Source organism: Vigna unguiculata, chromosome 2 (assembly GCF_004118075.2).
Source record: "Vigna unguiculata cultivar IT97K-499-35 chromosome 2, ASM411807v1, whole genome shotgun sequence".
NCBI lineage: Eukaryota > Viridiplantae > Streptophyta > Magnoliopsida > Fabales > Fabaceae > Vigna > Vigna unguiculata.
In genome coordinates this window covers 5018864-5090952 of record NC_040280.1, presented here as the reverse complement: position 1 = coordinate 5090952, position 72089 = coordinate 5018864, and the positions used below count along the sequence as shown (strand labels likewise).

At 32.8% G+C, this 72089-nt stretch overlaps 4 protein-coding genes, 3 long non-coding RNA genes and 2 other non-coding genes across 9 annotated transcripts in view; 7 read left to right on the top strand and 2 right to left on the bottom strand.

Annotated features, from left to right (window-relative positions):
- Positions 1-5328, top strand: part of LOC114173581 (tobamovirus multiplication protein 3-like) — a 13085-nt gene extending 7757 nt beyond the window's left edge. The window contains exons 9-11 of the mRNA XM_028058067.1: positions 4196-4249; positions 4335-4412; positions 4852-5328. Coding sequence (XP_027913868.1) covers positions 4196-4249; positions 4335-4412; positions 4852-4944 — 225 coding nt within the window. The 3' untranslated portion in view covers positions 4945-5328. The remainder of the gene's footprint in view (positions 1-4195; positions 4250-4334; positions 4413-4851) is intronic.
- A 1203-nt stretch (positions 5329-6531) lies between these two features.
- LOC114168676 (pentatricopeptide repeat-containing protein At5g13770, chloroplastic) lies at positions 6532-8726 on the top strand. Its single transcript, XM_028053579.1, has one exon. The coding sequence runs from the start codon at positions 6603-6605 to the stop codon at positions 8427-8429; it is 1827 nt and encodes a 608-aa protein (XP_027909380.1). The 5' UTR covers positions 6532-6602; the 3' UTR covers positions 8430-8726.
- An 11082-nt stretch (positions 8727-19808) lies between these two features.
- LOC114169007 lies at positions 19809-20802 on the top strand. Its single transcript, XR_003600810.1, has 3 exons — positions 19809-20381; positions 20533-20575; positions 20672-20802. It is a non-coding gene; the product is annotated as an uncharacterized LOC114169007 (long non-coding RNA).
- A 192-nt stretch (positions 20803-20994) lies between these two features.
- Positions 20995-21631, top strand: LOC114169672. The gene is made up of 3 exons (XR_003600979.1): positions 20995-21060; positions 21213-21298; positions 21371-21631. It is a non-coding gene; the product is annotated as an uncharacterized LOC114169672 (long non-coding RNA).
- Positions 21632-43576: 21945 nt separating this feature from the next.
- On the top strand, positions 43577-44734 carry LOC114174398 (putative clathrin assembly protein At1g25240). Its single transcript, XM_028059238.1, has one exon. The coding sequence runs from the start codon at positions 43577-43579 to the stop codon at positions 44732-44734; it is 1158 nt and encodes a 385-aa protein (XP_027915039.1).
- A 5430-nt stretch (positions 44735-50164) lies between these two features.
- Positions 50165-50237, bottom strand: TRNAR-UCU. Its single transcript has one exon. It is a non-coding gene; the product is annotated as a tRNA-Arg (tRNA).
- Positions 50238-53501: 3264 nt separating this feature from the next.
- Positions 53502-53574, bottom strand: TRNAR-UCU. The gene has a single exon. It is a non-coding gene; the product is annotated as a tRNA-Arg (tRNA).
- An 884-nt stretch (positions 53575-54458) lies between these two features.
- LOC114169141 lies at positions 54459-56172 on the top strand. Its single transcript, XR_003600833.1, has 3 exons — positions 54459-54527; positions 54633-54704; positions 56057-56172. It is a non-coding gene; the product is annotated as an uncharacterized LOC114169141 (long non-coding RNA).
- A 13525-nt stretch (positions 56173-69697) lies between these two features.
- On the top strand, positions 69698-70932 carry LOC114171182 (endochitinase A-like). Its single transcript, XM_028056385.1, has one exon. It carries the CDS (start codon positions 69810-69812, stop codon positions 70746-70748), a length of 939 nt encoding a protein of 312 aa, XP_027912186.1. The 5' UTR covers positions 69698-69809; the 3' UTR covers positions 70749-70932.
- Positions 70933-72089: the final 1157 nt, after the last annotated feature.

Below are 72089 nucleotides of genomic sequence, written 5' to 3'. Positions count from 1 at the left end.
TTCAAATATTGTACAATTCTTAGCGTAGCCCGTGAAAGAACCTCCTTTGACTGGTGCATGACTGGTTGACTAGACTCATTGCAAATGCAGCATCAGGTCTAGTGTGAGACAAAAATATGAAACTGCCAACTAATCTTTGGTACATTTCCTTTTCAAAAGCATTATCTTCTACATTTCCCAACTTCAAATTTGGATCAATTCGTGTACTTCAATTTTAGAATGAAATATGAAAATATCCTTTTTAGAATGAGCTACTTTAATTCCCAAAAAGTACTTCAATTTTCCTAAGGTCTTGATTTCAAATTCCTTGGCTAGATGTTGGCTTAATAGTTGTTGCTTCTCTTCATCATCACCTATCACTATAATATCATCCACATTTACTAGTGACACTGTTAGTCCCCTTGGCTCAGTGTGTTTAATAAATAGTGTAGTCTCCTTGACTTTGTTTAAAGTCCAAAATATCATAACTTTGGTAAACCTTCCAAACCATGCTTGTGGTGATTATCTGAATGCCTACAATACATTTTTCAGTTTGCAAACAGTATCAGCAGCAATTTTCTCACCATATCCAGGGGCCAATTCCATGTAAATCTCCCTTCAAGTTTCCTACAAAGGAATACATGTTTTACATCAAATTGTTGCAAGTTCCAACCATAATTAGTCGTTAGAGATTATATCACCTTGACTGTATTCATTTTTGCAATTTGAGCAAATGTTTCCAAGTAATCCACTGCATAAGTTTGAATGAATCCCTTGGCTACTAACCTTGTCTTGTACCTTTTAGTGGATCTTTCAGCCTTGTATTTTATAGAATATACCCATTTGCATCTTACTAGTTTATTTTCCTTTTGGTAGAGTAACCAATTCCCAAGTCCTATTCTTTTCTAGTGCTTCCATTTCTAGGTCCATGGCATGTTTTCATTTTTTTGTTGGTCAATGTCTTAAATAGAGAAGTGTTTGTTGTGGTATTGATAGAACACTTGAGGAGGGGTTGATACAGCACGAGAAAGATGGTGAAGAAGGCCGTGTTAGTGGAAGGCCCAAGATATGGAAGGTTTACTCTAGGAGGAAGAAAATAGGCCCAGAGAATATTAATTAGTTAGGAAGGGTAATGACGTGGAAAAAGAAGACAAGTATTTGATAAGGGAGGAAAGAGAGAGGGGGAGGGAGGTTTGTTATGAAATAGGGTAAGGAGACTGATCTCTCTGGAGGAGTCATAGACTCTGGAAATATACTATACTGTCGTACACCTGTTTGCTCATTTTCACATATTCAATAATACAGTTTTTATACACTATCATTTGCTGTGCTGTTTTGATTTGCTTTTGCGGTCATAGTTCTATCATTGGTCCGACCTGCCGGATATTTGCTAGGAGAGCTAGCGGAGTTACCCTTTTTTCCATGCCAGCAAAGATGGCAGATAGAGTGGAAGCATTGGAGGAGCGTTTGACAGCAATGGAAGCTTCAATGCGCCAATCGTTGGTGGAGTTTCGTCAATTTATGTTGGAGGAATTTGCCAGATTGCATATTGCAAGAAGTGAAGAGTGGGTTTCATCGTCTCCAGAAATGGAAGCGTCACCTGAGGAAAGGATGACGGTAAAGAAGGTAGAATTGTCTTTATTCGACGGAACTGACCCGGTGGGATGGATTACGCACGCAAAGACATATTTCGAGGTTCAGGGGTTGAAGGAGGAAATGAAGGTGCGATTGGCTAAGTTAAGCATGGATGGGGCCACTATCCATTGGTTCAATCTTCTCCACGACTCTGGTGAGGGGTTGACCTGGACGAAGTTAAAACGGGTGTACGACAGTATAGTATATTTCCAGAGTCTATGACTCCTCCATAGAGATCACTCTCCTTACCCTATTTCATAACAAACCTCCCTCCCCCTCTCTCTTTCCTCCCTTATCTAATACTTGTCTTCTTTTTCCATGTCATTACCCTTCCTAACTAATTAATATTCTCTGGGCCTGTTTTCTTCCTCCTAGAGTAAACCTTCCATATCTTGGGCCTTCCACTAACACGACCTTCTTCACCATCTTTCTTGTGCTGTATCTGGAGGAGTCATGGACTCTGGAAATATACTATACTGTCGTACACCCGTTTGCTCATTTTCACATATTCAATAATACAGTTTCCATGCACTATCATTTGCTAGTTCTATCAGGTATTGTTTAAGCTTGTAAGGAATTATGAGTAGGTGAGAGGTGTTTAAAGGATAGAGAATTCGCTAAAGGGTATTGTCGCGTGGTTGTACATTTTCTTGTAAGGGAAATTGGAATGTCCACGTCCTCATAGGTTGGTGTCAAATTGGATTCAAGTTCCTGTGTAGTTGAGAAATCAGAGATTGATTCACTAGAGATTACAGGATTAGAAAAAACAATTACCTTATGTAATGCTGTATAGGATTCATGGACATGGGCAGATTCTAGAATGACCTTTGTCTTCCTTCTATAAACGAGATTTTTCCCCAATCTTACATCATTCTCATCTTGAGTGGATTTAGTAGGTTCAGTGGGTTGAACTTCTTTCTCATAGTTTGTTTCTTTTTCAGTCCTTATTTCTTTCTCGGAATCAATGTCCTTTTCAGTCCCTGTTTTTGTTGTTTCTGGTCCAAGTCTGATATGATCTTAAGGGTTTTTTTGAGTTTTCTCATAATTTGTTTCTTTTACAGTCCTAATTTCTTTCTCAGAATTGATGTCTTATTCAGTCCCTGTTTTTGTTGTTTCTGGTCTAAGTCTGAAATGATCTTAAAGGGTTTTTTGAGTTTTCTTTGTAAATTTATCTTTTAATTAAATATAGGGAATAATGATTCATATAATAGGGATTAAATGAAATATTATTGAGTATTAAAACAATACTTATTGAGAATTAATGCGGAATATAGAGGGTCTTGTCTAATTTATCCATTAAAAAGATACACTAGTAATACAATCAAGATATATGAATTATGACAAAAAATGAGATTTCTCTTTGTGAGAACCTTTTGGAATTCTGAGTTATAAGAACTCAATTTTGATTTTATCAGATCAATCCCATGACTTATCACTCACCTTCTCATCTTTTTAAGTGTGACATTATCAAATATCAAAATGATCCCTCCTATGGTTTCTCATCAAAGTCTAAGTAGAGGAGAATCATCTTTCTTTCTTATAGTCTTCCCTTGAAGATGATGAAGGTGAAAGTTACTTTGTTGCCCCAAAAAAGTGACATCTCTAGAGACAAAAAATTTGTCTGGATGGTGGGTGATAACATTTATATCCCTTTTGTGTGGGTGGAGTATTATCCTACAAAGACACATTTTAAGGCTCTATGATCAACCCTAATGTGGACTTGGACAAACAATAGAAATATTCTTGGAATGGGTTTATTTGATGTACATTGGGATAGAAAGAAGACAACCTCCATAGGACTTTTTGAGGCTAGAACACTAGAAGGTAGTCTATTAATTAGATAACATGTAGTAAGAACAACTTCTTCGCAAAGAATTAGGAACCTTATGTTGAAAAAGAAGAGTGTGGGTGTTTGGTCAAGTAAGTGTCCAGTTTTCCTTTTAGCAATTCCATTTTGTTGGAGTGTTTTGACACAAGATGATTCATGAATGATACCCTCCTTACTACAAAAGGAATTAAGTTCATGATTGAAATAATCTTTGGCATTACTAGATCTAATCCTCTTATTAATGCTAAGACCAAACTAATTTTTACTTTTGAGAAAAAAACGTTGAACAAAGCTGAGTTTGGATTTTTGTTTTAGAAGGAAGACCTGTGTAATCGTGGTAGGATCATCTATGAAGGTAATGAACCAATGACACCAGATACATTCGGGATATTTGAGGGACTCCACACATATTTTAATATTGACAGGAAGAGGTAGATGGTTGTGTTTGGCAAGTTCACACGCTTCACAATGAAGACTCCACATCTAATTTATTGAAAAGGGAAAGAAATAACAATTTTATGACTCTAAAAGAAGGATGACCGAGCCGACAATGTTGTATAAGGACCTTCTCTTTGTTGGTGTTTATTAAAGTTGAAGAGAAAAAATTGCTGCTGTTGTTTTGTAATTTTGGGAACAAATTCTAGTTGTCCAAATGATAGAGGTCATTCCATTCTCTAGGTTGGATATTTTATAGATATAATCTGAAAATGTTTTAGATATATTCTGACAATCTACATGATGCTTCTATTGTAGGTTGGCTATGTGACAACCATATGTTTCTTATGTTTCCTTGTCAGATGCATTATGGTGAGCCCCTTTTTATTTTTAATTCTTAGTTATTTCTGTGTGCTTGCTTTCGAAGTTTAGTTTGATTATATTTTTGTTGTTTCAGATGTGCTTTAATGCATTTAATAAAGATGCGAACCTTGATGTCTTGGATCACCCTATTCTAAACTTCATATATTACCTGGTAAGTTATTTGTTACTTCCTTTATTGTGGTATTTATATTACCATACTCCTTACCGTTTCTTTTTTAATTGCTAAGGAAGATAGGAGGGAAATATAGGTGGGCAAATGGTGTTTGAGGTGATTGATTGAACCTTTGAACATTATCTCCTCCCCTTCCTCCAACATAGATGCCACTTGGCTCCGAGGCCATTGGCTCCTACTGTTTCTAATTATTATATTAATGCTTATATACCATTTATCATTGTTTTAGTTGTGTCTAGTTTATACTCGTCGGGTTTCCTTTTCTTTAAGCTGTGTGATGAAGGCTGATATATCCTGTGCCTATATTTTTTCAAACCTGAACTGTTAGAACCTTTCTCTACTTTTCTACTCTTTCTGGTACTTGTAGAAAGCGTCTCTCCCACAATACCTCTTACTGTTTTCCTATTTTTTGTTGCAGGTGGTGGAAATAGTGCCTTCTTCTTTGGTCCTTTTCATCTTGAGGAAGCTTCCACCAAAGCGTGGTATCACGCAATATCACCCAATTCGCTGAAAAAGGGTATTATCAGTATTCACTATTTTATTGGCTGATTATAAAAGTCCTAGGTAATTTTTTAGAGTAGAGACAAGTCAGTCCTCAATGTACCGGTGTCAAAGCTTGTATCATGAACGTGATATATATATATATATATATATATATATATATATATATATATATATATATATATATATATATATATATATTTAATGTATTCTCAACCTTATTGATCTGTGTTATCACTTATCTTAGATTTTAAGCTTTGGCTCTAGGACAGTGTTAGTTTTGTGATCCAGCTTTTTTATACCATGATAGTTGGGAGAAGGTGATACTGAGATATCTTGTATAAATAGAGTTTTTAACCCCTACGAGTTCGTAAAATATCCCGTTCCATCCTTTCATGTTCTTTAGTGAAGCTTTGTTTTTTTGCGGAGTCGATTCTTAATATGTTTGACCTTTCAATTTTCACTTGGAATCGGAGTCTCCCTAAAAAAATTGAGTGGTGAAAACGGTTTCCCCGTGAAATCACCTTGTTTGAATACTACCATTACAATTACTAAAGATAAAAAGGAAAAGAAAAAGCAAGCTTACCTGTTCAGTACTTGCTTTCTACGTATTATTGCATTTGAAGATCGAGAATGCATACCTGGGTCACTTAGTGTTTGATGAAGTGATTAGTTTAAACCCTCTTGCTTGATTCCGAAATTTGCTTCTTCATAACCAATGATTCCTATAGACCTTCTTCAAGTGATATTATGATGAACTACCGGTCACTTAGTGTTTGAATGTTTGGTTTGACTCACCTTCTATGAGGAATGATAGTTTTGAATTGTTATTCATCAAGGTCACAAAAATAAACATCAACAAACTTTTGAGGGAAATACAATTAGAGGAAATAATTATGTCCATCCAATCCCTCGTGTATTTTTTTTTTTTTTTGTAAATGAGACGTTACGATTTAAATCTTTCTATTGCCAAATAAGAAATAAAGTAAAATAAGATGCACCTGGGATGCAACATTGTTTCATGTCATTGTCTTTACTGAGTTGAAATGTCATTGAATTATATTTTAAAACAATAGTAATTACTATACTGAATTGACATATACACACATATGGTAAAAAAATAGTTTCAAAATGTGTCAGTTGATTAACCGTTTTTTAAAAGAATAAATAACAAAAGAATACAAGAAATGAAAAGGCTATTGAGTACCTTCAAGTTGATTATAATTACATTTAATTGAACTGTTCCCATGTTCCGTTAATATTATTTAATTTGTTAATACATATGAAGAGAAAACGATAACATTAAAGGAAAAAATATTCTCTTACCACTAGTATTTTTTTTTTCTGCATTCTTAAAACAAAATATTCTATTAATGTTTAGAATTTATTAAATATAAATCAATAAATAAGTGACCATTCATAAAGACACTGATGTCATTCTCTGCTGCACAAAATAGTGCAACATGGGTATGGCTAGGAAAGATTGACGTGGCATTATGAAATCCGAGATTAAACATTTGCGGTTGTTCCACACCACACGTTTTTACTTTGTGGCTAACTTGCTCCACATGTTTGAAGATATATCTATTCAGATAATGCCACAACATCTATGTAAGGTACTCATAACTCAACCACAATCTTCAACCAAAGTGTTCGATCTCTTCCAACATGGCCATTTCCTGTTCTGCAGAATGGTCTCTTGCTTGCACAAATTGTTGCAGAGCAACCCAGCACCTGCATGCAGTGATCCCCACGTGCCACTTCCCTTCCTGGTGCACTGTCTCACCTTCTCACCCACGCTTCTTCCATGTCAATTTCTCAGCTTCCCCCACACCCATTTTGGAAGAAGAACCTTCCAACACTCCCATCATTCATTTTGACGTTAACTTTGCTGGTGTTCAACAATATTCCAAGCCAGAAGCTGAGAACTTGAACGAGTTTTTATGTGGGTTGTTTGAGGATCCAAAAACAAGGGAACTTGCGTTTGACTACTACCAAAGGTTGAAAGAGAGGCCAGAGTTTAGGCCTAACAAATCAACACTGAGGTATGTGATCAGGTACTTGATGAGTTTGAAGGAATGGGATTTGATTTTATCAGTTTCAGAAGACTTTAAGGTTTACCATGTATTGCCTGATAGGGCTACTTGCTCTAGCTTGATTAAATTTTGCATTAAGCGTAGGAAATTCAGAATTGCTGATGTTCTGCTCGATGCTTTTAACTCTGATACTAAGGTTGCTTTCTTAGCTTGTAGTTCCGCCATGGGAAGTTATAATAAGCTGCATATGTTTAGGAATACTGTTTTGCTCTATGAACGAATGAAATCCACTGGTATTCTTCTGGATTCTGTAGGTTATCTACACATTATGGAAGCTTACTCTAAGCTTAATGAATGTGACAAAGTGGTTCAGTTGTTTCACGAATTCAAAAGTAGGAAGTTAAGAACTTCAGCCAGATATTTATCTCAAATTTATGGAATTCTATGCGAGTCACTGGGGAAATTTGGAAGGGCTTTTGAAGCACTTGATTACTTCAGAGAGATGACTAGGAAGGGGATTTCTGAACACTCAATTTACTCCACCTTGATCTACTCTTTTGCGAGTTTGCGCAAGGTTGATGTGGCAGAGGAACTTTTCAGAGAAGCTAAAAGCAAAACAGTGATAAAGGACCCTGAGGTGTATCTAAGGCTTATGCTTATGTACATCGATGAAGGTTTGTTGGAGAAGACTTTGGAGATTTTGAAGGCAATGGATGATGCAGATGTGAAGGTTTCTGATAGTATAATATGTACTATTGTGAATGGGTTTAGCAAGAAAAGAGGGTTTTCAGCAGCAGTAAATGTTTTTGAGGATCTAGTTTCGAAGGGCTATGAACCAGGTCAAGTGACCTATGCTTCGGTTATAAATGCATATTGGCGTCTTGGGCAATGCAGCAAAGCAGAGGAGGTGTTTGTGGAAATGGAGCAAAGGGGGTTTGACAAATGTGTTTATGCTTATTCAAGCATGATTGTGATGTATGGGAGAACTGGGAAGGTGGGAAGTGCAACTAGGTTGATGGCTAAGATGAAAGAAAGAGGGTGCAAACCAAATGTGTGGATCTATAACTCCTTGATAGACATGCATGGGAGGGAGAAGGATTTGAAGCAGCTTGAGAAGCTGTGGAGAGAGATGAAGAGAAGAAAGGTGGCACCAGATAAGGTGACTTACACTACCATCATCAGTGCTTATAACAAAGCAGGAGAGTTTGAAAGTTGTGTGAAAGTGTTTGATGAGTACAGAATGAATGGTGGGCTTATTGATAGGGCCATGGCGGGTATAATGGTTGGTGTGTACACGAAAATTGGTCAGGTTGATGATCTGGTGAAACTGTTGCAGGACATGAAAACAGAAGGGACAAGACTGGATCAGAGGCTGTATCAGTCTGCTTGGAATGCTTTTAAGGATGCTGGGTTGCAACTGCAGGCAAAATGGATGAAAGAGAGCTTTCTTGTGGCATAGTGTTCTTTGTATTTTTCAAACAGTGGCCAAATCTGAAGCACAAATATGTGAAACCGGTTAGTAATGTGATGCTTAATTGCTTCTTTTGTTACTCCAAATATTCTACTATATATGTTTATACACAATGTATAGTCTCTTGCTTGTACAATTATTTATTAGCCCTTTTCTGTTGTATCCTTGCAAAATCAAATTGTGATCTATAACACAAGATGGAACTGGATATAGGTTGCTGTAAAGTTTTTTTTTTTTTAACCAAACATGAACACAACTCAGCAGAAATTATATTTTATCCTCAAATTTCACGGATTTATAAATCTTGCGTTAAAGTTTTTATTTTTTTTTTTCGATGTGAGAGTTAGATTCGTAATTGAATTCTTAAGAATCAAACAGCATGAACACATATTTTTCCATACTATTTCTCCATCCATTGGTGTAGGCACACTTGTTTTGGCATCCTGGCTTTATATTCTTTATATAATGAAAATACCCTCCCAAAAATGTGTTTATGTGGATCATGATACAAAACAAGAACATGTTTTCATTTTAATTATGGTGGATATTTTCAATTAGAGTTATTAAAATTAGTTTTGATCTGATCTATATCAGACGATTAATATGGTATCCTAAAAAGGGTTGAGTCACTTTAGTTCAGTTTAACAGACTAAACTGCTTTAGTCACTAAATCTCTCAGATGAACATACTTATACTATTTAATTTTATATTTTCTCATAAAATTAATATCACTTTAGGAAAATGGGTATTTTTGGATTGCGATTAGAAAAATTAAGTTTGATTAAATTAAATAAAAATCACATTTAATAAAAAAGTTTTATGATTTTTGTTTTGAAATTAATTTATATTTGGGATTCAATGAAACATAACCAAAATTTGTCATAACAAAAATTTGTCAGATAATATTTATGGCTTTTGATAGAAAGTAAATTTGGGATTAAGTTCTCAAATTTACAACCAAGCTCACACTAAGTTGTTCAATTGGAGTTAGGGATGGCAACGGGGCGGGGCGGGTACGGGTATCATGATCCCATCCCCATCCCCATAATAAAAATTCATCCCCATCCCCAAACCCAACGGGTATACAACTTTTGACCCATCCCCATCCCCACCGGGTAACGGATATTTTCTTATACCCATACCCATACCCATTTTTTTATTGTTCCATATATCAATTAAATATTTTTTATAAAAAAAATTTAAAAATCACACCAACGGAATCATGATACTATCAAAATATTCAATATTAAAATAACATACTCTTTTTGATTTTCATGATGTCAAATATTCAATATTAAAATAACATACTCTTTTCTTGCAATAGTTACATTTAGCTTTGTATTTTCCATCAACTTTTATCTTTTCAAAGTGTTCCCACACAACACTTTTCAATTTCCCTTTCTCAGGCTCTACTTGTGTTGTTGAATGTATTTCATCATGAACTTCTGAAGGTGTTTGCGTAGATGGATTCAATGGAGATTGACTGTCATTATTGGAACTTTGAAAGGGAGTTGGTTGTTGTGAACACTGTGGTGGACTTGGTACCTGCAAATCTTGATCTCCTGTGCTCATTTTCTCTAGAAACTAACATACGTAACAAAAAAAAATCAAACAAAGTAAAAAGGTTAATTTCTTTTTTAACAAAATATAAAAGGAAAACCAATAATCAAGTTTAAAAATATTTCAAATATTTTTTATACTATTAAAAATTTATATTATACCACTTAAACGAAATAGCACAAATAACAAAATTAAATTAATAATAATTCAAATTTAAACATAGATTCTTCATCTTTTGATCTTGAATTAAATTAAGGATTTATGCAATTGAGCACTTAAAATTGAGAATTAAACATTATCATGAAACAAAAAATAAATAATAAATAAAATTATCATAAAGGAGTAAAGATAATTAAATGTGTGACCCAAATTTGAGAATATCCATTTGAACATAACATAACGAAAAAAAAATGTATAATTAAGATTATGATAAAAGGAAAAGTACCTTGAAGATCTGCTTAAACCTTAAAGAACAAGCCAAACAATTAAAAGAGAGTAAAAAAGTGTATAACCAAAGTAACAAAAACAAGAGCTACAAAATAAGAGTCAAACATTTTCATGAAAATAAATAAATAAATAAAGATAATCAAATGTGTAACCTAAAAATTATTTCATAGAATGAAATTGAGGAACACCTATTTGAACATAACCATGTACAGAGAGTAAAAATTATGTAATAAAAAGAAGAAAAATTACCTTCAAAATTAAATCTTGAAAAACAAACCAGACAATTGAGAGAGTAAACAAAGTGTATAACAAAAAACAAAGAGAATGAGAAATATGTTATATATATATATATATATATATATATATATATATATATATATATATATATATATATATATTATATTATATTATATTATATTATATATTATATTACTATGTATATATATATATTATATGTGTGGATATCTTATGTTTATATATATATATATATAATTATTTATATATATTATATTATATTATTATTACTATGTATATATATTATATGTGTGGATATCTTATGTTTATATATATATATATATATATATATATATATATATATATATATATATATATATATTTATAGATATATATTTATTTTAAGTATATATTATATTATATTATATAATAATATAAATATAATAATATATATTATATTATTATGTATATATATTATATGTATATGCGTAGATATTTTATGCTTTTATATATATATATATATATATATTTCTTTTAAATTTTTATATATTTGTAATGTTATAAATTTGTTTATAAAAGATCTCACTAGTTAAATGATTAATTTGTTTTATACGTATATATTATATATATTATATATATTATTATGTATATATTATATGTATATTATATTATATTATATTATATTATATTATATTACATTACATGTATATGTGTAAATATATATATATATATATATATATATATATATATATATAAAAGTATATTTTATTTATATGTATATATACTATATTATATTATATTATATTATATTATATTATATTTTATGTGTAAATATATTATTTATTTATATATATTTTTTAGATTATTTAATAAATTATAAATAGTTTAGTAATTTAAGCGGGGACGGGTATTTGGGCGGGTATATATATATCCCCATCCCCATCCCCATCCCCAGTTGAAAATTTCGGGTATTACCCATACCCATACCCATACCCAGTCAAAGCGGGGATTCTCCGTCAAAACGGGGACGGGTTCGGGTGATACCCACGGGCACGGGTTTATTTGCCATCTCTAATTGGAGTTTGTCATGAGATGACAAATTTGACTTAAGTCGATCAATCCATTTGACAAATTTATTTTCGATGTAAAATGGAATCGTTATTTTTGCATAAATTGGTTTTATTAAAGCAATAAAAAAATTATGCATATATGTTGTAAGAGGCGAATCAACTATATCAACTGAAAAATTGGTAAACTGGTATAATGTTTGTTCCATTTTGACTATGCAACCAGTTAGTTTGATAACAATTGAAAAAAAATAAATCATAATAGATAAAAGTAGAGAAAAAAAATCATAATATAGATAAAAATTGGAAAAATCAGTCAAAGTTAAAAGTGATATTTTTTTTTAAATAATTATTTAGATGTTACTTTGATTTTCCTGTAAGGAGAGAGTGAGCAATAATTGAAAACAAAAAGAATTGGAGCACAAAAATAAAATAGAGGGAAAGATTAATGTTAAGAAAAAAAAGCATAGAAATGTCAATGAGGTAAGAAAACTTATAAATATTAACTAATTTTAGTGATCAATAATTATTAATAACTATAATGATCGATTTAAATAAAATTTTCTAAACTAAAATTTATTGGTTATTAAAATAATTACTATTATGAATAAAAAATTATAATTGGTCACTAGATTAGTCTTTCAAATTAACTATTATGGTTTTGACTATCAAAGGAAATTGGTTACTAAAAATTAGCTATTTAGGTTTTGATTATCAAAATGAATTACTTTTTAAATTGGTCTCTAATTAATCAGATATCAATTTATAATTTTTTATTTATAATAGTGATTATTTTAATAACTATTAACTTTAATTTTATAAATTGGTATCTAAATTGAATGTTTGTTTTCTATTCCTAATTGAAGATTTTCTTGTAATGGTATAAGTTTGAATTGAGGTTAGAAAAATTAAATTTGGTTGAATATAACTGAAAATCTCATTAAACCAAAAATTTTATGGTTTTGTTTTGAAAACAATTCACATTTACAGTTTAATGAAACAGAACAAAAGTCTGCCAAAATTCATTTGTGACTTTCAATACAAAATAAATTTGGGTGAATTTGAGCTCCTAAACTGAAAACCTAACACAGAAGTGTAGTTGTCTAAGAAGAGATGGATTTGTGGGTTCCATTTTCAACCCTTTTGAATTATATCACAGAAGCTTAATGAACATGGGGCAATGCTTTTGGTAGGAGATTTACGAGTTGCATTTATTATTATATTAAGAAAAACAATACAAGGAACCGAAACATTTTGAAAAATAAAATAGAAATATTTTATTTGGATTTGATGAAGTAAGACTCAGGTTTAACAAAAGTAGTTAATAAGTTAGCTAATGACTATAAAGTTAGTTTTCAATTAATAAGTTAGTTAATAACCTTGGGTTTCTAATTAATAAATTATAAACTATCTTGTTTGATTAGAAGTGTTTGAAAAGCCAATTAGTAAAATGATTGGTAAATCTAAATGATATAAAAGAATATAATTATACAAATTTTATTGAATAAATAAAATTTGTGCAATTTTATTAATTTCATTTGAACTTTATTAATGAGCGAGACAATTAAACATCTTAGCCTTGTCTCGTGTGTTTATTAAAAATAAAATATAATTAATCTTAAAATGAGCTTCTTACTTTTATTTTTTAATTTTATAAATTTAAAATTTTTAAAATATTAATTGTATATTAATATTAATTCTTCTTTTAATAAACATATATAAAGATTACTAAAAATTAAATATATGTTTAATTATATTAACCAATAACATACTTCAAACAAAACTAATTAATAAAATTAAAGTTGTTTTTTTAAATTGTAATTTATTATTATTATATTAAAAATACGTTAAATTTGTTAGAAATATTTTAATATAATTTGAAAAAATAAAATAACTAAAATAAAAATTCTATTGTTACTCATGTTTTTATAGACCTTTAATTTATGGGTTAATGTTTTTTATGGCTAACGGTTATATTCTTATTACTATTTACTTCTTTGTCTCCCTTTTCTACTTATAAATACCACCTAGGTGTATGGGGAAAGACACAACAACAAACAGAGACAACAAACACTAAGTTTTTCTTAAAAGTTTTATTCTTTATTCTCTATATTATCTTTAAGACAGTGGTGTTCATAAGGTTCGGAGATCCTTCGCTGCACTCGATCGATCTGACGGGTTGTTGTATCTTGGGAGAGAAACGCATATGATTTGAAACACATATGAGTGTGTATTTGTTTAGCCCTGTGCAGTAGGGGCGTTTTCTCTCTAAGGATAGCGCTATGCGTGCCTCAACCCAGGATATTTCTATTCCTTTCCTTGTTTATTTTTATTTATTATTGTTATTATAATTGTTGATCTCTTATTAATATTCATTGATTTATATATATGTTTTAGTATTACTATTGATTTAATAATTATTATTATATCATTTTATATTTGTATTATTATTAGTATTATTTGAGTAATCATTTTTCTAACATTCTTAGAGAGAAAAATTATTATTATTTCTTTTTTTATTACTTATTTGTATTCATTTCTAAAATTAAAAATAATATAGAGCTCAATACTGAAAGCACATTTTATGAACTAATGTGTTTGATATAGTTATAATTAAATCAATTTCAACTAAGCCTAAAAGTTTATGTGTATAATTGTTCTACTCTTATTGGTAACAATAAATAAAATTATGGATAAATGATATTCCTGCTCATTGAATAATTTGTTTGTGATACCTCCAGAACTATTTTGCCATCTAGTGTAATATTATTTGTGTTTCTTATATTATGGCAATATGTCCAATTTCTTGAGATTATTGAATGATATTTTTAATGTAGATTGGATATTGATTTTGGTGACACAAAATCACCTATTAGTTATGGTTATATTTTAACCTTGGATGAAGGTGTCCTATCATGAAAATATGTTAAAAAGTTGTTGTCATGGTCTACTAAGCAAGAATAAATTATTTCTTTTTCCAATGCATCCTGACAATTAAATTGTTATATTTAAAGTTTCTAGTAAAAATGTCAATGAAAAATTGACATATTAGAATGAGAGACAAATGTATTAGAAACTTAATTACTCATGGTTATCTCTCTTGACTTTGTCAGGTAAAAAAGAAATATTGCAGATCTGCTTATCAAAGAGTTGATGCATCAACAACAAGTATTTGAGTCATTGAGGGGAATGAGACTATAGCCTATAAATTAGTTGCAACAATGGACACCCATCTCCACATGAATGATGATCCCATGGAATGGAGTTCAATGGGTAACAACGAAGTTGTTGTTGACTAAAGTACACCAAATAATTTGATTAAATTTTATGTCTCATTCCTATGGCGAGGTGTACTATAAATTGTGGCAATAATAAGGTTGAGGAATGTGCATTATTATGCTTATTTTCTAAAATACCTCTTAATAAACCCAATGGTTGAGGTATGTGCATTATTATGCTTATTTTATAAAATACCTTTTAATAAACCCAATGACAATTATTGTAGGGGTGTGAGTCACAAACCACCCTTTGAGGGTTTACCTAGTGAGTGTGATGGTGGGGCCGCCATTGTGAGACATTGGCAAGTCTCTAAGTGACACTCATGAAACAAGATACATGCACAAGACCGTAACGTGCACCCACTGATTAGAACCTATAATGAACACCGATATTGTATGTGTTATTTACTAAAATTCGACCACAGGGGATGTAGTTCAAGACAATCAAGTCTCTGCATTTTCTCAAGTGAAAGTTTATAAGCACTAGGTGTAAGGGTCAGACCCGGAAGGTTCCTTACACTAAACTACAATATTTTGTTTTAAAAGATAATATATTTTTTGTTTTATTTTATTTTTTTTAAATTATGTGGGGGATTGTTAGAAATATTTTAATATAATTTAAAAAAGTAAAATAATTAAAATAAAAATTCTACTGTTACTCATGTTTTTATAGACCTTTAATTTATGGGTTAATATTTTTTATGGCTAACGACTATATTCTTATTACTATTTACTTCTTTGTCTCCCTTTTCTACCTATAAATACCACCTAGGTGTATGGGGAAAGACACAACAACAAACAGAGACAACAAACACTAGACTTTTTCTTAAAAGTGTTATTCTTTATTCTTTATATTATCTTTAAGACAGTGGTGTTCATAAGGTTCGGAGATCCTTCGCTGCACTCGATCGATCTGACAGGTTGTTGTATCTTGGGAGAAAAACACATGATTTGAAACACATATGAGTGTGTATTTGTTTAGCCCTGTGTAGTAGGGACGTTTTCTCTCTAAGGATAGCGTTATGCGTGCCTCAACCCAGGATATTTCTATTCCTTTCCTTGTTTATTTTTATTTATTATTTTTATTATAATTGTTGATCTCTTATTAATATTCATTGATTTATATATATGTTTTAGTATTACTATTGATTTAATAATTATTATTATATCGTTTTATATTTGTATTATTATTAGTATTAATTGAGTAATAATTTTTCTAACAAAATTAACTATTTATCCAACGAAATTTTTTTGTTTTGAGTATTTAAATGTAATTGCATATCTTGTCAAATATAAAACCCTTGATTATATAATAGTAATTTTATATTAATTTTATTCACAAGTTCATTGTGTAATATTATTTATTTATATTAGTTTAGCCATTAAAGTGGGTTGCTAAATTTGTACATGCTAAATTAAAAATAAAATACAATTGGTTATGTGAAAAAACAAAACTTTTTACATTATTTTAAAGGCATTTAATTTAAAAGAAGAGTTTAAAAAATTATTAGTTATTTTGAATATTATGCTGATAAAAAAATTATTTTGATATGATAAAGAAAATATAAAAGTTATAATTTTGTTTTATTTTTCAAGTAGGACAAGCGATGCATCAAGGTAGCATCGGTGCTAGGATCAATCATCATGATTGAGGTATTATCTATTTTAGAATTTGGAGTTTCGTCACGATTTTGCCTATAAGAGGAAGGTGTAATTGAACTCTCATTGGCCTCGATTCCTAAGCGATGTGAGATTATTAGATGTATTGTAATAAAACCTCCAATTGAGGGCTAAGGAAGTTTTGTCCCCATGGTAGGCGTCAATATTTCAACCTCAAGTTTGTTGAGATAACATTGCTAGGATCAATCACTACATCAAAAGTATTGTTTGCCTTGGAACTTGGAGTTCCGTCACAGTTTTGTCCTTCAAAGACATCTTAAAGGGTTGAAGTATGAAGGGTCTTTAAACTGCCCTTGGCCTCAAATCCTATGCGATGCGAGACTATTGGGTGTACTGGAACAAGCCCCTCAATCGAGGGCTAAGGGTTAATCATTAGGGTTAATCACCACATCCGAGATATTATTCGCTTTGGAACCTAGAACTCCATAATGATTTTATCCTTACACAGTGTCTCAGAGAGTTGAAGGGGGAAAGGGTATTTAAACTGCCATTGGTCTCAACTACTAGGCGATATGATATTATTGAGTGTGTATTGGAACAAGCACCCCAATCGAAGGCTTAAGAAGTTTTCATCCCACAAATGATGAGTGTTCCAATCCCAAGTCCATTGAGATATGATCGTTAGGGTTGGAACATTGATGTGTGTGTGATGATGGCCTAGTTCGGGATCAATCATACCAGTATGTGTACTGGTTCGACTATAGTACCAAGTGTTGTATCCACAGGAATTTGATCAACTTCTTATCAAAAATTCGTGATGTATTTAATATTTGTAAAAGATAGAAATGTTTGGCTTTTAGAATGATAATGATCCAGAACTTAAAATAAAGATAAAATAATGTGACACAGATAAAATAAAGTGTGTTGGGATTAGATTTCACTCTCATATTCTTATGCAAGATTATCATTTCATTGAATTATCAACATTCATTCATTGTTCCTAGAAGTACACTAATGTAATCCTTGGCCTATGCCTCGATCACCAAGATGTAAAGACATTCAAACTCAGTGTGATGTCTTAATCTTGACGAAGGAACACTTTGCATTATTGATTAAGACTCTTTACTCTAACTAAGTCATATATGGACATCTTTGCCTCATAATAGCCTTAGATGACTCAATTGGATCTGTAAGATAAGCTAGCTTTCGCCTAACTCAAGTTATATATGCAATGGATGATTGATCAATTCATCACACTTGAAACACAAACTGAATCACTTAAACATGAACGAAGTTGAATAAAACAGTAAAATAGTACCATTCATAAGTTCAGAAGAGCCACATCCAATCTCATCAATTGAAAGTTCAACAACTCATGATGATTCTGACAAATGATCCTAGGAGAAGTTGCATCTTCCTCATGTCTCCTCTAACTTAAGATTTTACAATAGAAATGGAAGAGAGAGACTCTAGAGAGAAAAACTAAATGTACAATGGAATTCTAGATTCGCTTTTGGATCAAATGTAAAAGGTCTGCCCTTAGAAAAATTTGGTTAGTTCTGTCGCAACCGAGATCGGGGCGGGATGACCCAAATAAATTAAAAAGGTACAGAGGAGTCGCCACCATAATTTATTATGAAAAACTATAGAAAAACCTTAAAAAAGAATGATCTTCGAAACCAAATTTGGATTCGGGAGTCGGTTACGTGTGGGGAAGGTATTAGCACCCACAACGCCTGTCTTAAGACTGTTCTCTCTTTAATTAAGTGTGCAAAGTAGAATTTGATGCTTAAAATATTTTTTATTCCCCAAAAAATCAAACAAAATAAAAAAACACATACAAAAATATTAAAGATTAAAACAAAATTATTTTTTTTATTTTTTGGGCCCGACGAGGATTGTACCTCGCTCCTACGTATTTTCATTTGGAAAATTAGGGATAACATAGTTCTTTGTACAAATATTTGTTGTTTCATATTATTATTATTTTTTTTAATTTTAGATATATATATATATATATATATATTATTAATATCAAGAGAACTCGAGATTCTACATGATAAAAGATTTAGTTATCAAGCAAATCCGAGATTTGACATGATATTAAAAATAATTTTATATTTTTATTTTTTATTGTTATTAATTTCCTTTTAAGAACAAAAAAGAATTAAAAGCCTACGAAGAATTTTTGATTACCAAGCAAGTTCGAAACTTGACATGATATGCAATACTTATATCAAAGAAATAATATAATATTTTTATTTTTTATTTTATTTATTTATTTATTTTTTTGTTTAGAGAGAATTAAAGCCTACGAAAGAAACCTTTTTATTTATCAAGATAAAAATAAAGGGAAAGAGAAAGGTTGAGCACATCAACGACAAACCCAAAATTATCTAACATGAGAACCCCAAACACATTTAATCATACAACAGTTCAAAACGATACATCTAATACTATATACAATTCTAAACTAACAAATGGCAAGTTCTTTAATTTTTTAATATTTCTGAATCACTTCCATTAAAAAAAAAATTTCTACAAGAGGAAACAATGGATACGTGTCAATCTCTCAGAATTTTGAACATTAAAATTTAAATCAAAAATCAAACACTCTCACTATTTTTTTCTGACCTAACGTGTCCCATACACAATTCCTCTTTCTCAGCCTCTTTCAAACCTCTTTAGCTTCTTCTTTCTCTTTCTCACATTCAAACCTCTTCAGCTTCTTCTCTCTCTTTCTCACTCACACACATTCAAACCACAGTTTCTTCTCTCTCTTTCTAACTCACACATATTCAAACCTCTTCATCTTCTTCTCTCTCTTTCTCAGTCGCACGCAACATCATGGTTTCCAGATAAACTTCATATTCTTCTCACTCACAGATAACATCATGGCAAAGAGTTCATCTTCTTCTCAAGCAAAGAGTTCATCTTCTTCTTATATTTTCTTTTATCTATGTGATTTTTGTGTTGATGCTAACTTTTTTTTTGTTTAAATGCTTGAAATGAAGAGGTCGAAGACATGCAAGAGTCTTAAAGAAACATCAGACATTTTCTGGGTTCTTTCTTTGTTCTTGATGATTTTCAAGTGTTATTTTTCTCTGAGATCTACATATTTTGGTTGGGTGAATTTTTCAGATCTACTTTTCTTTGTTGACCAAATGTGTTGGATCGAGGTTTTTGTCTAAGATCTACTGTTGTATGGATTTGTTATTCTCAAATCTACTTTTGTTTTGGTTGATTTTTTCCTCTGATATTCTTGAGCACCTTCACGAGACTTAAAATAAGGTAACCACTTCTCATTTTATTGTTCTTCTACCATGTTCTCAGATCTACTTTTCTTTTGGTACGAGATGTGTTAGATTTGGGTTTTTCTCTCAGATCTATTTCTCTTTTGAATGGTTTCGTTGCTCTCAGATTTTCTTTTCCATGTATACTGTTCGATGGATTGTTTTTCTCAGATCTACCTTTATTTTGGTTGATGTTTTGCTATGAGAACCTTGAGCAACTTGACGAATACAAAAAAGGTAACAAGAATTCTGTTTTTTTTTCGTTCTTCTACCATCTTCGACTTTTTTCTCTCAGATCTATTTCTCTTTGAATGGTTTCTTTGCTCTCAGATTTTCTTTTCCATGTATATTGTTCAATGGATTTTTTCTTCTTAGATCTACCTTTATTTTGGTTGATGTTTTTCTCTGAGAACCTTGAGCAACTTGACGAATACAAAAAAGGTAACAAGAATTCTGTTTTTTTCGTTCTTCTACCATCTTCTCAGACCTACTTTGTTTTCTATTATTTTTATTTTTGTTTCTCATGGATATTTTTATCTAAGATCTACTTATTTTTGTCCGGTGAATCAAATATTTGGAAAACACAATAAAGGTTGAATCTTTGAACCTTTCACTCTTTGACTACGACAATAAAGGTACACAAGTTTTATACCGTGCTGAATCCTTTGTTCTTCTGTAAGATTTGAATGATTTTTTATTTTTTAAACTGATGAATGTATATTTTTTGCAAGGTGGATCAAATCAAATATTTGAAGAACATAGTAAAGGTTGAATCTTTCAACCTTTAACTATTTGACGACGACAATAAAGGTACGTAAGTTTTATACTTTGGTAAGTTTTATACTTTGGCTGATATTCTCTTCTTCTCTAAGATCTAATTTTTTATTTTATTTTTTTTAAGTTTTATTCTTCAGTTTTGATTTAAATTTTAAATTCCTCAACATATTTTTAAATCTGGTAGATCATTCATCTGTTTGAGACATCAAAGATACAATTTTTTCGTCTTTTCTTTGATGTTTTCTACTTCTACCATATTTAAGTACTTCTGCATGTCTTTTTTTGCTGTGATGAATGAAGTTTTTATTCGAGATGGATGACATGTTTGAAGAAGACAACAAAGGTACAACCTTTTTTCTTCTCTCGGATCTTTTCTACTTCTACCATTTTTATGTACTTTCTTATGTATTTTCTCTTTAATGAATGAATGTTTTCTTCGTCTGTAGAATTTTTTTTTGCATATAGAACATTATAGTAATGAAGGTTTTCTTTCAGATCAATGAATTGCTCGAAGAAGACAACAAAGGTACAATTTTTTCGTCTTCCATACAAAGGTAGGATCTTTGAAGAACACCAGAAAGGTACAAGCTGTTTATCTTTCAACTTCTATCGAATCTTGTCTTCTTCTACTAAATATAATTCCTTTTTTTTAGATGAATGATTTGTTTGAAGAATACAGGTTGGTTGTTTCGCGAAAAAAAAAATTTAGTGAGGTATTTTCGCAACAGTGGACTTTCAACTATTGTGTTCCATGGACCACTAGACCAAGTCCAATGCAATTTTGTGATAACAACGTCTGTGAAGATAGGTCATGGCTGGAAAAAGTTTTGTGCCTTTCACTCACTAAAGGAGAAGGGTTATGTTATTTTTGAAGTTGAGAGTGAAAAAACAAGCATGCATGTAAAAGTTCTTTATAATCTACCATATCTTTAATATTTGTAGTTTACTATCTTCTCAAAAATATTAAGTAACCTGTCATTTTTTTGTTATTTTATATTTTATGTACTTTCAGAAGAGTCATTAGTTAAATTGTTAAGAACTTTAATGAAAGTAATGGACAAAAATAAATAATAAGAACTTTTTAAAATATTGTTCAACTTTTAAAGATATCATGTTAATATGATTTTTTTGTATCACAATATATTCTTTAATAATATGAAATAAAAATCTATGTATGAAATTAATGGATAAAATTAATTATTACAAATTAAATAAATTAATTTAAATTGAATAAATATTACAAATTAAATAAATTGAATTAAATTAAATTAAAAAAATATTAGAAATTAAATGTTTTACCATCATTAATGCTTTTCATATTCCAAGATTACAATTACATTTAATGTAAACGTATTCCAAGATAAGCTGACATTTCACACTCTCAAGAAACATTTGCAAAATCTCTTTGTATTATGAAATCTTTTCTAATTTCAACTCATGGAATCTCTTTCTATTTAAAATTTGAAAAGTAATTACTTTTGAAATAGCACTTAATAATATTTGTAATTTAACTTATGTAATTAATGTCACATAAAACCGTCATATCAATTACAACACACTTTTTTTGCATTTCAAAATTTTTTAAATATAATTTGAAAATTAATGAAGAAATTTAATTTGTAGCAATGATAAATTGTTTTGTATTACAATGTATATGATAATTTACATTGCTCAATAATTTTTTTTCATCTTCCAACACCTTTTGTAGGTAATTAATGTCACACCTAAGCCAGAAATGATTAACATTTCATATCAAATAAATTTAAATATTTATAAATTTATTTTTATAACATATTTTCTTTTTATCTTTGCAGTTTTTGCAAAAACATGATAATATAAATTGTTCGGGTTTAGATCTAAATTAAAAAAAATGTATTTAAAAGTGTATGCTAATGACTTCTCTAATAGGTTAAAACGTTTCATTTGTATACACTTTGTCTATCTTTTATGTAAGCTAGGAAGCATGTGAAAGAAGGTTTATACTTCTAATGACTTAGAAGAAGATTTTCATATTGAATTTGAGTGTGATGATGTTAGATATAATGAAAATATTAAAGTTCTATGTGTTTAAGTACTATGTCACTTTTAAGTGTTATTTTTACTTTAGTAATGTTAATATTACTATATTAATTCCATTTTCTACACATTATTTCATTTTCTTCACATTATCTAAAGTTATTCACATTATCTATTAAATTTTTTTATAATTTGTAATTTGGATAATAAATAAGGAACTTTAAAATTTAAGTTTAGTTATCTTTATTATATAAAATATTATCACTCACATAAAAAATGTATTACATGAAATACCAACCTAACATAAGAATTTTTTTTTTAAAGTTTAATGTAGGTTTCTTCAAGAAGCTTTTTCATTTTCCAAGGAAGCAATTAATATTAGCAACAATCAAAATTAACTTTTCATTTTCCCAACGTTACTCCAAGTATCCATAATTACTTATTAAAGAACTAATGTTTATTGGACTTCATGCACTGATAACACATGGTTCTCAAAATTTAAGAAAGTTTTCTCTCTTCCAAGACATCTTTCTCATTAATTATGGCATATTAAGAAAGTAATTATTTTTTGTGTCTCGGTGCAATGCCATATATCTATGTGCATTTCAACCCAAAGTCTGAAAACACTAATTATGAATAACTTTTTACTTTGCATGTTCCCACCAAATAAATTGGTGTTGGAAAGAATATCAAGAATTTTTCTGAATATGAATAATAGTTATACCAATATCTGCAAATCAAACACTTCTCACTTTTTCAAGGATTAGTTTACCTATTCCAAGACATTTGCATTAATAATTATTAAAACTTTAAATATCAACATTACAAATGATGTTTTGTGACACTCAATTCACCTCCAAACATTATAGTGTTATCTACACATCTACCACATCCATCTAGATACAATGTACTTTACATATTTCTACAACCTAATTGATTTAATGTATTATAATTTATAATTAATAGTAATTTAATTTTTTTAATTTAATCTCTTTATAAACGTTTCAAAACCTCTCAATTTGCCATATTTATTCTCATCTTCCACCATCACCTAATGTGGATTTAATTATTGAATTAGCTGTCTATATTCTCCATGGTTAGAATTTGAATTTTACATAACTGAATTCAAAATTGAAACCTTGTTACATATCATAATTTAGTCTTCAAGTATACAATATTTTTATTGAATTTCTAATTTAAATTGGACTCTCTAAATTTAAATTGTTTAAAAGAAATGTAAGTTCTTATATTTATAGTTATTAAAAAAAATCATATATTTGATTTTGGATAAAAATATTAAATATTTCACACCATCTGTCTTAATTATTATTAACATAATTACTGTTACTATTATCATAACTATAATTCTATCAAATAATTTTTAAATGTTAATGTTATTATTACTATTGATATTGTTATTATAATTATAACCTATTATATTATATTTTAATTTATTTCTTTAATTATTTTTCAATCATTAATATTAATATTGTAATTATTACTATTGTTAATTAATCAATTATTTTATATTTTAATTAATTATTGCTATCATTAATGCTAAAAATATTAGTTTTATTTAATATTATTATTTAAATTAATAATTATATTTTAATCAATTATTATTTTTTTTATTATTATTATTTACTTATGAATTTTACATTTGGATTTCCTCTAAATTAAAATCTTTTATTACACTTTATTATTTTATTAACAGAATTTGTTGTAATATTAAATTACTTTTTAATTATGATAATGTCATGTTATTTTAATCACAAAAAGGTTGTAAAATCTTATTTTTAAATATAATAAATACATATTTATTAATAATTATAAAAACTAACTTTTAATGGTGAACATTCATAAATACTTGCTATAATAAAATGTAATAATAAAATTTAAAATATTAAGTTTTAAAATATAAAAATTTTAATAAAAATTTATTTAAAATATTTTTAATCAAATCTTATTATTGTAAATTTTATAATAAAATGTAATACTAAAATTAAAATTATTAAGTTTTAAAATATCAAAATTTTAATAAAATTTTATTTAAAATATTTTTAACCAAAATTTTATTATTGTAAATTTTATAATAAAATTTAACATATTAAGTTTTAAAATATCAAAATTTTAATAAAATTTTATTTAAAATACTTTTAATCAATTTATTAAAAATTTATTTTTAAAAAAAAGTATATAAAACTTTAGAAAATATATAAAAGTTAAAATTAAATAAAAAAAATCAAATCATTTGTAAACTGACCATGTCATATAATTAATTAGTAAACTGACATATTTTTATAAAAAGGAAGTCAAAATGACCCATTTTTGTAAAAAAACCAAATTTGTTAAATATTTATAAAATTGCAATTAATTTTTTTTATTTCAATTGTAATTATTACTTTTTATTTAAATTAATTTTAAAATATTATTTGTAATGTTTTTTATTTTAAATTATAACTTTTTATTTGATTTTCATTTTAAACATTATTTTTAATATTAATATTAATATCAAATGATATGTAACCTTATATTTTATTAATTTTTTCTTGGAAATTCACTCCATTATACTTTCTTTATTATGTTAGTATATTAATTAATTTGACATACTAATTTTTTTTAATCTGTTTAATTTAATAAAACCAAATCGTTTACGCAAAGTTTTTACTTATTTATTCGCAAACTTATCTCTTAAAAGAAATTTACCTTTAGATTTTTCAAAACATCTTTACAAAAGTAAATTAAAAATATTGTTTTTCATGGATCATTTAGCTCAATAAAATGCAAATAGTTGTTAATAAATTGTCCAAGAATATAATACATACAGTATAAAATAGATACGTATAATTTATAGTATATAATATATATTTTTCAAAAAGATTTGGGAATATTAAAGTTTTTGAATTTGTAAATAAATATATAATAGATGACTTGATTGCATACTTTTATTAATAAATTTACTCTCATTAAATGAGTGCACGTTATCTCATGCATTGATTTTGATACAAACATTGAATGAATATTGAATCTTCCAACACACATTCTTCAACCTCTGCCAGCCAAAAATGTTTTGTATGAACATTTTTGTAAATGTCTTAGACACAACTTTACATCTTCTAATAAATGTCTTTGTGTAGATGCTATATAACCATATCAACACTATCATACCACCAACATCAAATAAATTTAAAAAAGGTATGAATGAAAAACTAAAAGTCTTTTTAATTACCAAAACATCTTATCGCATACAAGACATTGAAAATCTTAACTGATGATGATGATAGGTACACAAAGTTATAACTAGAAACTTTTTGTGTGTCATCTAAATTTTATATTTTTAAATAGTCTTATTAACAATTTTTATATTGTTCATCATTTTTTTTATTTTTGGGAATCTAATATTTATGTTTTTCTACGTTGTTAAATCAATATTTTATTTAAAACTAAACTTTATTTCTTAATTTTGATTAATTCAGTATATTATTTAAAATAATTATACATAACATATTTTGCTGAAAAAAATATAAATAACAAATAATTTTTATATTAAATAATTAAGATATTATTATTTAATTTTATTAAATAAATTATTTATATTAAATTTAATTATAGTTGTATAATTTTTAAAATTATATATGGGTACAAATAATTATATACAATACATTTTATTAAAAATATATATAGATAACTTAAATATATTTTAATCATAAAATAAATTAAAAAATTATTATTTATTTTTATAAATATAATATTTATTCTAAATTTAACTATACTTAAAATTTAAAATTAATTTATTAAATATATTACAATTTTTAAAACCCGTGCATTGCACGGGTAGAAATACTAGTTTGATATTATAAGAGAATTATGAATATCATTAGGAGCAAAGAGAATTTACTTTAAGGTGACTCCTTTTGCGCGTGCTCTAGTAATAAAAAAGGAGAGGGGTTTTTTGAAATTTTTGTCTCTCCCTTACATTAGAGAAATTTTGTGCTTATTATAGACCCTTTGGGGTATCATTGAGATCTTAGTCTTTAATTATAATAAAATATATGGGGAAGAAATTGGTCTTATTAAATCATTGCATAATATCCACGATATTGATTATAATTATTAACGAAATATTGTCTGTAATTACTAGAATCATATTCTCTGTCACATAAAGATCGTGCTCAAATCATAACATATTATTCATATAATTGATTCTAACTGTTACTAGAAATATTTTCTTCTAAATATTAAAATTGTACCATTCTTTAAAAGCATTATATCAGGAATATTTGCTTCTAATTAAAATAATACCTTCCTATTCTGACAACACAAATTATTCAAATTATTATAAAAAAAAATTGCTCCTAATATTACACCCTTCTCTAAAAATAGAAATTATGAAAAGTTCTTTTCTGATAGGTCATGTGAAGAGTGTAAATAGCTAACAGTGGAGGTGAAAATATGTAAAACATTTGGGCTCATGAAAAGAGTGTGATAAATAAATTAGATTCTCCTTCTCTTGATTTTTTCTTTTTTTCTTTTTTCCCACGGTAGAATTAAAGTTAAAAAAAACCTACTATCAATCAAACATATTTTATATTTTATTTTATTATTTATTATTATTATATTATATATTATTTTTGTTATTATTTTTTTTAACCAAACATATGCATTTATCCGGACGAAATTGGGTGTTGACAGCTGTCCCTCTTTATTTAGATTTGACTAGATAATATGAAAGTGAAAATTTCATATTATCATAGTAAAAGATAAGTAAAGATAAAAACACTAATTTCGTTCGGGTTTTAAAAATGAAAAAAGAGAACTCGACCATTGCCTCGCAGAGGGCCGATATATCAAAAGAACACATGGGCTCGACCATTGCCTCATAGAGGGCCGAGATACCAAAAGAAAACCTGGGCTCGACCATTGCCTCGCAGAGGACCGAGATACCAAAAGAAAACCTAGGCTCGACCATTGTCTCGCAGAGGGCCGAGATACCTAAAGAAAACTTAGGCTCGACCATTGCCTCGTAGAGGGCCGATATACCAATAGAAAACTTGTGCTCGACCATTGCCTCACAAAGGGCCGATATACAAAAATAAAACCTAGGCTCGACCATTGCCTTGCAGAGGGCCGAGATACCAAAAGAAAACTTGGGCTCAACCATTGCCTTGTAGAGGGCCAAGATACCAAAAGAAATCTTGGGCTCGACCATTGCCTCGCAGAGGGCCGGGATACCAAAAGAAAACCTGGGCTTGAGCATTGCCTCGCAAATGGCCAACATATCAAAAGAAAACTTGAACTCGACCATTGCCTCGCAAAGGGCCGATATAGAAACAACAATTTTTAACCATTTTGTGAAGAGGGTTCTAATATGGAATCATCACCATGTGAGAGTCAAGTTGAATTCTGTGAATGCATGAATGAAAGAGACTCGTTTGTTCTTGACAAGACTTGTGATAAGTGTATACTTGAATCTCTAGATGGAAAAAAATGATATGAAACAAACAAAGTTGCCCCAGGTTATATACATGAAGCAAAATAAATGACTCAAACGAATTGGTAGGGGATCTTTGTTTAACGTAAAAAAATGTGTAAAAAATGATGACAATGTGTGAACTTTGACTAGCACAAAAACAAGGTAAGACTAGGCTTGAGGACTAGACAAAGCTAGGCTTGAGAGATATGTAAAACTGAGCTTTGAGGTCAGATAAATTGAGCTTAAGGGGCTAATGCTAAACTAGGCTTGAGGGCTAGACAAAGCTAGGCTTAGGGTGGCTAGATGAAACAGGGCTTAAGGGGCCAATGCGAAACTGGGCTTAGGGGCTAGACAAAGCTAGGCTTAGGGTGGCTACATAAAAATCGACTTGAGGGGCCAGTGCGAAACTAGGCTTGGGCTAGATAAACTGGGCTTGCGAGCTAGACAAAGCTAGACTTAGGAGCCAGTGCGAAACTGGGCTTGGGCCAGATAAACTGGGCTTGGGCTAGATAAACTGGGCTTGGGGGCTTGACAAAGCTAGGCTTAGGGGCCAGATAAACTTGGCTTAGGGGCTAGACAAAGCTAGGCTTAAGGGCCAGTGCGAAACTGGGCTTGGCCAGGTAAACTGGGCTTGGCCAGGTAAACTGGGCTTGGGGGCTAGACAAAGCTAGGCTTAGGGGCCAATGCGAAACTGGGCTTGGGCCAGATAAACTGGGCTTAGGGGCTAGACAAAGCTAGGCTTAGGGGCTAGTGCGAAACTGGGCTTGGGCTAGATAAACTAGGCTTGGGGGCTAGACAAAACTAGGCTTAGGGGCCAGTGTGAAACTGGGCTTAGTGGCTAGTGCGAAACTAGGCTTGGGCCAGACTGAATTGGGCTTGAGTGGCCAGTGCGAAAACTAGGCTTGTGGGCTAGACAAAGCTAGGCTTAGGGGCCAATGCGAAACTGGGCTTAGGGGCTAGACGAAACTAGGCTTGGGCCATACTAACCTGGGCTTTAGGGGCTAGTGCGAAACTAGGCTTCGGCCAGACTGAACTGGGCTTGAGTGGCCAATGCGAAAACTAGGCTTGTGGGCTAGACAAAGCTAGGCTTAAGGGCCAGTGTGAAACTGGGCTTAGGGGCTAGACGAAACTAGGCTTAGGCCAGACTAACCTGGGATTTAGGGGCCAATGCGAAACTGGGCTTGGGGGCTAGACAAAGCTGGGCTTAGGGGCCAGTGCAAAACTAGGCTTGGGGGATAGACAAAGCTAGGCTTGAGGTGGCCATATAAAACTGGGCTTGAGGGGCCAGATAAATCTGGGTTTGAAGATATATGAATGAAGAGGACCATCAATCCGAGAAATATTAAAGAAGCAAAATTTTGTATCTTTCATATTTTCTTCGTTTTGAAACAGAAGGATTTGAAAACCATTCATGTGAATAAAGAGGGTTTTGATCCAAGAGTGACAAGAATTTCGAAAAAAAAAAGAACTATGACGCATGTACATGATGCATGATGATTAAGACATATGTTAACATGATATGTGCATGAATATGCTAATATGATATATGCATGAATATGCTAATATGATATATGCATGAATATGTTGGCATGTATGTGACTTTTTTTTGAACCAAATACTATATAGAACCTAATTTTTCTAACACATGCTTGAATATTTTTTGTTTGACAATTGATGTCATGTGTATGAATGCATGTAGATGCTAACACCTTGTATGAATTTTATTTTTATGAATGCATGAGTATGTTGATGCTTATTATTTTTTTTAACATTTACATTATATGTGCATTAAAATGTTGACACATGCTATGTATTATTTTTTTTTAACATTGATTATGATGTGTGATAATGTTGTTATGTTTATTTTGATAATGCATAATGAATGATAATGTTGGTATGATTAATGGATTTTCTTTTTGAACACTATTACAATATTAGTTTATGATGCATATGTTATGATATATATTTTTTTACATGAATTAATGTATGAATGCATGATGAAAGTGCCTTTGTCTGTTAACCTTTTTTCACAAAAATGAATGATGTATGTATGATTAGATATGAATCTATGCATGAAGCATGCCCTCATGTATTTTTTCACCTTTTACATTGTATAAAACTTATTTCAATTGATCCCTAGTTTGTTGTTATTTTTAGATTTATGGAATCCCTCTGTTTTGATTTTTTTTTCTTTGAAAAATATTCTTTGGTCTAATCAGTTTATTGAGAAACTCGTTTATGTATTATTGCTTTTTTAACACTATTTGAGTGACATACATGAAATTGCCAAATCTCTTGGAAGGGATTAGATGAGGTAATTGACTAAAGAGTTGCCCCAATTTGATAGTTAAGGGTTAACTTCAAGACATGAGGTGTGTCTGGGCTTGTCCCAGTTATTGATAAAATAGATGGAGACTTCAAAATTTGCCCCAATTTGAGGATGTAGATTGGTCTCAGGGTGCAAAATGTGTTTGAGCTTGCCCTAGTTGTTGATAACATGAGAATGTTGAAAATAATTGGAGACTTCATACTAGTTGCCCCAATGTAAGCTGACAATCAAAGTCAATAATTGTCCAAATTCAAGATATCCGACTACAATGTAGGAACAACAAGTGAAATGTCTCCCCAATTTATTTCAAAGTGAGAATAATGAGTAATGGTAGGAGAAAGGTAGATCAAAGTTTTAAGCTCGAAGCAGAAAATATGATAGGAAACGCATGAAGAATGAAAGAATGAGAGGGCATGACCTTGATATAACTTGACTACTCGTGCTAATCTTCATCTCTATAGAAACATGTCAACCAAAAATAAACTGCCCAGTGTTTGAAAGCAAATCTTTGAACACTTTTTCAATCTTTTTTTTTGGACAAACCTCTTAATATGACAAAATATTTTCCTCTAAATTAAAGTTTTTTCGAAAAGCAACAACCAATCTTTGATTTGTGTGGACTTTATTAGGCTTATATTGTGGCCAAGGCTAAGGGATAAAAAGATGGGTAGTTTAATTCAAATGTAGCTGAAAGGGAGTAAAATCCACAAGATATTCAATGAAATCAAACTAGAAAAGTGCTAAAATGCATGTGTAAAATAAGTAAAATGAGAACTTATTAGTGGGACAAAGCGTTCTTGGCCAAAATTATCTATTTTTTATTTAAAGCTTGCAATTGTTGTTAATGGGCTTGTAACTCTTGTTGTTGTTGGGCGTGCATATGCTCCAATTGAGTTTCCAACTCTTGTCTGCACTACTACTTCATCTTCTCCATCCCCGCGATTACTTGTTAGATACTCTTCTCATTTTTACCAAGGATTTTCTCCAAAATGAGTTTTGATTGCATTGACCGCTTGTTGATCCATATCTGCTACAGAAAAACTATATGCTTCAGTTTGAAGGTGCATCAACACATTTGAAAAACTATATGCTATATGATAGGCGACGCGAGCCCCGTGGTTCAGATTTTTGAGTTTTATGGAGTTTGGTGGCAATGGTGATGTCTTAGAATTATTATGCATGACGGTATTGGATGATTTTCTTGATCAATTAATGATAAACTACTAAAGTTGATGCTAATGTGGGGATTGAACAATGTATGCTCATAAGGGTTCTAGGAAGACTTTTGAGAAATGAATTGGGTTATGAGTATGATGTTTGGTGCCAATGTTGGAATTAAAATTGTATGAATATTGGATGCATGATTGATTGAATGTTCGAGCAATTACATGATTGGATCGTGTACTTGGATGCTTAGGACGTGTGGAATAGGCATTTTTTCAGGAAAACGCTATTTTTCAAATTTTTTCCGCAGCAGGGATCGCCGAGCGGTGGTTTCCTAACGCTAAGTGCCAAGTCTATGGTCTTGTTTTGCTAGGCGGCAAGATCGAGTCGCTGGGCGATTATGATTTTTCTAGTCTGCGTAGTTTTCATAAAATTGTGTTTCCCGATTTGTTAACCGTCTAATTTAGCTGAAAGTTTGACAAAGGGTTCATAACATGTTGCTCTTTAGTTTGAACGATGTGATCCTAGTTTGGATGTCTATAACTGGACATATATGATACACATGATTGCTGGTTTGAAAGTCTTTAAAGTGCATGATCATGTAGTGATGATAAATTAGGGACTTGGCATAATGCATTTGGAATGAATAAATTGTTGCAGAAACTGTTTTGGAGTTAAATTCAATATGGCATGATTAATTGATAAAATAAAATGTGCAAGAGATTATTGTGAAACCTTAAGTGATGGTGTAATGAATTCATGATGTATGTGATTGAGTTGGACTGTGATCCAATCATGTGATTATGACTCGATAAGCATATTTGATGTTATGGATTATATGTTGAGTGCTTGGGGTTCTTTGAAACTTGCTTCAAAGTGCCAAAAACCGCTTGGCAGCACACCCCACACTGCCAAGTAGAGAAGTGTACAACGCATGGTGCCTGGCAGAAAGGGTGATCCCGCTAGGCAAAAAATATCTTACAAAGGCTTTGGAAAGCGCATGGCGCGTGGTAACATGAGGTGTCCGTTAGGGGGTCTGGAACAAGTTTTTCCCTAGTGACGCAAGTGATGCGCCAGGCGGTTTTGGGTGCAAAGTTGGATTATAAGGATCGATCAAGTTATCATCAAAGGGTGTAGAATCAAGAGGCGTCTGAAGGAAGATGTGAATGTTTGGGTCTTAGGTTTTGGTGTATCAGGAGTGTTCCTGCAGAGAACAAATAAGATGAGTTAGGCAAAAGTATCAGCTTACCCATAGTCCACCATTTCCTTAGTAGGCCTATTCCCGGTTGGCATATGTTTGCTTGGACCTGGGAGGGGTTACCTGCAGAAGGGACTCCGAAGCTCAAGTCATTGAAATCTCTCAGAAAGTCAAATCAGGTGATTAGGGAAGTAATGAATATGTACCTTTAATTCGTGGGGTCCATGTATATTTATAGATTATTAATTATGTTTGACCATTCCATGGGTGGGCCATAGGTGGGCCTGGGCCCCAGTCCAGGCCCTTAGTCTGATTATTGTGGGCTTACTGAATTTTAGGAGTGCTTCGATTTCGTCATGTTTCTTAGAGTGGTCGGTGTAGACCGACTACCCTTTTAGCGGCTTATGCCGTTATTGTTCACATGTCATCTTAGGCTAGCTATTCTCTTAGCAGCTTAGGCAGATTGCTCTTTTAGCAGTTTAGGCCGGTTAGGCTTAGGTCGACCTAGGCCGGCTACTTGATTCATTTTGCGTATAGATATGGTGATCATTTATTATTATTATTTGTTTGGATCAGCTAGGTGTGATACAAGTAGTATAAGGGGTTTTAAATTGCTATTGTAATGTATATTGTAATGTAATTTTATTTTGAGCTCACCTTATTTGTGTGTGTTGGGTGATGATCAAGTAAATTGTTACATATAAGCAGATGTTGTTGCAGGTGAGCATGTGGATGCTTAGAGTTAGAAAGGGGTTAGGATGGGGGAATTTCACGGATTCATCCTTGTGATGTTTTTGTAGTAAGTTACTTGTTTTTAATAATTTTGGAATGTGGTAGATGTAAGACCCGAGAAAAATTAAATAGTTATTTAAATAATTATTTAATTATGGCGGGTAATAGAAACGTTTAAAGCAATTAATGTGTGGGACAATGACGTGGAAAAGTACTAGCTCAAGTGGTTAAGAGTACTTTGGTTTGTGTAAGAGGGCTTGGGTTCGAGTCCTATGTGTGCCACTTGGATGTTATTTAAATTATGTATTTTTATTTAGTTATATATTGGAGGCTTGACATGATGATAAAATTCTAAAGATGTAGGAATTATCACAAAAGATGATTTGGTTGAATTGGTTGTGTTCTTAACTTGGTAATTGATTGGTTATGGGTTCAAGTCTTGATAAGAACCAAAATAGATGTTTCATTTTTGATTACTTCTATTTTTGCATGGCATTGGAGAGGCATAGGAACCCTAACTGCAGAAGGAGGCAGTTGAATGGTTGAAAGTTTTATGCTAATGTTTAGTTGTCTAGTCATTAGGCACATGAAACCTAATTCTGATTTATGGTGGGAAGGGGGCACTTAAAAGTTATAATTGTGAGAGAGGGAGAGAAAGATTATCGAGAGAGAGGGCTGGAAACTAAGAGTGAACTAGACAGCGACACTTTTGTGTTTTGGCACGAATAGTTGAGAGAAGTGAGGGTGGAAGATAGTGTGGGAGTGCAAGAGAAGACTCAAGGAGTGTTCGGGTTAGTGAAATCATCGAGAATTCGAGTTTGGAGCGAGGATCAAAGGTAAGGGGAGTTACTTTGTGTGTTTCCTTTAGTTGTATCAATTACACTGTGCTTGTGTGATCACAACTGCATGTTTACTGTCATTTTGCGCACTGTTTCATCGAAGTTTCTGGGTTTTTCCCAGAAATCGCCTGGCGGTTCAATCCCTACTGCCAGGCGGCACATCAGTGATGAGCATTGTTCTTGTTTTGGCTTGAACCGCCTGGCGGCGATGAATTCCTACCAGGTGGTGCAATGTCGTTCGTGTTTCTTTTGATGTTTTGATGCTATTTGTACAAGTATGCATGTGGTTTTTGTGATTGATGTGAGTGGGTTCTATTGGATGCCTTGCTGGACCGAAATTGATTACCAATTTGGGGTAGGGCAAGGTTGAGAGATGATAGTGTATGAATTGGGGCTATGCATGAGAGTGAATATAGAGACACTATTATGAATCAAATTGAGAGTAGATAACTAGCACGTAATATAGGTATGGTTGCATCTTGGTGACTAAAATTGGGAGGAATGGAAACTGGAAAATGGATTGAGCATGTCATAGGAATGGAGAGCCTGCGATTCTGCAGAAAACTGGTATACCGCCCGGTGGCGTGCTGCTTGTCGTCAGGCGACAATGGGTGCAAGTCTGGTTTTGTGTGCTTAAAAGAGTGAGAAAAGAATGGAAGGGAGTAGAACTTGGACAAGTCATGGTTTTAGACAATTATTGGTAAAACGGTAAGAGATAAATAATTTGTAGTATATAATTAGGGAAATTGGATTAAGTGTGAAGGTATGCACATGATATGGTAAGGTTGTAAGAAGGTTAGTTTGAAATAGTAAGAAGAAGAGTTTCAATGACAAGTCTCAGGTTTGAATGAACACACTTGTTGGGGATTGCATCGCTGGAATAAGGGATAGTTGGATTAAGATTCAAGGTATTACCATGATTTGTGTAAAATGAATTATAAAATTAACTGAGTAGGAAGTGTGGTACTGTGATAATGCAATTTGAGCAGAGAATGTGGTATGAGGAAATGTACTGTGTGGTTTCATTATGAATTGGGAGAATTTATGGCATAATGTTGGAGGGAATAGGTGAATCGTAGGCGAGATAGGGAATTTAGAATGGGAGTATAAGTGCTGCGAACGGTCAAGAGGTTGGCTAGGAATTTAGAATGACAGTGAGATTAACCAAGACTGCTTTGCTACCTTGGAGAGATTAGGGAAAATGTGGGATAATCTGAAAGAGAGGTGAAATCATTGACTGGTACTGTACTGTCACAGCGCCTGGCGGCTGTACTGGGTGCGCCAGGCGGTAGAAGACCCAGAAAGGGGGTCTGTAGTGATTGGTGCCAGGCGGTGAGGTGGGATCCGCTAGGCGGACGCGATGCAGCGAGCTTCTGTTCGAGAACCTAGCGCCTGGCGGTGGGACGTAAACCGCCAGGCGATCTGGACCTGTATCGCTTAGCGATGCTGGGGGTTGCGCCAGGCGATTGAGTAGTAGGTTATGAGTTGTGTGTGTTACGTTTAACTGACAATGACACTATGCTTGGGTCGGGAGATGTTGTGCCATGAGCGGGTAGGTTTATGGATGGTGGTTAACACGTGATGATATGAGCGGGGAGGTTCATATCTAGTTACTCTCATGTGGGGATACGAGCGAGGTAGGTTCGTATGCTCTGTGCTCACATTCGAGAGATGCTGCGTACGGGGAGGTACGTAGCTGGTGGATCATGTGTGTCGGACGGGCGGGTCCATAGAGTAAGACTACGAACAAGGAGGTTTGTAAAGGCAGGACCACGAGCGGGCAGGTTCGTGTGAGCATCATAAAACCTGAGTCCATGGCTAACTATGTGATGTGATGTGAAGGTTGAAAAGCCTTGGAGTATTAAGGACTTGGCCAATGTGTAATTTTAATAATATAACTGGTAGTAAATATATTATTGAACTGATGTCTTTTTTTTATTTATTAAGCTCACCCTTTCTGTTTGTGCTTGGCGATGATCGTGTAATTCTTTACACGAGAGCAATTGATGACACAGGTGATGCTCTTGATGTTTGAGACGGAGAGAGGGGCTAGCTTGGGGACGGAGCTAGGAATTTTATTATGTTTTTATTATTTTATCAGAAGTTTGGAAATTGTAATAAGACTATTACTTAGCTTTAATTAAATTTTGACACATTAAACGATGTTTTAAATTCCCCGCGGTTGGGAATAATGAAACTATGAGGTTATTTTATAAATTATTTATTCATTTATTTTAATTAAGTAATTTCCAGTAGGGATGTTACATTGGGCGATTTAGTTTGCTATTGGATTCAGAGCTAAGGGTGGAGTTGAGGATACCGATATCGAAGAAGCTAATTCTGACATATAGGTCGTTTCTTGCGATGTTCCAGAGCCACGTGGAGAGTGGGAGGTATCTAGAGAATTACATCAAGTGCTTTATTGAGGACGTGAAAAATGTTGTTTCAGAGTTTGTTTTAATGGGTTTTTGTTTCCCAACACTTGAGAATGACATATGAATGATGGAATGGATGAATGGTGAAATGGAGTTTTGCAACATACAAGATAGGATAGATTCTTTTAATTTTTTTCCTATAGTTTTCAGGTAATTGAGTGAAGGCCAATTTGAGGTTGCTCAAGCTCTCGGGTGGGTCGTCCAACAAGATTTGCAATCATGATCCACTCTTATCAGGAAAGAGAGATTAATATTCCTTAATCTTATGTTGAAGATTAGTGTGGCTTGTGAAAAACCATGTAGCTACCTCAACTTGGATGTTGCTACCTGTAACGACGCTATGTGATTTCTCACCACATTCTAGATTTTGTTTCATTTGTTTATATTGGAATTTTTTGTACGTGTGTTTTTTATTTATTTTCTTTAATATAAAAAATTGGTGGTTTTGGACTATATGCTCTGTCTTAAATTTTAGTCCTATATACATTTTGTCTCTGGCACTATCTTTTATTTTTTATTATATCTAAGTGATTCATATGGAAAACATAAGAGTATTAACAAATAACACACAATAATATGAGAATTGTTTGTATGTTGTTAGTATGATGAAAGACCTTGGTAAAAAACCTCTTCCATGTATAAGTTGTATGATATGATCACAATAAACTTAAATTCATTGTTTTTTTTTATGTAGAAATCTATGTGGATTTAAGTCTATTGGTCAACAGATAAATGATTTTAAAGATTTTATCAACAAAAAAGATAAAGTTCACATCCATTCAAGTTCTATATGAAGAGACTTAGGGGAAGCACATAAAGAAATTAGCAACTCTGGTTTTGGCAACTACCATCCACCACATCTTTCATTTTATTCTTTCCATCCTTTGTACTTTTTCTTTCATTCATCATTTGTCATGTATTATATCCAATCCATGGAGGGCTAAGCTTCTAAGGTTGGTTCCACTATAATTTCATTATGGATTCTGAGGTTAAATTAAAATAACATCTTTGTTCTTTTGATTATTGTTTTGATTTTCATTCATATATGTATTTTATCTCTGAGTCACATAAAAAGTAGTGTTTTTTATGTAATAGCTAATTAGTGAGATGTTTTAATCTATATGCATGTTGATCATATGAGTCTAAGGGTTTTTAATTTTAATTGAGAATGTACTTTGATTAAATTTAGGAACTTTCATATGATTGAATGTGTTTTGCCAATAATTGAGAACATATTTTGATTAAATTTAGGAAATTTCATGTGATTAAATGAGCTTTTGCTAATAATTGAGAATGTACTTTGATTAAAGGTGAAAACTTTAACAAGAATTAACCAAGAATATACTTCGGTTAATTAGCTTTTTACTTTATATAAGAGGTAAAAGAATAAACATGATTTGGCATAATAATGTTAATTGAAAATGTACTTTTGTTAAATTTATTATGATTAATCTAAAAAACTACATATAGACTTAAAAGGAAGAGAAAAATGCCACCTCACACTTTTTAAGTTTGTTCCTTTATGAACAGACTTAAATTAACAAGCTTAAAAGCCTGTTTTTGTGTTAGTGCAAGGAGTTAACACACCTTCAAACCCAAGCATATAGTTTTTCTGTAGCAGATATGAATCAAAAAACAGTCAATGCAATCAAAATTCCCTTGGAGAAAATCCTCAATAAAAATGAGGAAAGTATCTAACAAGTAGACGCAACTATGTAAGAGATGAAGTAGTAGTGCAGACAAGAGTTGGAAACTTAATTGGAACATATGCACGCCTAACACCAATAGGAGCTACAAGCCCATCAACAACAATTGCAAGTTTTAAATAAAAAACTAGATAACTTGGGTCAAGAACGCTTTGTCACACTAATTTGTTGGCGTTCTCACTATTGAGCAAAGTAGATTCTCAATCAAAAGTAATAATTTTTTAGATTAATCATAATAAATTTAACAAAAGTACATTTTCAATTAACATTACTATGCCAAATCATGTTTATTCTTTTACCTCTTATATCAAGTAAAAAGCTAATTAACCAAAGTATATTCTTGGTTAGTTGTAGCAGATATGAATCAAAAAATAGTCAATGCAATCAAAATTCCCTTGGAGAAAATCCTCAATAAAAATGGGGAAAGTATCTAACAAGTAGACGCAACGATGCAGGAGATGAAGTAGTAGTGCAGACAAGACTTGGAAATTTAATTGGAACATATGCACGCCTAACACCAACAAGAGCTACAAGCCCATCAACAACAATTGCAAGTTTTAAATAAAAAACTAGATAACTTGGGTCAAGAACGCTTTGTCACACTAATTTGTCACACCTTTTTCTCCACCTCTAGTGATTTGCGAGCCTCTTCTCCCCACCTGTCAGTGACATCAACTTTCTATGGTGGACTAGCGGCCACTATAGCGATCCTTCTTTGGTTTGATTACATTATCTTCTGTAGGTACCAAAGTCTCTTCCTTTTCTCCTTCTACATTCAGTTTTGATCTTTCTTTATGATATATTCGTTTTTTAATCTATTTTCCACTTTCAATTTTGTGACTTTCCTTCCGTTTTAAGGCTTTTAATCCTATGTTTGAGGAGATTCATAAAACTAAGGCAGTTTTTTTTATATTGGATTTGCAACTAAGGGATGCGTTTAGTATATTGATATCAGAGAAGATTAAGACGTGGAAGATGTTGCTTTGGAGTTTTTTTTTTTTGAACAAGTTCTTGTTTCCCAACACTTGAGGAGGAGATCTGAATGGTGGAATGAAGTAATGGAGTGTAGTGAAGTGAAGAAGTTTTGCAACATAGAAGCTAGGACTTATTCTTTTAACTTTTTTCCCTAGAGTGTTCAGGTAATTGAGTGCTAACCAATCTGAGGTTTCTTAATCTTGTGCTGAAGATTGGTGTGGCTTGTGAAAAGCCATATAGCTACCTCACCCTTCATGTTGTTGTTGGTAAGCACATTATGTGATTTTTCACCATATTCTAGATCTTGTTTCATTTGTTTATATTGGAATTTGTTGTACTTTTGTTTTGTTTTTGTTTATTTCCGTTAAGGTCGAAAATTGACGACTTCTTTTGTAGCACTTCTATACAATGTGATAGTTTGCACTATATGCTTTGTCTTAAATCTTAGTCCTAGATATATTTTGTCTTTGGGCACCTGTATCTTCTGTTTTTTCAAATATCTAAGTGATTCATTTGGAAAACAGAAGAGTATTAAACATATAACACACACCATAATATAGGAATGGCTAATATGTTGTGAGTATGCTAAAAGACATTGCTGAAAAACCTCATCCATGTATAAGTTGTATGATAATGGTCACAAGAGACTTAAATGCACTATTTATTTTTTATTATTTTGTAGAAATCTATATCGATTTAGGCTTGTTGGTTTACAAAAGACTTCAATTTTAAGTCTGTTAGCCAACAACATACTTATAATTTAAGTTTGTTAGTCAACAACAAACCTAAAATTTACGTCTATCGTACCTAAGTCTGTTCAAAAATAGACTTACACTAGTGCACTAAGGGTTTTTTGTCCCGGTTATTTTCCTCATTTTACCTCGAGTCTGGAATCGAGAAATATTGGGGTGAGGCCAAAAGGTATCCCTTTTTAGGCTCGGTTATTACCCAAGACCATAGAGTCCCTTTTATGCTTCGGTTCTAAATGAACTGGAGCCATAGGGTTCCTTTTCTGCCTCGGGTCCACGAGAACCGAAGCCATATGGTAAATGCAGAAACTTCCGCAGATTCTCCCGTGTGCACTCCTCCGAGTGTGACAGCTATTACAATAGCCACCATTGCCGCCGCAACTATATGGTGGGCTGCCCATGGACTGCTTTCTCTGTGTACTCCACTTCACACACCTTTTGCGTGTCCTCCTGCACCACCCAGTGCACCTCCATCCATGGCTCCCACTGAAACACAACACAAAATCCAACAAGGAGAGGTTAAGCCAAAAAACCCTCTTCTACAAGATCAGATACTGGATCTAGAACAATTAGAAGTTCTGCAAGCTCAACACTCGGTTTCAAATTCACCAGGTGTTTCTTCATCGGAATCTGAGGAGAAGGGTGATACCAATGTAAATACCGCATTAAAGGCTACTAATGATGAGATGAACCAAGTAGTTTCGAACTCACCCGCGGCGGGAGGTGATTTGCAATCGGTGAACTTGGACAGCACGACGGAGGCAACGACGCATGACTATTGACGGAGGATATTGGTCGGTGACGGAGGCAGAGCATGGTGGTGGTGACAAAGCGGAGAAATTCGCGCAGAGAGAAGAGTTTTGGGGGAGACGATGAATAGTAGCTAAGGCTCGCGAATTGGGAATTTTAACCGCCCTTATGGCCTAGTTCAATTAATAACCGAGGCCAAAAGCCCATTTATTGCCTCAGTCCTTAAAGACCCGAGGCCAAAACCCTGATGCTGATGGCATTTTTGAAAATTTGAAAACTAACGCTGCCTTATATGCTTCGGTTCTGTTGCAACCGAGGCCAAAAGTCCCATTTATTGCTTCGGTCCTTAAAGACCCGAGGCCAAAAGCCTAATGTTGATGGCATTTTTGAAAATTTGAATACTGACGCTACCTTATATGCTTCGGTTCTGTTGCAACCGGGGCCAAAAGTTGGACGAAAATTGCAAAAATGCCACCGCCTTCTTATAGGCTTTGGTTCAGCGGCAATTGAGGCCTATAAGGCGAAGTAAAATGTCAAATTTGCACTAGTGTTAAAAAACATATTTTGCATTAGTGAGAAAGGGGTATTTAAACTGCCCTCGGTCTTAACTCCTAAACGATATGAGACTATTTAGTGTGTATCAGAACATGCCCCTCAATTGATGGCTAAGGAAGTTTTCATCCCCACAAATGGTGAATGTTTAAAACCCAAGTCCATTGATGGGCTTCTAGCTTTGTTGGTGTTGGGTGCACAACTACTCAAAGTGAGCTTTCAACTCTTGTCTAAAGAGCTACTTCATATCCTACATCTCTTCGACTACTTGTTGGATACTTTCCTTATTTTTACTGAGGATTGTCTCCATGTGAGTTTTTATTGTATTAATTGCTTGTTGATCAATATTTGGTACATAAAAACTAGATGTCTGGTTTTAGCGAGGCATCAACATAATACACTTGTGTGTTGTGGAGAAGTATTTCTACTCGACCTACGATGGACACCAAATGTTCTTATCGAATTTGGCCATGCAGTTTATGTCCAAATTATTAACGTGTATCTAGGCTCCGAATCACTAGTGGAAGTTCGCCTACAAGGACTAACGCTTAAGTGAGTATGATATTTAAGTGAGTATATGAGTAAAAATTGATTATGAGATGATATGTACTCCTTGTAATATTATGTATTTATAGCCTTTTTAGGGTCAGGAATAACGTTTATGGGTTCTATTAGTGTTAATGGATTCATTTATAATAAATGAGTTATGTTTATATCATATAATATTAAATATCTACTCAAATATTATCTTTTCCTTATTTTAAGAAAGTTGATATTTCATATGGATCTCATAATGGGATCTAATGTTTATCGAGAGTTTTAGGTCTAATAATAATATAATTTGGACCAAATAGTTACAATATTGAAAAAAAAAATCTCTAATTTTTTCAAGTCTCAAAGATATTTTTGTTTTTGTATGTTTATTTCTTATTAAAAAAATTCAGTGTCATATTAATTGTGTTAAACAGAAAAAAAAAATGGATAAAATAGAAAACTACACAACTATTTATCAGAATAAAAAAAATATTATATATATATATATATATATATTTTTTTTTCCGAAATAGCCTTAAAGGAGATATAAAAGGGATGTAGGAAATTCTCTTTTACTTTAAAAACCATGTTTTATTTCATTTTTAAACATTCATCGAAAAAAAAAAAAACCGTGTTCCTTTTATATAAAAAATTTAAAAATAAAATACCGTAATTTTTAATTACAAAATGAAAATCCGAATATGGAAACAAAATATAACTTCTGAAAGAGTATAAAAATATGAAAATAACGAGTTCATATTGATAACAAATAGAATTCCATGCATTATTCTCGAAATTATTATTATTATTATTATTATTATTATTATTATTATTATTATTATTAATTTAAAATCGAGACTTGGATCCTTTTGAAGAGAAAACGTGGCAAGTGGTGAGAGCTGGAATGTGACAATTTGTGGATAAGCTGAAGACGATTCACAAGATTCCATTTTTGACAGTTGACAACAGTGCTGGACGGTAACAATAGCAACAACATTATTAATCGTTAATAATTTAATGAATAAATGAAGAAAAGGGAAATTACATATGCATGGTATAAAGAAACTTGGAAATTAAGGTGGATTTAAGGATAAGCCACCTTTGTAGTAGGCGGCATAACAAGCGTTGACGAATTCCACCACATGAATGCCCCAAAATACAAGGCGAGACAAACAATATAAGCAATTATGTGAAGTTTACAGCACAACATGGTGGTTGGACAAATGGGTTGTGAAGACCTTCAACATGCTTCCAAAACTATAACCAATCTTCACACATTCCAAACGAGGTGAAGAACACAAGGAAAAGCAACAGACTCTCCAACATTCTCTCCACAACACATTCTTGTTCTTCTTCTTCTTGTTGTTGTTCTTGCATATTGCGTTGCAAGATCACAACACAGAGAGGATGACGCTGTGGATCAAAGCCACGGGAGCGTTGAAGGATAGGTACAGCATTTGGGTGGCGAGGCTCTTACCCAGTGGACCATGCAGGAACCCTGATCTTGAAATGGTAGTCATAAAGGCCACAAGCCACGACGAACAATGCATGGATTACAAGAACGTTCAGCGGGTTTTCAAATGGCTACGCACCTCACCCTTCTACCTTCAACCTCTTCTCTACACTCTTTCAATAAGGATGGAAAAGACTCGTTCGTGGGTGGTGGCACTCAAGGGCTTGATGCTCATTCATGGGGTCTTCTGTTTTGATCTTCCCGGAGTGCAGAAGATGGGAAGGTTGCCGTTTGATTTGTCGCTCTTCAGCGACGCACACATAAACCCTAACAGGGCCTGGGTTTACAACGCCTTTGTTAGGGCTTATTTCTTGTATTTGGACCAAAAATCAGCGTTTGTGAGGATGGAAGTAATGAGAGAGGCCAAACGTGGAGGCAAGGAGAAGGAAGAGAGCGTGATGGAGGAGCTGCAGAGCTTGGAGAAGCTCCTTGGTTTGATCGACTTGCTTCTGCAGGTGAAGCCCAGGAGCCCCCACATGAACGTCGTGCTTGTTCTTGAGGCCATGGATTGTGTCATGGACGAGGTTTTGGAAGTGTACCAGAAGTTCTGCGCTGGGGTTCATCGAGTTGTGGAGAGAATACTCGACATGGGTGGGGAAGAGGAAGCTAGGGTTGGTCTGGAAGTTGCGAGAAAAGCTGAATTGCAAGGGAACAAGATGACTACGTACTTCAACTTCTGTAAGGACATTGGTATCCTTAATGTTTCTGACTGCCCTGAAATTGTGAGGGTGGATGAGAAAGACATTGAAGAACTGGTAAGAATCAGAGACGGAAAAACTATGGAGAGTGATGAAAGTGATGAGGAAAATGGTGTTGTGGCGCATGAGGATAATAATTGCAGAGCTATTGTGAGCTTCTTGGAGACGAAGCAAACGGATTTGAAGACCGTCATCACTAACCAATGGGAAGTGTTCGAGGATGATTTAGTAGTTGATGTTTTGAATGGTGCAAGTGTCACAACAAATAACCCTTTTTTGGACTATTCTTTGAGCCTCGTACCCTATGTTCCTGTTTCCAACAATTGTGTTCTTCCCGATTTAATTGTTTTGTAGCAAGTATACATAAATGCAGGTTTTATTTTCAGCTTCTCATAAGGTTGACATGCATTGAATGTATTCTTTGAGAAGAAAAATAAAATCAAATGATGAGGATAGAGTCTTTCTTTGTCGTGACTGCAAAATTGTATTCAAGTAAGTTGAGAAATATGAAAATTAAATTTCATCGGAAGTTAGGATAATGTGAAATGAGGTTATTGCGACCAGTGATTTACGTCCAATTAGTAGATATCAGACATAAAAAAAATTCAAAATTTATGTGTGACCATAGGGTTTAAACATAAATTTATCTCTGACCATAGGGATTAGATGTAAAATCCTTCGTATGTAACCGTGACGCCACTTTCATTTTCACTTTCTTCTTCACAGAAACGTGAACGAATAATGCGAACAACCCCATACGAGCAGCGCGAACTCCATTGGTGAATTTTCTTTGATTTTCTTCCTTTAATATAAAACTCTCCCCCACTCCTCTCTGTTTGGATGGAACATTTCAACAATGTTCTGAAATTAAAATGCATTTTATTTGAATTTCTTACGATTAAATTTCCTTCACTTTCTAAATAACTTGTTTGGATAAAGAAATTAAAATACCTTACATTTCAATTTCTTATTTGGATAACATAATTGAATTTCTTGTGAGATAAAATTTTATTTTAATCATATTTATTTTAAGCTTAATTATGTTTTGAGTTCAAGATAAATTTGGAAACAAACTCGACAACCCAAATGGGTCGGTCCGACTCGACGACTCAGTCGGGCCGGGAAACCCAAACGGGCTAGGTAGTAGAGACAACCATAAGTGCAAACACCTCCAAGAATCATACGTCAATGACTATATCCAAATAATTGAGTCTAGCTAGTCTTTATGTGTGATGAGTTACTTGATAATGCCTGGTTTGTTGTATTAAGGCAACTTGATTTGAAATTCTATTGAGTGATAAATGTATATGTGTGTATGTGTGTGTGTGTGTATATATATATGTGTGTGTGTGTGTGTTTGTGTCTATGTGTATGTGTGTCTGTGTGTCTATGTATGTGTGTGTCTGTTTGTCCGTGTGTCTGTGTGTGTTTGTGTGTATGTGTGTCTTTTTATGAAATTAGGTTACCCTTTTATGTGTTTGTATGCTTGGATTATTTTTCTTCTTTGCTACGATCACCATAATTAGGTGTGAGCAGATGAAGAAGTAGGTATTGGTTTAATAAGAGATGGTGCTGATGAAGCAACTATTTAAATCTTAGTTTAGCATTTCACTAGTTATCTTTTGGAAAACTTTGTAGTTGTTGTTTCTTTTTATTTTGTCCTTAGGGTTGTTTATAATTATATTTTTGGTTACAGTATTACATTTATGGATGACTGTAAATGAAGCAATTTATATACTTTTGGTATGCATGTTGGGTAACAAATTATCTATAACAACTTCAGTATTATTTAGAAAGTAGTCAACAAATTAGAAAGGGTAAAGTAACCCAAAGTCGTCTCCCAACAAACACGAAATTGATTTCTAACAAATTAGTTCTTATACAAAAGAGTTAGTCAAATAAAATAATAAAAATATAAGGGACTGAGATAAACAAAGAAAGAAATAGAATTGAAAAGATAAAAAGAGATAAAAACAATATAGTAAAGAGAATAGGTTGATTCCACTGCTTTTAAAAAATATGATTCATCATTAGTTTCCCAAAGATTATTGTTATTGATTTCTTGTTTAAGATTTCAAATTAATCAATGTAACTTCTCAATTGATTTGTTGGCATCCTCATTTTTAATCAAAGTAACTTCTCAATCAAAAGCAGGAACTTTATAGATTAATTATAGTAAATTTTACCAAATTAACTTCTCAATTAAATTTTACTAATCATAATCATGTTTATTCTTTTACCTCTTATATTTAGTAAAAAGCTAATTAACCAAAGTAAGTTCTTGATTAATTCTAATCAAAGTTTTCACCTTTAATCAAAGTAACTTCTCAATTATTAGCAAAAAACTCATTCAATCATATGAAAGTTTATAAATTTAACCAAAGTAATTTCTCAATTAAAATTTAAAAACCTTGGACTCATATGATTGTTATGTTTTGTATATTTACCATTGTGCTAACTTGCTACAATGTAAAGATCATTACTTTCACTAGAGTAAGAACCAAAAGACATAGATCAAAATAAATCACAACAAGAATCAAAAGAACAAACCAATTGATTCATCTAACCTCATAATCCAATTAAGAAATTATAGTGAAACTAACCCTTGAAGCTTAGCCCTCCATAGAATGCAAGATAAAAAAAAAGGGAGAGAGAGGACGAAATTAGGCCCCCCTAAGGGTTCCTAAACTCTGAAGTTTCGAGCTTCCATTTTCTACTTTCCTTTGATCTCTTTATATAGGACTTGGACTGGGTTTTTTGTTGCTAAAATCTCTCAAAAATCTTTTAAAATAAAGATAAATATAAACATTATTTATCTTTATAGTGATTATGAATATTTAAAAATATTTGGAGAGATATAGACTATTTAACAAATATAGTTGGTTAAAAATTTATTATATAATTAAATAAATAAACTATTTAAAGATATCTAATAAATTATTACCAAATAATATTTGCATTAATTTTCTAAATCAGTCCTTTGCAATCCAATAGTCCAAATTTGTAGATAAATCCCAATATATCAATATTTGCACTTAAAACCCTCTTGTTTGACCAAACTTTGTCCATATTTGAATATTTGACCATGCTTTAACATTATTTGACCATTTGAGTGTCCATTGAAAGGCTGCCATGTGGCAATGCGCTCTTTCTCTCTTCCTACTAGGGTTTCTATCGCAAGGGTGTCTAACAATGGAGGTGCTTGTGTTTGACAGTAGTGTTCATGGTTGCTTCATTTTTACACTCTTCCGGCAAGAAGATGGTTCACGTGTTATAGTTCATTGGTTGCACGAAGTCTGCTGACGTTTAGGGTTTTCTATTGCACGAGAAGCTGCTGCAATTTGCGTCTTAGTTCGTTTATGGTGGCTTCGCGTGGTGAACTGTCGAAGAGGTGATGGAGTTACTAGTTCGTGTTTCTTCTCCGATCTGCATCTTGTGGTGAAGATGGTGGAACTCATGGAATTGATGAAGCGACGCAGCAATGGTGGCTCACGTTTTCATCTCCGTTGAATGCGTGGTGGTTGTGATGATGAACTTGGGTGACTGGTCTAGCGTTTTTGCATGTGAATGATGTCTTACGATTCTGCTGCATTTTCGCTATGTGGAGTGCGTTAATGGTGGTGGTTGATGATGATGTGTCACACAGTGATTGGTCAGCTAGTGCATACAAGTATTATGCCATGTGTCATATTTTAGTTGGTTAGTTTTAAAAGTTAAGGATTGCCACATGGCAATTTATGAGTGGACCTGAATTTTGAATGGAAGGAGGGGTGTAACTTAGTAAAAAATAGTGGTGCATAATAGGTTTTTTGGGTGGTCCACTTGAAAAAGGAGTGCCTAAAATAGAAATTTGGGGTGCATTTAGCTCCTAAGTTATTTCTTTTCATAATTTACTAATTTTGGCCTTATTTGGTAACTTGAAACAATTCAATTTCCCACTTTTAATGAACCAAATTTAACTTCAGTTATATCAACAACTGTCAGAATATCCAAACATAATTTATGCAACTAAAATTGTTTTTAAAGCCAAATTTATCTCATAAATTCAATAAGCCAAATTATCACAAATCTTAATTAAATCATTCTTTAAGCACAAAGATTAAATTAAATACCCAAAATTAAACATTAAATGAGGGCAAAAATACGAATTCATCTTGAACCTTTATTTTTCTTTTCTTTTCTTTTTTGCCAACCTATTATAACCTAAGTTTCAATATGACTAGGAAAATTTGTAAACCAACTTTTGAGATTATGCATATTTATACTTACTCTTTGTTAGTTTTTATATTAATGTGGCTAGATTGTAGCCTCATTCCATTTTACTTTTGCTTAGGCTTTTGTATAAAAAGGATTAAGATGAATGATGTTTTCATGTTCTCTTCAACAATGAGTATAGTTAGATAACAAATAAGTTATATGATTTTCATCTTGTTGGGAAGTGTGTTGAAATCTAACTTATCAGCACAACATCAGCTTGCAAGTTAGGATACTACTCTAAATAGGTCTTATCTCTAGTCAATGTTGAATCTTCACCCTTTTATGTTATGACAAGAATATCTCATGCATATGACTAGATATTTGTGAGTTATCTGACAACCGATCAATAGCAAGTGACGTAATAGGTCAAACAAAATTCACTAGAATAACACTAACACAAAAATACCTTTAAGTTTGTTACTTTAGGCATTTTACGACTAGTATAGGTTAGATTGCGGGAGATGTAAATTTATGTTTGTTTATATTCTCTACGTAAATTTATGTCTGTTGGTGGAACAACGAACGTAAATATTTGAGTTTTTTTTTTCTTAAAACTATACCAAATATATGTTTATTACTCTACTAATAGACATAAGTATATGTATGATAATGTAGTAACAGACATAAATTTAGATTTGTTAGTGTACTATTAATAGGCGTAAATTTACAATTATTAGTGTAAGAGGCATAAATTTACATTTGTTAGTGTACTAAAAGACATAAAATTTTAATCAACATATAATTGTTGGGGTTAGTATTCATGGATTCATACAAAGGTACAAATGTATTTTTAATCACATCAACCATTGTCATTTGGATGTTGGGGATTTGGAATTTTCAATATATCAATGTTCTTTTATACAGTTGCACATGCATCATTCATTCAGGTGAATGTATCTTGTGATTGTATGGTCCATTAGTAACTTATAAATATGTGTAAATTATTAACACCAAAGGAATCTATAGCTATATTAGTCACTGGTTAATTAGAACTAATTTAAATATTAGTTTCTTTGGTAGCCAAAATTTTAGTAGCTAATATTAGAGACCAATTTAAAGTATAATTCAAAAACCAATTATAATTTTTTATTCATAGTAGAAACTATTTTACATACCAATAATCTTTAGTTTATAAATTCATATCTAAGCTAGTCATTATAATGACTAATTACTTTTTTCTCTAAAATTTGTTGCTATTTAAAAAATTTCTTGTAGTATGTGGATGTGACACGAATGAGATTTTCGAAGTATGGGATAAGAGTACTCTCCCAAAAGTATCTTTTGTAATGTGAAAGTGTTCAAAAATAGATTACCAATTATATAGATTTATGAGAGCAATACCATTAAATCATCTATTGTTATCATGTTGTAGTCTTGCTTTATTTGGAAATTGTTGTAGTTGGGTTGGTATGACAAAAGACATCCTAGGCACTTGTGGAATACCTTTATGTGTGGGTTATAAAGGTAGAGAAATTTATGTATTTAAAAACAAATCAATACCCGAAAAGGATGAATAAAAAATAATAACACGCCCAGTGGGACTCGAACCCACAATCGCTTGATTAGAAGTCAAACGCCTTATCCATTAGGCCATGGGCGCCTTAATAAAGGATTTTACTCATGATTTGGAATTGGTAATGTTTGCTTTAAAGATATGGAGGCATTATCTCTATGGTGCACCATTTCAAGTATTCAGCGACCATAAGAGTTTGAAGTATTTGTTTAGTCATAAAGAGTTAAATATAAGGCAAAGATGGTGTATAAAATTCCTAAGGATTATGACTTCAAATTACTATACTACCTAGGAAAGGAAAATTTCATGGCAGATGTTTTAAGTAGGAAAATCGTGCATGTCTCTCATATGATGATCAGAGAGTTTGAGTTAGTACAAAAGTTCAGAGATATGAAGTTGTAGATGGTTTTGGGGGCAGATTTCAATAGATGTAGTAGTTTGACTATATCTAGTGAAATTCTAATCTTGATCAAAGAGAAGCATTTAACGGATCCTAGTCTCCAAAGGACAGTAGGGTTGCTTGGCTCCGAGTAAGCTAAGGATTTTGTGTTGGGATCCGATGGTGTGTTGAGGTTTAGAGGCGTAGTTTGTGTGTCATAGGATACAGAGTTGAAGTGGTTAATCCATGAGGAAGGACACAAGATTCGTTTTAGCATGCCTCCTAGCATGAATAACATATACCAAAAGCTTAAGGAATCTTTCTGGTGGTCAGGCATGAAGCATGATGTAGCACAAGTTGTTATAGCTTGTTTGACCTGTCAAAAGGCAAAAGTGGAGCATTAGAGGCCAGGAGGAATGTTGGACTAGTCAGAGATACCAAAGTGGAAACAGGATAGCATCACTATGGATTTTGTTACCCATTTGCCACGGTCTATAAAAGGGCATGATGCAATCTGGATGGGATGAAGTTTTACCTTTGGGTGGAGTTCACCTACAATAACAACGACCATGCAAGTTTTGGAATAGTCTCGTACGATGCTTTGTATGGCAGAAGCTGCAAAACCCCTCTGTTGGTATCAGGATAAAGAGGCAGTGTTAGTAGGACACGAGTTGTTGAAGCTAACCATAGAAAAGGTGAAGAAGATCCAAAAGAGGATCAAGGCTTTGTAGAATCGACAAAAGTCTTATGTTGATCAAAGAAAGAGACCTTTAGAGTTTGCAGTTGGGGATCATGTTTTCTTGATGGTGACCCCAACCACTGGTGTGGGAAGGGCTATCCAGTCAAGAAAGTTTTCTTTTAAGTTCATTTACTCGTATCAGATCTTGAGAAGAATTGGATCTTTATTTGGTGTGAGCAGATGAAGAAATATGTATTGGTCCAGTAGGAGATGGTGGTGATGATACAACCGTTTAAATATTAGTTTAGCATTTCACTTCTTGTTATCTTTTGAAAAAATTTATAGTTATTATTTCTTTTTATTTTGTCCTTAGGGTTGTATATGATTATATTTTTAGTTATAGTATTACCTTTATGGCTGACTATAAATGAAGCAATTTATATACTTTTGGTATACATGTTGAGTAACAAATATTATAATATCTTATCTAGTAGTTTTACATTGTTGTTTTTAGGATGTTACAAGATAAATATTTTTAAAGTATAAATACAATACTTAATTATGGGTAATAATCTTTATAATGAACGTTGTAGGGTCTAACACTTTTCTATATGTAATTGAACCCGAGTTCAAATATCTAGTTCTATAAACCCATATCTAAATAGATTTTTGCTAATACATATTCATAAATATCAGTAGTGAGTCTTTGTTTTTCTTTTCTTTTCTTTTTTGCCAACCCATTTGGTCCAAGTTTCAATATAGCCTAGGAAAATTTGTAAACCAATATTTGAGATTATGCATATTTATACTTACTCTTTTGTTAGTTTTATATTAATGTGGTTAGATTGTAGCTTCATTCCATTTTACTTTTGCTTAGGCTTTTGTATAAAAAGGATTAAGATGAATGATGTTTTCATGTTCTCTTCAACAATGAGTATAGTTAGATAACAAATAAGTTATACAATTTTCATTTTATTGGGAAATGAGTTTAAGTCTAACTTATTATCACAAAATTGGCTAGCAAGGAGAGGATATTATTCTAAATATGTCTTATATATAATTGATGTTGAATCTTCAACACCCCCTTTACGTTGCGGTAAGAATATCTCGTGCATAGGACTAGATATTTGTGATTGATTTGACTATATATCAATACCAAGTGACATAATAGGCTAAAAAAATTTCACTACAATAACACTAACACAAAAAAGACTTTTTATGTTTGTTACTTTAGGTATTTTACAACTGGTATAGGTTAGATGTAAATTTATGTTTGTTTATATTCTCAACGTAAATTTACGTTTGTTTATATTCTTGACGTAAATTTATGTCTGTTGGTGGAACAACAAACGTAAATGTTTGAGTTTTTTTTCTTAAAACTATACCAAATTTATGTCTATTACTCTACTAATATATGTTAATTTACGTTCGGTAATGTAGTAATAGACATAAATTTACATTTGTTAGTGTACTAATAGGCATAAATTTACAATTGTTAATGTAGTAACAAACATAAATTTATATTTGTTAGTGCACTAAAAGACATACAATTTTAATCAACATATAGTTGTTGAGATGAGCATTTATGGATTTGTAGAAAGGTACAAATGTCTTTTTAATCATATCAACCATTGTCATTTGGATGTGGGGGAGGGAAATTTTCAATATATCAACGTCCATTTTTAAACATACATATGCATCATTCATTTATGTGAGTGTATCTTGTGATTGTATGGTCCCTTAGTAACTTATAAATATGTGTAAATTATTAACATCAAAGGAATTTGTGTCTAAATTGATCACTAGTTAATTAGAGACCAATTTAAACAATAATTTCTTTAGTAACAAAAGTCTTAATAGCTCATGTTAAAGATTAATTTTAAGTATAATTAACAAACTAACTATAATTTTTTATTTATAATGAAAATTATTTTAAATAACAATAGTTTTTAGTTTATAAATGTAGTATATTGATGTGATACGAATGAGATTTTTGAAGTAAAGGATAAGAGTATTCTACCAAAAAGTCTTTTCTAATATAAAAGTAATATAAAAGTGTTCAAAAATAGATTACAATTATAGATATTTAATTACACTTTTGCTATCCCAGAACAAAAACATGATGTTATCATGATAGATTTTAGCCCAACTTAATTTTGAAATTGTTATAGTTGGGTTGGCGTGGCAAAATCTTTTGGCACCATAGGTATTGTACAGCAAGCATGTATACACATTAGCAAAATATGGATTATGAAGGGTGAGAAAAAGTTGCACTTTAAAAAAATAAAATTTGCACGCCCAGTGGGACTCGAACCCACAATCGCTTGATTAGAAGTCAAGCGCCTTATCCATTAGGCCATGGGCGCCTTGATAAAATTTCAATGATATTGTTCTACTTAATAACAACTTTTATAAACATAGCTTAAACTTCAATTTATTTGCTTATATTTCTATTTTACCCATTAGACCATCATATATTTTCTGTGTTATTAATAAAAAAAATTATTCATTTGATTTAATATAAAACAATACGCATAGAATTATTTCGTTTTCAGAAATACAAACTTGAAGTTATTGTAACAACATGAAGAAATTTAAAATTTAAAATTTCAAAACACTTAAGGATAAAAAAAAAGGAAAAAGATAAAGAATTAAATTAAACTATACATATACCATCATAAACGAATTAGAAGAACACAAATTATGTTGACTCAGTTATAGTCATCATCCACTAATTTGTTCTTTAATTTTAAGTCAAAAAGTCCGAGAAAAGGGTGAATTCCATGTCAATTTGTAAATATATATTAAATGATGCAACTAACAAAGCAACCATAACCATGAACATGTGAAAGTTAGAACTCATAATTTCCTCTGATTTTAGAAACTGACTTTATTGGTCTAACAACTCTAATGAAAAAGTGAAAGTTTGTAGAACAACTAAGTAAATCATAAAATACTTATTTAGATTAAGCACCTTGCTTTAACTTATCTTTAATTCTTCCTTTTAGGTACCACTTCACTAACTTTTTGGGCGATTAAGTTTTTCTTTCTTTTTTCTTAATTTCATGAATCAGTGATTAGTATGTATTATTTGTAAGGCCCCATTTTTATATTCTGCCCTAAAGTTGATGGGTTGCCTTTGTGAGTGGGCCTAAGGCCGGCCCAATGTATAAAATTCTTAGGTCTGCCCTAAACCTAGAGTTCCTTGCCATTTTCAGAAAAAGCTTTGTCCTTGCCTTGAGCCACAACCGCCTTTACCTCTGCTAGGGTTTGGAGAAGTCGCAGTCTAGCAAGTTCAGCCGCATTTGTTCCGTTCCGCGTAAGTCTCCCCAACTCAAGCTCTATGTTCGTTCCGTCTCTTCTTTACGTTTTCAGTTTGAGCCTTCTAGTGAGCTCGTTTTAAACCTTGTCATGCTAGTTTCAGTTCGCTAAGCCGTTCCTTGGGCTACTGTCCTTCGCCGCTCGAGTATCGGAAGCTCTAGCTCGCATCTCCCAGGTACGGGAAGTTAGGGTTCTAGTTTCGAGTCTTTTTGGAACTGTTTATGCGTTGTTTGTTGATTGTATGGTTGGATCTGTCGTTTGAGGTGTGAAAGTACGTTGCATGTGTTGTTTGGTCGGAAAACATGGCTGTTGCAGTGGGGAACAGTGGCGAGACCTGTTAATCTCGCCCAAGCGAGTCAATCTCGCCTAGGCGAGATGAAACAGGGAGCTAGCCTAGGGCCTCTGCACGAAAAGTCGCCCAGGCGACTCGCTCAACTTTTGAGCCAGCAAGCAACTCGCCCAGGTGAGAGGGATCTCGCTTAAGCGAGATCCCGCGTTGCTCATGCTCCTGCTTTTGTGCTCTCGCCTAGGCGAGGGGAGGCTCGCCTGAGCGAGCATGTCTCGCCTGAGCGAGACCCCTCAGCCTGAGCGAGATGCTGGGCGAGACAGTGCTGTGATTTGGATGTTTGATGTTTCCCGAGTGATCTATTTTGGTTGAGTATGATTGTGTAATGATGGACATGTATATAATAGAATATTTTGCATGTTTGACATGAGTTATGAACGACGTATGATGGGTTGGGTATGATATTGACATGTGAAATGAATGAATGGGTTGGAACTAAAGGGATACGTGATTAATATGAGATGAGACCCTAGATTCATGGGGTGGTGATGATCAGAGGTATGGATTCAAAATCTGACGCGTATGAGGGATTATCTTAGGGGTTGGTATGGAAATGTAAATATGATTTTAATATTCTCTTATTGCTGAATTATGAATGTTGGTTCGTGTCAGCGTATAAATTCCTTGGGGTCTCTAGGTGAGACCTCCGGGGTTGCGCTTCAGTGGTCGGGACGTAATCCCATGGCCCCTGTTAGTGGGTGTCCATGGTGGTGCCCCATCTGTATAACTAAGTAAGGATTCAAGGTAAGGACTGTATCCTGACACTCTAAGGGGCCAGTTAGTCTCACTTAGAGCGGACTGACTCCTGTGGTGAGAGTAACAGGAGGCCTGAAATTCATTAAGGGCTAACCTTGTGGTGAGGGAGAATTGATTCATCGTAACATTTGTAACACATAGCTCGAGGATGAGCAGCTCAGGTTCGAGCAGAGGTATCCACCACAAGTGCAAGCATCTGCTGAATCCAACTAAGTTATACGTATCCGGATGAGTCGAGTCGAGTCGTAGTGTATTGAATGAAGAGTCATGACATGTTTGGTTGTTATATGGATGTGAGATGATGAAAATATATTTGACTGTATGATGAGTATGTGTTGGCTCTAGCTTACCCGTTTTGTTGCATGGTTGTGTTGTATGTGGCTGTTCTTCCTTGTGATGATCATCAACTTGGTTGATGGGAGCAGATGGGCGAGGTTCTCGTGGTCAGCAAGGGAGTGGTGATTCAGTAGCTTAGCCATCTGGACTGGAGTCATTTTATTTACGATTTCTTTAGGGCTACGGCCCCTATATCGTCTTATGATTTCTTACTCTACACACCTTATTAGTATTGTATCTGTTTTATGTTCGCATCGTGGTGTGCCAGGTTGTAGGGGTTGCGTTAAGGACCCCAAGACTACGCTGCTATACTTTATCGCGTGACGTTTCCTTTAATTTCATTTAATAATTAAATGGGACGTTACATCATTTTTGGCAAGACTATTAACTAACTTTTGTTTCTTGACGTACTTTTCTTTTGGAACGGAAATATTAAGCTAAACATATATTTAAACTTAATTTTCAAAATAATTGTGTTTTAAAATAAAGAAATATAAATATATTCCATAAATATAACCTAAAACAACTATCATGAAAAGTACCAGCTCCTTTCTTTTCTTTCTCTTCCCTTCATAAACCAGCTTCTTTTCATATCTTTTGATGTTTAGCTTTTTTCTTTTATCCCCAAATAATTAATGTTCTTATATCTTTTCAATATTTCTTATTTTTTTTCTCTTATATCTTTTGTCGCTATTACTTATTTTATTCTTATAAATACAATTTTATCGTTGGTGTTATATGTCAATACACTATAAGAAAACTTTTAAATAAGGGTTAAATATATTTTTGTCTCTTAAATTTCAGTAAATTTTGTAATTAGTTCATTTCGAAATTTTAGACCAATTTAGCCTTTCATTTTTTGAAATATGTGAATTTATTTTTTTTAATCAAATTTTGTTAAGTTTATTTGACATTTCAAGTGTGTTTCATAATAGTATTTGACTTAACATTAAAATAAAAATGTGTCAAACAGTATAAACTGTAAGGCCCATTAATTTTGGCTTGCTAATTTTCTGCCCTAGAGCAAAGGGCTGCCCCTTGTGCTTGGGCCTAGAGTTGGCCCAACTGATAAAACCTGTTCCAGTTGCCCTAACGCTCCACTTCTCCTTGCATTCACAGAAACCATAGCCGTTTTCTCTAACTGGTACGCTAGAGCTCTGCTAGGGTTTGTCCTTGTCTCGAACCAGTCCGTCCCAATAACTCAACTAGCGATTTCTACTCCACGTAAGTGTCAACACTCAATTTTGTCCGATTAATAAAAATAATTAACTAAGAATTTTTATTTTTTTATTTTTTATTTTTTAAAAAAAAAAGAGAAGAAAAAGACATATCACAAAAAATCAACATTAATTTGAATGTACATATATACTCCTTTTCTTTTATTTAATTATTTGTTTTTGTTTTTAATTTTAATTTTAATTTTGTCTTGCTTTTTATTTATCTATTTTATTTATTTATCTTGTTTTATTTTATTTTATGTTATTTTATTTTAATTTTTACTTCACTTTATCTTATTTTATTTTATCTTTTTTAATTTCAATTTTCATTTTATTTTTATTTTCACACCATTTTGTTTTTCTGCTCTTAAAAAAATATATAAAATATATATAAAATATAAAAAAATAATAATAATAATAAAAAAAGTCATGTGACTTGACTCTGCCATGCCAAAATATGGCAAGAGTTGTTGGGGGGGGGGGTTTGGACAGCAGAGGAAGAAAGGTTGGGGATTGGTGGTCACTGTGGCAGCAACCAGGGGAGGCAGTCTGAGCATAACAGTGCAGCCATGACTAAAGGGCAACTCCACACATAAGCAAGGGAGGAATAGAAAAAAATAATACAGTTTCACAATGGATATCAATTCCAATTCAGAGCAACAAAGTGAAAGAAAAAGGGAGGGGAGAGGTAAGCTTTATACGTTAATGACATGGTAGGTTGGATTTGTGGTGTCTTATTCTGTTCTTAGATGTGGTATGAGTGGGATATGTATTGCTCTGCTCTATTGCTTTCCTAATGACCCAATCTCTATTGCTTGCTCGGTTGCTCTGCTCATGACCCAATCTATATTGCTTGCTGTTTGAGTGACGAAGAGGGAACATGTTTAAACATCAACTCATCCCACACGATTCCTGTTCTTTTCTCTTCCCCTTCCCGGTCTCCTTCACCTGTGCTCGCAAGACCAAACCTGTGTATGCATAACCCAAACCAGTTCGACCCAAAGCCCCAACCATTATCTCATTTCATTCTCCTTTAACATCAAGACTCCGTTTCAACCTGCATCTAGAGGTCCACATACACACACATCACCATTATTTTCTTTGCTTCACCATTGTTCACAGACTCATCACCCATCCATAGCCATAAATCATGAGCTTCACATTCAACTTTGATCTCTCCCATTCGTAAAACCACCGTCCCTCCAAAATCACCGCCATCACCATTAGGCTTCCATCTCCACTCCTTCTAAAAACATTGGTCACCACCTACACACAAGAAAAGGGGGCATCAGAAAAGAACAGAAAAATACAGTTTCACAATTGATATCAATGCCAATTCAGAGCAACAAAGAAAAAAAAAGGGAGACGAATGGAAGAAAAAAAATTTTCACAAGTTTACACAGAGAAGAAAGCAAAATTGGGATAAGCAGCTGCAAGAGGTAAGCACCCAATCTGGAACAAATGACGTTTGTGTGAGCATAATGTGTTCGTGTGTTGGACTTGATATATTGGTATGTTTCGTCCTCAATGTTTCTATGTGAATATGCATGATCTGAGTATGTTGGGTTTTATCTCTATGAGTCAAATATGTTGTGCTCTTTGTTGTTGTTTGAGTCTGGAAAACGAAATATGCTTCATCATAGCCATCATAATCTTCCTTATCTTCTATTCATCCAACCTGTGCACCAAATAATTAAAACAGAGAACCACCACCATTAGGCTTCCATCCCCACCCGTTTCTCCTTTCATTCGGAACCTCCATCGTACTCACATTTCCGCAGGGAAACCTTCACGCAAAAAAAAGTCATATACTCTTCGTATCCTATACGCCTTTGGGTGCAAAAATCGTCATCTCCGACACGCAATCTTCCACCATCTGTTATTTTTTTTTTCACATCCTCATCTCGCCGCACTCAACACAAACAACAATCCTTCCCAAAATCACCATCACCGTCACGCACTCTTCCACCCCGCACTCTTCCATTTGTTATCATCTTTATCATTCAATCAAAGAACAAAAAAGGTCTCCATTCAAACCATTCCAGAACCCCCATTCCAGTGCCAAATATTCCTGGAGAGGAGAGAAACCCGCGCCGGCGGCCTCGCCGCCGGCGAGTCGAACTTCGAACGGACTAAGCAGCGGCGGTTTCAGTCGCGGTTGGGGGGTACGACAGCGAGGCTCGCGGTGTGGGTTCCAGACTTGGCGTGGTTCATGCGAGAAGAAGAACGAGAGACGTTTAGGATGCAGCGGAGGCCGGCGACGCTTCTGGTAGCGATTGGCGCCGTCGCCGGTGGCTCCGACGGACCGGAAGCTTGCGAGGTCGAGACGTTGGAGCTGGAAGAAGTGGTCTGTCTCGCGAGAAGAAACAGCGAGTTCGTCGTCCGCGTCGGTGGCGGTCTCGGTCAAGAGCATCGCAGTGGCGCCGGCAATGGCCTCTGGTTGAGCGGCGGCGAGCTCCAGAGGTGCGGCTAGGCGGAGGTTCGACGGGTGCGGCGGCTGCTCGCGAGAAGGGGAGGAGGGGCCCTGGGTGTCGAGAGAGAGAGAGAGGAGGCTTGCCTCTTGTTTCAGGAGCTACTAGGTTTAGGTTAATCACATTCGTCTCACGTGTCCCAGCCCCACTTTTGCTCCGTGCACCTCCCACCTTAATATCTGCACCCCCTCTTTGTGTTGTTTTACCGTTTGTACCCTTTCAGCATCTTTACTCTATTTCAGTTTTTACTCTGCACACCTCCATCCGTATTCTTCGCACCCCCTCCATTACCATATGCACTCCCTTTTTTTATCTCATACACCTCCACGTTCTTTTTTATTATTCTTCGTGCACCCCCCTTTTTTGCGACCTTGCACTCCCGCCTTTTTTTTTTGCTTATTGGGCCTCGCTGCATATTCACTTTCTCGCGCACCTCCACAATTACTAATCCCACACCCCTGCATACACTTTTTACTCTTATTTTGGGCTTGTTTTATTTTTTACTCGCCGCACCACCACCCTTAATAAACACACCTCACTTACTTCATGTACCTCTCCCTAATTACTCATGCACTCTCATAATTTGGCTTTCCACTTTCATCCTTCTTAATTAAATTGTTTCTTTTTTATTATTTTATTTTGTTGTACTATTTTTTTATTTTGTTTATTATTATTATTATTATCTTTTATTTATTTTTTTTATTCTTCTTCTTTTTTTATTTTGTAAAAAAATATATTTGAAAAATTACGAAAATTGCAAAAAATAGAAAAAAAATAAAAATAAAAAATAAAAATAAAATAAAAATAAAATAAAAATGTTCTCTTTCACTTCAATGTGTCTGTCCGGTCGCTCGCACCGCGTGACACTTATTTTCCAAAAATAGTTTTTCTTTCTCTTTTCGTGTCTGTCCGACCGCTCGCGTCGTGTGACACATACTTTCAAGCAATTCAAAAAAATACCAAAAAATACAATTTTCAAAATATAAAAAACATCAACATTTTCAAACAAAAGTCTTTTTAAGAACTACGTGATCCTTGATTCTCCACCGTGAGATACGTAGGAGCAAGGTCAGTCCTTGTCAGGTTCACCTCTAAAAAAATCAAATCATTTTCTCAATTGTTTTTTTGAATATCTTTAAAGAACTACGTAACCCTGATTTCTCATTTTGAATGAGAATACGTAGGACCAAGGTCAATCCTTGTCGGGCCCAAAAAATTAAAAAAATATTTTTGTTTCTTTTTAACATCTTTGTCTTGTTATTTTCGGGGAATATTAATATTTTGAAAATCACATCAACTTTGCGTTTTTAATTAAAGGTACCGCCCTTGGGCTGGCGCTGTAGGGTGTTAACACCTTCCTTACGCGTAACCGACTCCCGGATCCAAAATCAGGTTTTTCGCAGACTTGTCTTATTCTTTATGGTTTTCCATAGTTTTCCAGAATAACTATGGTGGCGACTCCTAAATCTTTTTTAAACCCATTTTTTTCTTTTTTCGGTTCGTCGTCCCGTCGCGATTTCGGTTGCGACAGTAAGTAACTCTAAACCTACTGTACTTACCTTATAAAGCTTTACATTCGTTTTCCACCGATTAAAGTCCGAAAATAATCGTGTCCTCCGCTGTTTCGCCAGTTGTGCAAGTCCGTCTTTCAAGTTGTTGTGCTCCGAGGTCCCGTGTCGAAGTTCTGTTAACCTTTTTTCCAGGTACGGGAAGTTAGGGTTTCGAGTTTGAGTTGTTCTTAATCTGTTTTTGGGTTGCCTTTGATCTGTTTGAGCATACTGGATGTTTGTATGGATAAATCGTTGTTTGTGGTGCGTGGGGTATCTTGTATGATGAAAAGGGGTTGGAAATCGTATCTGTTGCAGGTGAATCCAGGGCGAGACCTGGTAATTTCGCTCAGGCGAGTCGAACTCGCCTAAGCGAGTCTGGCGGAGGCTCACCCAAGCCTTTATCGCCCAAGGTCGCCCAGGCGACCAGCTCTTTTATTTTTGAGCGAGCAGATAACTCGCCCAAACGAGAGGGGTCTCACCTAAGCGAGATCCCACGTTGTTCATGCTCCTGTTTGGTGCCCTCGCCTAGGCGGAGGGGGAACTCGCCTGAGCGAGACCCTCCAGCCTAAGCGAGGTACTGGGCGAGACAGTGTAATGTGGGATGTTTTTCTTGGTTTTGTATGGATAATGCTGGCTTGGTTTTGAGTATTTGTACTAAAGGCTTGGTATGTGTGAGTATGATATAGTAATGCAAGTTGTGAATTATGTATAAAGGGTTGACATGAGTTTTGCATGAGATTGTAATGAAAGGGTTGGTATGAAAGAGGCATGATAACGATATGAATTGGAAGTCCTTGGTACATGAATGGTACATGACGAGATGAAATGTGTTGGGCCTGGAACATGAAAGGCGTTGCCTTAAAGGGTGGTACAATTAACATATACATGCGTAGTGAATATCATTTTGGTTGTGCGGTTGTGTTCTGTATGCGTCAGTGCATAATTCCTTGGGGTCTCTAGGTGAGACTTTCGGGGTTGCGCTTCAGTGGTCGGGACATAATTCCATGGCCCCTGTTAGTAGGTGTCCATGGTGGTGCTCCATCTGTATAACCAGGTAAGGATTCAAGGTAAGGACTGCATCCTGACACTCTAAGGGGCTAGTTAGTCTCACTTAGAGCGGACTGACTCCTGTGGTGAGAGTAGCAGGAGGCCTGAAATTCATTAAGGGCTAACCTTGTGGTGAGGGAGATTTGATTCATCGTAACACTTGTAACACATAGCTCGGAGATGAGCAGCTCAGGGTCGAGCAGGGGTATCCACCACAAGTGCAAGCATCCGCTGAATCCGACTAAGTTATACGTATCCGGATGAGTCGAGTCGAGTCGTAGTGTATTGAATGAGGAGTCATAACATGCTTGGTTGTATATGGATATGGAATGATGTTAATGTATTTGACTGTATGATGAATATGTGTTGGCTCTAGCTTACCCGTTTTGTTGCATGGTTGTATTGTATGTGGTTGTTCTTCTTGCGATGATCATCAATTTGATTGATGGGAGCAGATGGGCGAAGTTCTCGTGGTCAACAAGGGAATGGTGATTTCGTTGCTTAGCCATCTGGGCTGGAGTTTTCTTCATGTTTTCTTTAGGGCCATGGCCCTTGTATAGTTTTATGCTTTCTTACTCTACACTCCTTGTTAGAATTGTATATGGTTTATGTTGGCATCGTGGTGTGCCCAAGTTGTAGGGGTTGTGTTGAGGACCCCAAGACTACGCTACTATACTTTTATCGCGTGACGTTTCCTTTAATTTCGCTTAATAATTAAATGGAACGTTACAGTATAAACAACTCAAATACAATCTTGAAATTTGTACGAAACATCAAATAAACCGAACAAAATTTGATTAAAAGGACTAAATCCATGTATTTCGAAAGATAAAAGGACTAAATTGGTCCAAAGTTTCAAAATGGACTAATTCTAAACTTCACTGAGAGTAAAGGAGCCAAAAACATATTTAACCATTTAAATAATGATCATGACCAATAATGATTTGTGATTATAGTAATTAACTTAAATGCTAATATATAAAAATAAAAATTTGGATATTAAAATAGTCATTATTACGAATAAAAAATTATAATTGGTTACTAAATTAGTCTTTGAAATTAACTACCCTGGTTTTGACTACCAAAATGGCTTAGTTTCTGAATTGGTTTCTAATTAATTAGTGCCCAATTTAGTGACCAATTATAATTTTTTATTTATAATAGTGACTATTTTAGTAATCAATAATTTTTAATTTTATAAATTAAAATCTAAATTGGTCACTATAGTAACTAACTATTTTTTGCTTCTAAAATTAATTTCTAACTAAAGATTTTCTTGTAGTGGTAGTTTCTTTTATAATTATAAACGGCAAGAATTGAAATAATATTGAGAAAAAAAATACAAAAATTATGTTTAGAAACAACTAGTTTTTAAAAACTAAATTTAGAAAGCCCGAACAAAAAAATTGTAATAATATCTACAATACGTGTTAATTTGTTATTTAAAATATGTCCTTGTGTAGTATTCAATGCTACTGATATATGGAGCATAAATTAAGGTGTAAAATCAACACATTTTAGTTCAAATATAACAATATTTTATTTTTATTACTTAAAATTTTCTAATTTAGACTTAAATTAATTTGGGTTTGATAAAATTCCATTTAACCCCAATTTTCACTTGAGGCATACTCAAACCATCTTTGCATGACTTGGACCAAACCAATTTGATATTACCTCATTAGGATTCCATCTGACCTTGATCAAACTTGACTTGATCTAACCTGGGTCCATGCCACCTTGGCTTAATCTTGGTCTGGCTAAACTTTTCTTGAACTAGGCTTAACCCAAACCAACCTATGTCTAGCCTTACTTGACCATACTTGAGCCTTATCCAACATTTCTTGACTTGTGTCAAAGTCTTATCAGCATAATCTTACATGGCTTGATCTAAATTTGGCCAGACCCAAACATGACTGAACTTAACCTGATATGGGCTTGACTTAACTCAAGATGATGTGAGCTCGATCTAACTTACATGACCTAAATCAAGCCCAACTCAGCTTGATACAAAGCCAACCCAATTTGTTCAAACACATTCAACCCAATTTGAGTAGAGCTTGTCTCAACTCAATCTAACTTGGCCCTACCTACCTCGACTTAACTTGGCCTGAGTTAAACTTAAGTTGTCTCAAATCTGACAGGTCCAACCTACCTCTACCAACCCAACTTGACATGGTCCTGACCTGACCTTACTTGACTTGTACCTAACTCAATCCTACCTATAATGACTTGTGTTTGGTTCAACATAAACTAGACCTGACACAATTCAACTTAACATATGTCTTGACTGACTTGAATCAAGCTCATATCAACTTGACCTAAATTGGCCCAAATTAGATTTCGTTTGGCTCAACTCTATCGACTTAATACAAATTCGACTCAACCTAACTCGGTATGACCTAAACCTAACTTGTCTTAGACTTACGAAGTCAATGAGAATCAATCTAATCTTGACTCAACCTAACTTGGAACCATCTTAACATGGTTTCAACCTCTCCTAACTTGACATGAGCCTAGTTGGGTACTAGGTTGGACTCAACTTGACCTAACTTTGCCCAAGTTAAGTCTAGCTCAACTTGGCCAATGTCGGTCTAACTAGGCTTAAGTTGGGCCCTTCTTAACTTGACCTAACTTGGTACAAATTAAACTTGATTTAACTTGATTTGACACAACTCCAATATTATTCAAACGTGTCTGACTTGTACCTTATCCATGTTATCCTAGTATGGATCCAACTGGACTCACTCTTATTTGACAGCCTTGGTTCAACTTGACTTAAACCTAACTTGACATGGTCTTGGTCTTGTCTGACTTAATCTAATCCTAACCCAACTTTGCACATACTGACCTAGGTTTGGATTTGGATTGGGTAAAATTTTTCATGCGTATAAATAAAATTTAAATGATATTTTTTCTTTCATTTTCGTTTTCAAAGAATATATTTTACTTTAAAAACTGGTTCCCAAATTGCTCTTAAACTAACCCATGAGAGGAATTTTGGTTATATGAACTTCCGTTTATGAGTCTCTTGGTGTTATGAACTCTTTATATTGTAACCCGCTAGTTAAAACCAAAAACGCATCATCTATATATCAAGTTATTTTTGTTATCTTATAGTTATACATCTTCATATGATAAAACAATGTATCAATTATTGTAATGGAAAAATTAAGTTGAGAGACCATAAATTAAAAATAAAAATCAATTAAAAACAACCGTACTATTAAAAAGAAAATATATATAAATATTTTTTAAGAAATCTAAAACTTATTTAATTCAAATAAATATAAGAATGCTCGTTCAAATAATTTTTTTTACAAGATGAATGTAATGTTAAGGGTTCAGTTAAGCGTCCTTATATATTTTACGAATAAAAAACTAAGATGAACATGATTAAGCATTAGAGTTTGCACAGTACACTGTAAGTACGTAATGGTTGAACAGAATTAATCCTGCAATCATGAGCGACATGGTTAAACAGCAGAAGTACTTTTATGTCTGTAGAAAGAACACATATAAACAGACATCATCATCTTCCAGCTTTTCCCACAATCTAGAATTCTGTCCTGTGGGTTGGTGAATCATCATGGAAAATGGTCAACATCTTATGAACCTGTTTAATTATGTTTTTGTTTTCTAGTGCTTTGACTGTGATTAATCATACTATTTCAACAACATCAATGGCTTCCAAACACAATACCATAATTAGGATACAAAATGCTTGATGAAGTTTAATTATTAAATTAAAATACGCATTGCTCCCATTATTAAAAATTGATAAAATAAATATTATTGAAAAATATATATATCTAATGATGAAACGTAAAATTAAAGCATACTTACAATGGGAAAATAATTTATCCACAAATAAATGGAAATTAAACTTAAGGAAAAGTATATTGGAGTATTAGTATATATATATATAATACAATTGACCAAATAACTTATTATCATTGATTTTGAAATGAATATTTTACGTGATGTTTACTATGGAAAAATTATAAAGTAAAATATTTAAATTTCAGTTGTAAATGAAACTGAAGTTATTCCGTCTAGTATCGGTCCCTTTTATATTTAAATTGAGTTAATTTGATCAATGATAATCTTCAATTTTGGAACATACTTTCAAACATATTGTATTGATTCGTTACCTAAAATTTGGGTCATTATTAACCTCTATATAAAAATTATGGAGATGAATTGATGTTGAAAGGACTACACTGAAAATTTGTGAGTCTAACGAACAACTGGAAAAAAGAAATCAATTTTTTTTAATTTTTCATAATATTGATTTAATGTAAAATACCAAAGAGAATATATTGTGTAGTAATAGAAGTTTTGCTATTATATATACCAGTATGCGCACATGTGGTCTTTTAAGAAAAATTAAACTATAAAATATTTTTTATTAAAAATAATTATAAAAATAAATAATTTGTTTAATTTTTATTGTTAAATATTTTTTAATATAAATAATTATTTAATTTTAAAATGTAGTTATTAAAAGGATAAAATGGTAAAATAAAAATTTATTTTATAAAATAATTAAATTTATATTAATGGTAATAAAAGTGAAAATATAATTATTTTAGTTTGAAATAATGATTAAAGGATAAGATTGGAAAAATTTGTGTACGAACAAATAAATTTTTTGTATAAATAATATAGACTATAAAATTAAATATAAATAATTTTTATAATTTTACCGTAAATAGCTTTTAATATAAATTCAACTTCAAGGTCTTACTTAATAAATAATTTGAAAAGCAAATGATAAATATCATGACATTTCTGCACCGTCTTCAAGATCCGATACGCTTCTCTCTACAGTGAATGTACAGTAAAAGCTTTTACAAATCTTTTTTTCTACGTAGAGACGGTTTTAATGGTTACTATATTAATAAGTTTATTTCAATAATAGTGAAAATTTTAGATGTAATATTTTATTATACTTTTTATAATATTTTTATAAATAAATATATATATTTTTATTTTATATAAAAATATTTATTACATAAAAATAAAATATTCAAATACATAATATTTTTTAATATATTAAAAATTTATAAATTTTAAATACTTAAAGTTGTATTTTATTTAAAAATATGAACACTTGTTTCTTTTTTTTTGTAAATATATGAACAATGTTTTTACTCTTTTTGTAGTTTCTTTTCATTTTGGGTTTTTACTATATATTCATACCAATACTTCAATTTAGGTCACGTATACATATCTAACATGTATTTGTGTTTAACACGTATCTGTATTCAACATGTATCCATGTCTGATACTTTAGAATAATCTATTAATACTTATCACTTATCATTACAATATTTGATTTATAAAGTCGTAATATATTCCAAGAAAATCCCTACGTTAACTTATTTATTCTCTTTAAATTAATACTCTCTCTTGTGAATTTATATTACAATTTAAAAATTAATTTATATATATTATATGGGTCATTATATATTACTATAGATAATAGTAGTTAAAAAATCATCATGTTATAGTTGTCCAGATAAGTTGTGGAATTAAAGAGGTTGTTATTCATATGATTATTTCCGAATTTCTTTTTTATATAGAAAAGGTCAAGGTAATAAAATTTAAAATTTAATTAATAATTTGATCGTATATTTAAGTTGATGATTATTTTTGTTTTTAGTTTTCTTTTACCAAATTGAACCATATATATTTTAAATAAAAATAAATTAGTTTTTTTGCTAATAATGTTAGATCGGGTAATGATAGAGTTAATTTCTTATCTCAAATATGAGATTGATAGAGAAAGAAGTCCATGTCATGTCCCATATAAAATCGGCATCGTAAGAGATCACGTTCCAAATTTCTAATCTCAATTCTGCACACCTCGAATGAAAAGCCAAACCAAAAGGGTATTCGTTAATTTCGTGTTCATTGATTATATCCCACCCTTCCCGGAATTTATCATATTAATTAGTTGTAAAATGTTAGTCACCACTAATAATTTCCTTAACATGATAAAAGAAAATAGCTTGGATACTAAATGCATGTTAAAAAAAATAATTTGATACAAATGATATTACGAGGATTAACACGTGTATTAGGAGATGATGAGATAAAGAAAGCTATTCCAGAAGAGGACTTAGTTTTGCATCTATAATATTACTAAGACATATCAAGATTTGAAAAAATATTTCTGGTGACCTAAAATGAAAGGAAATGTGATTAATTTTGTAGAAACTTGTTGGACTTATCCAAAAGATAAGATTGAATATTTTATAATAGAAATATACAGTTCTACTAATAAATATGAGAATATTTAAGTCACATTATTGATTCCGGTGATGAGCTTTCTTTCGTAGTGACGTTCAAAACGGTAACCTCAGTGTTATAAATCGATGAAAGAAACAATCAAAAGCGTTTTCTTTTGTCTTTCTCTTGCGTCTTTATTTTCTTCCTTCTTCACCAGGTGCTCTTTACTTTCAACGCAATTTTCTTAAAACTTTAATCACCACATTTATTTTATATCTTAAAATAAAACCATTCTCAATGCACTTTGCGAATCTCTTACATCTTTACGTTTTCAGTTCTTTTGGGAGCATTCTCTTTAATTTCAACGGTATAAATTTTCTTCAAATTTGAACCACCCCATTATCTCAACTTTCAATTACACCTGTTGAATTTTAATTTTATTTTTCTGAATAAAGAAGGAAAATTAAATTACAAGTGTCTTTCTCTGTCTCTTCAAATTGTCTCCTCTTCTAGATCCACTGTCACTATTTTTCATGAATTAAACCAAGCAAAGTCATACAATAATATATTTCACACATGCCAAATTGATTATATCCTTTTAATAAAATAATTAACTACTGCTTCTGGAATACCGTTTGCCATTTATTGACCAAAACAATTTACATATCAAGCCTATTGCTGAAGTAATGGCCATGTTTGTTCACGCCACTCACAATTTTTTTCTTCGCCGGAATAAGAAAACAAAGTGGTTTACAATTCTCTTCTGCTTCGCCTATTCCCAAATAAAAAAAAAAATCACTACTTTTTTTTCAGTCTTAATTCCATTAAGATAGTATTGTTATATAGTCAATAAAAATATTTATAGTACTGTAATTGTTAAAATCTGATATACGATTTTATCCTTAAACTACACATAGAAAGATTAAAAGATAACAATATATTTAAGTTATTACTAACCTCGACTTTTAGACGTAAAAATTAACTTGATGTTTAATCACTGTTTTATTTTGGATAATTTCATTAGTTTTCTTTTGTAAGAACACACCATTTAAGACCCACACAATTTGTTACTAACTAACATGTCATTGACAAATCTCAAAATTAGAAAAGATAGAAACATAAAAATATAACAAAAATCCAACAAAAAGGTGGCTACTATTTTGTAATGACCAAAATCATTCACAAGAGTCAAATTTCCACCCTTCATTCATCTTCCTCTCTCCTTCCTTACCCTGCCTCTGTCTCCATATATTTATACCCTCATTCCACACCCTCCACCCATTTCTCCAAACTCAATCCCAATTACAAAACAACACCATCATGGAAGTGGTGGTGGCAGTTCCTCCTCCTCCTCCTCCTCCTCTTCCACCACCACCACCTTCTTCTTCCATGGATTTCAACTTCGATAGCAGCTGCTCCTCCCCTTACATCACCGCACCTTCTAGCCCTCAACGCTTTGCCAACTTCTTCTTCAGTGCCCCCACCAGCCCCACCAGAAGACACTCCTCTGCTTCCGCTCTCACAACAACTGAAGATGAATTTGAATTCGACTTCGGTAGTCATGTTCAAAGGCCTTCTCTTTCTGCAGACGAACTCTTTCTCGGCGGAAAGATCAGACCTTTGAAACCCTCTTTACCTTCCTCCGTTACAACCTCAGACAAAAGCAAAATCCCATCCCAAAGAACAGATAACATGTCATCATCACTGTCACCGCTCTCGTCGCCGTCTTTATCAGAACGTAGAAGAATCAGAGAAAGGTCGTTGTCGTTTTCCACTTCTTCTGCCATATCAGTACGCAGAGAACCTGAAACCAACAGTGATGACATCGACGTTAATTCGGTATCTTCAACTGAAAAAAGTATCAACAAGGCCTCGGAGACCGTTTCCCATTCCTCGTTTTTGTCGTCGATTTCTTTCGGGAAAGGGTACCGAAAGTGGCGGCTCAAGGATTTTCTGCTGTTCCGAAGCGCTTCGGAGGGAAGGGCTTCCGACAAGGATCCTCTTCGGAAGTACGCGGTTCTGTCGAAAACGACAGCGCAGGAGGATGTGCGGAACCTGAGCTTCCGGTCCGCGGAGAGTTCCGGTTCGGTTTCGAGACGGAGAGGACCGGTTTCGGCTCACGAGTTGCATTACACGGTGAACCGGGCCGCTTCTGTGGAGATGAAGAAGAAAACATTGTTGCCTTACAAACAGGGTTTGTTGGGGTGCTTGGGCTTCAACCCTGGGATGCATCACTTCAGTGCAAGAATTGGATCCTAATAATCGGTTAATTAAGCCAGATCACTAGTTTTAATCTTGGTTAATGTGTTGATTAAATTGTGATTTCGGTGACCATGTTTTGAAAAATTGCAACCGAATGGTAATTTCAATTTTCTTTTTGTACATTCTCGATTTGTTTTGGTTGGTTCTTTTCTGGGTTATATGTTATACGTGTTTCGTTTCATATTTTATTCCCGATCCTACTAAAACTATAAAATTTAATATTTTCTTATGAAAGATACTAATATTTTCATATTCAATAAACTCTTACATTCATCTTATATTCACTAAATTACTTTTTATCTTTTTCTAAGTATTAAAATTTATTCTGATTTTCCAATTTGGATGTGAAATTAAATATTATGATTTGGTGTATGTTTTGTCTGTACATTGTATTTGGTGGAGGTAAAAATCGGTTTGTGATGTCATGTCACCTCCAACCAAATCCTGCGTTTGTCTATACACTAACGATTTTCTGCTGGTTTTGCACGTTGCAAGAAGAAAAATGATATTCTTTGCGTGTATTTATGACTCTGCTTTGGGGAGAAAAAGTGTAGTAGTCAAACTATGTACCCAAATGAGGATTTTAAAACTAAATCTTAGGTTGTCTTTCATAATTGCTTTTGTTTTTCTTTCACCTTCAACAACCTGTTTCCCACCAATGTGTTTCCATTTGCAACTTCTCTTCTTATTGCTCACGGATTTTGTCCAGGTTAAAAGTATATGAGAATGGTCTGAACATAGATATACCAAGAAAATGACCAAGAAATTTCAATCATAATATATGGACAAATTTAAGCATGAGCTTAGAAAAGAAAAAAAAAGCATTTATGTCATATCATTAGCATGTTTAATGATGATTGTAATGTTGCTGTAATCCACAGTCATTTTTTTGTTTTCTTCTTTAAAATATAGTTTAAGAAGAGTGTGTGAAAGTTTCATTATTATTATTCCATTACTAAATGTTATGACCACAGACATGTTAATTCTACTTTATCTTTCTATGATGTATAAAATGAATTGAGGAATTTGATTTTTTTTAAATATATTAATGTATACTAGTTCTAATGTTTTAGAATATATTAAAAAAATTAATATGTTAACACCAATTAAAGTTTAACGGAATGACAATATAAAAAAAAGATTATATCAGAAAATCTATACCAGATAAAAGAGAGAAAAATGTGGAATAAGTAAGATAAATGATGTAATTAAAAAATATTACAATGACACTTATTAATATTACATTATCAAGGATATGAGTGAAAAATCCTTAATAAAATTTATTCTCTCTTTATAAGATTCAATTACTAGATTTTTCGTATCAATGGTGAAAAATTA

What these genes read in the sequence shown, in the direction of transcription:
- LOC114168676 (XM_028053579.1), top strand. Translation starts at nt 6,603, where the DNA reads ATGGCCATTTCCTGTTCTGCAGAATGGTCTCTTGCTTGCACAAATTGT.
- LOC114174398 (XM_028059238.1), top strand. Translation starts at nt 43,577, where the DNA reads ATGACGCTGTGGATCAAAGCCACGGGAGCGTTGAAGGATAGGTACAGC.
- LOC114171182 (XM_028056385.1), top strand. Translation starts at nt 69,810, where the DNA reads ATGGAAGTGGTGGTGGCAGTTCCTCCTCCTCCTCCTCCTCCTCTTCCA.